Genomic DNA, 72,089 nt, shown 5'->3' with positions numbered 1-72,089 from the left:
TCTCTTTTGCACAAGGTAAGGTCAGCTAAAAGAGAGTCACGTTCTTTAGTTAGTGAAGACACATGTTTTGTGAGAGTCTCAATTTCCTTTATAGACTCAGATGCAACAGTTGCATCATCTGTTGCATTGATTTGTTCAATCTTTTTCAGAGTTTCAATTTGAACGAGAAGATCATCATTTGAATTTTGCACTCGATCTAAAGCACTTTTAACATGACTTGACTCATCATTTAGCATTTCAGCAATTTTGACAAGTTCCTCTTTTTCATTTTGACATGTTGTAAGATCAATCAAAAGTTGGTCACGTTCTTTGGTTAGTGAGGACACAGCTTTGTCAAAGGGCTCTTCTCCCTTGTTAGACACAGATGCAACATTGCATTGATCTGTTGCATGTATTTCATCAATTTTTTTAGCAAGAAACAAATTCTGTTTTCGGAGCCTTTTAATCTCCTTTTCAAGACACGATGATGAACTAGGTTGATCTACCTCATTTAGACATTCTTTTAGACCAACATTTTCTTCGGCTATGTCTTCAATTTCAGTTTGCATAGCCTCTAATTTATTGCTTTGGACACGACACTTATCAATGAATTGGTCTAGGAGATGACAAGTTTTGTCTTTAGAGAAAGATCGAACCTTTTTCTTGAGCTTATTTACCTCAATGTCAGAATCTGAATCTGAGTCCACGGAGTGAGCCATAAGACATTTGACACTTTCTTTCTTTGTTGACTTTGGAACATCATTGCTTGACTGAGACGAGATGCTAAGTTTGGCATCCAATTCTTTCTCAAGGACATCGTCCTCGTCAGAATCAGACATTCCCCAAATGGCAGTCATTAATTTGCTTTTGTATTCTCTTTTAGCAAACTCACGCTTTTCTTTAGACTTAATGTCATTCCACTTTGGGCATTCTTTGATTTGGTGACCTTTGTCACCACACTTGAAGCAACCAACAGTAGAAGTAGACTTTCTTTTGGGAAAGCGTCGTTTGCTAGTATAGTTATTAGACCTTTGTGAGTTTCGACCATTAATCATGCCAACAATGTTTTTAGTGAACATTGCAAACTCGTCATCTTCATCCTCCTCATCACTTGAGAGAGCATAAAGAGCAAGTCCTTTCCCTTTAGAGCTTTCACCGGATCGCTTCATGAAAGCTAACTCATGAGCCATGAGTGAGCCCATAAGTTCATCAAGGGATAGCAAAGAAAGGTCTTTAGCTTCCTCAATAGCCGTAACCTTCGGTTGCCATTTTTCAGATAGGCTACGAAGGATTTTACGTACTAAATCCTCAGATTCAAAGTTTCTACCTAGACTCTTGAGGTCATTAACAATACTAGAGAAACGAGAAGACAAACTATTAATTGACTCATCTTTTCCCATGTTGAACATCTCATATTGTTGCATGAGAAGATCAACACGTTACTTTTTGACTTGTGACGTTCCCTCATAAGCAAGATTTAGGGTGTCCCAAATTTCCTTTGCCGAGTCACATCCGGATATCCGGTTGATCTCTTGTTCACCGATGCCATATTGAAGGATGGACATGGCTTTAGAGTTTTTTTCGACTTTTCTATAATCGGTCTCAACATATTTATCCTCACTTTTGATAGACTTATTGCCATCGGCATTAGTCACCTCAATCTTGAAGGGACCATTTTGAATGATCAACCAACATTCGTAGTCCGTACTTTTAACATAGTGCTCCATGCGATGTTTCCACCAGGCATAGTTTTCTCCCTTAAAGATGGGATACTTAGTGTGTTTTGAATCGTCCATAACTATGGGATCAACTCTTTGGTTTTAACCAATATCAAGAGCACGAGGCTCTGATACCAATTGAAGAGTTAAGAACGATAAACACCTAAGAGGGGGAGGGGGTGAATTAGGTGTACCTTTTAAAAATTTTCTCCTTTACTTGGTTAATGACTAACACAAGTAAGATCTATTAATACGAGTTTGAGAAACTTAATGGATTGTAAGTTCACAAACGATGCAGTCTATGCAACAAGATGAGAGACTTGCACGGCACAGATTGAGAGCGAGATTTAACGTGTAAAATAAGAATGATAAGAGAACGTGAAAGTAAATAAACAAACAAGACGATGTTTAAAAATTGGTTCAGCTCCTACTCCGGAGCCTACGTCCAACCGTTATTTTATTGCTTGTTTAGAAATTTACTCAAACTTAACTAAACCATTACAATGAAAACAACTCGCCAACCTACTCCGGTTGCAATTGCTTAAAGCTACTCCGCTCCAAGACTTTCTCTTGCTCAAAGCTACTCCGCTTCAAGACTTAAGGTTCTATCTCAACGGTTTCTGAGTCGAGTCGAATCTCGGTGGTTCACTTAAGAACATGGAGATTACAATTAAGACCTAAACACGAGAATCATTGAACATATTCTTTTATGCAAAAGTTAAGCGAACGATACTTGGAAATTTTACTGACTTTGAAAAACAAGTGAAGACTTTTGAAAACAAAAAAACGGTTTTGCAAATGATTGAAGAACAAAGCTTTTAATGCTGAAAAGATTTGCAAAGTGTTTACAATGAATGCTTTTTCAAAGTCTTGCAATAAATGAAAAATGAAGTGGCTATTTATAGAGAAAGGTAGTGTGTAAGAGAAGGATCTTAACACTACATTAATCTAATATCCACAAGTTTGTAGTATGCATTTTCATTTAAAAATATAAAAGAACAACCAGGTTTGAGAGGCTCAAGGTGGCTGCATTTTTCCAAAGCAAAGGAGTGTTTCCCATAAAGTATGGGAACTCACAATTTTGCCACAAATGGAAAAAGCATAAGACCTATTTTTAGCATGAAAAACAACTTGCACGAATGGGATTGACATCTTTTAAATTATTGTGCAAGCATATTCCTTTTGTTCTTTTTGTTCTTCAGTTTGAAATAATGTTCATTTTACACATATAAAAGCTTTTTAAAGAATTTCAAACACTTGTGAATTTTCCCGAAAATTCTCCATTCGTTAGTATCAGAAACCATGGTGCACCAGTCTCAGGAACTGTTGCATGGTTTTGCCATAACTTATGCATAAAAGGAATATGTTGAACTACCTCGTTTACAACATTTGTTCTAGACTATGGGCATGCTTGACTTGTCCTTCATCTTGATCATCTTGAACTTCTTTGAACAATCATGGGATGCTTCAATTTGCTAAACATTTACTAAGAGGCAAACAATTAAATCATAATGAAACTTGGCATCATCAACTAAGTGTGTTCTAACACCTAATTTGTTTGATAAGAAACCCGATTTTGTTAACTTTAATGATAGCTAGAATAATAGTGCAGATTCAGTAAAAATCCCTGATTTTTCTTATGCTTGCATCAAGTTCTTGGGTGATATTCTGTTGGAAGAGGGATTAGATGAGACTCCCGCAAGGAGTACATGGCATTGCAGGCTACTGAGAAATCTCTGTATGAAGCGCTTGGAGAGCGCTATATACCGCATGATCATGAACCTTTTTGCTGTTCTTCCTTCACCAATCTTTCTTTGTCCATTTGATCTTCTATTGATCTCTGTATCATTTCTCATCGACTCACCTTCAGTCTCATTCTTCTCAAAATTTTTGTTTATTTTCTTTTGACTAATTACGGAGTACTATACTAATTAGTGAATTTCTTCAAAGTTTCTTCATAGGCAGTTGGTTTACGGAACATGAGCGATAAAATGACTAGATAAATTTGAATGTCATCAAAGTTTTCTTGATAAAAGTTTACTCGGTTATTCTTTGAATTCTCAGTACTTATAGTTTGTTCAATTGTATTACGGCTTATGTATTGTTATTTTCTTTTGGCAACAAGTTGCTGGGCATGGCTATGTACCAAATAAAACTTCACATCAAACTACAAGTATTAACTTTGTATTTGAAAATAGGATATAATAATTTAATATGAATGCGTGCATCATTTTGTACAAATACTAAGTTCAGAACAATAGAGGTACCTGGTATTTCATAAAAGAAATAGTGGTACACATGTAATTTGTTGTTGAGAAAAACAAGTCTTCTTTGTGGTAGGCATATACGTCACAAGCTTGCGACGGGTGAAGTATTATCCATGTGGGTACATAAGACAAAACCATTCATGTGGGTACATAAGACAAAACAGATTGTTATCCTAGGCACTTTGCGTTTGTCTTATCTACCCACATGAAAAGTATTTGACCCGTCAAAAAACTTACAATGGATATGTCTCTCACACATGAGAATTTGTGAGAAAAATAGGGGTACTAACTACTAAGTTAAAAAAATTTGTCATGATGATTGAATAAATACATTATACTCCATAGTATTATACTTGGTTTTGAAAAACAAGTATTCTATAAGTATAATAAGAAGGTATCATTAAGATGACAGGTACATTTACCATTACCCACACATGGTATCGATTCTCAATTTCATCTTTGAATGTCGAAAACAAACAATCATCAACAAGCCCGAAATCAACAAGGTAGCTCTTCTTCCTCCAGGTTGGGTGGTAATAGAAGCGAGGCAATAAAACATCGTCTGTCCACTTATTCTTACAAATGTCGAAACAACCGATCCTATGTTTGTGCAAAGCGGGTGCCCAAAACATCCAATGCAACAAACAGTTATCAATGAGGACCCCACCCTTCTCCATTGTATCTGTAGTAGACGCTGATTCAATTACGCTCCATGAGTTCTTGTTCATGTTGCACACTCTAGTTATTCTATTTTTCGTGGCGGATTTGTCGATATAATTGGAAACAACAATGATTATGTAATCGAGGTTTTCATGATCAAACCCGAACCCATAAAAATGTCTTCTGTAATCTTCTTCTTCTTCAAGGGTATTGATATGGCGGCAAATTCGGGTTTTCGGGTTGAGAATATAGAATTCGCTGGAGTTGACGTCACTGAGGTGAATACATAGCAAGCCATTGGATGTCCCGATGTGACTTTATTAGGACGTGCCTCTTCAAGGCTCGTATTGATAGTGACACCATCGCCCTCATCATGAGTTGCATTTCCACCTCCTCCTCCCACGTCATCATTAATGGGTGCCTCTCTCCTTGTTTTCTCCCCTCTTAGAGGTCTGAGACAGGGAGACCCCCTCTCCCCCTACCTCTTCATCATCTGTATGGAAGCTCTCTCCAACCTTATCCATAGTGCTTGTCTAGATGGAGATTGGACACCCTTTCCCGTTGGGAAAGGTGGAGCTTCCTTCTCCCATCTCCTCTTTGCCGATGATATCCTTCTCTTTGGCAGAGCCTCTGAGCGTAACTTGTGCGCCCTTCAGGATACTCTTCTCTCTTTCTACTCCTCTTCGGGCCAAAAAATTAACTTCCTTAAAAGTAAACTTATCTTCTCTAAACACACTCCCCCTTCTGATATTGCTCTCTTTGAAACCTCTCTCAGTATCAAGACCACTAAGAACCTTGGAACCTACCTTGGTTTCCCTCTTACCCCCAAAAAACCAAAGAAAGCTGACCTTCAACACATCATTGACTCCATCCAGGCTAGGCTTACTTCTTGGCAAGCCCGGTTCCTGACTCGTGCTGGCAGAATGTGTCTCATCAAATCCACCCTTAATGCTATCCCCTCCCGCTCCATGCAATGTATCCGCCTTCCCTCCTCTATTCTCCTTGATATTGATAAAATCACTAGATCCTTCCTCTGGTCTGGTCACTCTTCAAAGAAACTTCATCTCTCTAACTGGAATCTTGTCACCCAACCCCTTGCCACTGGGGGTCTCGGCATCAAAGCTTCCCGTCCCCTCAATGATGCCCACTCCACTAAACTTAGCTGGAAGCTCCTCTTCAACAAATCCTCCTTGGCACACAGTGCCATTAAAAGTAAATACCTACACCACTCTCCCTCTCCCTTCCACACGGGCTCTCATATTTGGAAAAATGTGGGACTCGGGTGGTCTATTCTTAAGCAGCACCTGACTTGGTCCATTGGTGACGGCTCCTCTATCTGCCTTTGGGATGACCCCTGGTCTCCTTTGGGGCCCCTTAGGAACGTTATTTCCGGCCCACTCAGCTTGAGCTCCGGGAATGCGAAACTTGGCACGCTTATTCATAATGGACAATAGTCCTTTCACTCCCTTGACTTCATCCTCCCCGATCACGCCATCACCACCATCCTTAGCATACCCTTCCCCTCCACTCTGAAATCTGATTTTATCACCACCTCCCCTGCCCCTAAGAACAAATTCTCCGTTGGAACCACCTACTCCTACCTTCTTGACACCCCTCCTCCTCTCCCTCTCTTCTCTCCTGACCTCTTTTGGCTCTGGGACATCCCCTCCTTGCCAAAAATCAAAGCTTTCCTTTGGCTTGCTTGGTGGGATAAACTCCCACGTAACCTCACCCTCCATGTTCGATCCATCATTCCCTCTCCTAGGTGTACACTTTGCGCTAGCCCTTCCCTTCCTGAGTCTACCCTCCATGCCCTCCGAGATTGCGATCTTGCTGCTGCCACTTGGTCCCATTTTAATGTCAGCCATTCCTTCTTTCTCCTTGATCTCCAACATTGGATCTTTGAGAACTGTACTGCGAGTGGCAAGTGGCCCACCCTCTTCTCCTTCATTGTGTGGCGTCTTTGGACAAGATGTTGTGATGCTACTTACTCTCCTACCCCTTCCCTCTCTCCTCCCCTGTTCTACAGTTCCATCTCTTCCCAGACCGCCTCTTGGAGTGCCGCCAACACTTGTTCCTCTCCAACCACCCCCCTTAGCTCACATGTCTCTGCCTTTCGCTTCCCTCGTAACTGGGCCCCTCCGCCGCAACATTGGTGTAAGATCAATGTAGATGCGGCCTTCTCCCCCTCCTCCTTGGTCACTTGTTTTGGGTGTGTTGTTAGGGACTCTGTTGGCTCTTGGGTTCATGGGTGGTCCAGCCGGTGTTTTGCTACTACCCCCTTTATTAGTGAGGTCCTTGCTATTAGAGAAGGGATTTTGCGGTTTTGTCCACTGATAAGTTTGTGATTGCATCTGACTGTATTAATGCTGTTAATGCTATTTTGAGCTCGACCTCCCCCTGTGGCCCTTTTGCTAACTTCATCATTGAGTGTAGGGAACTCTTAAAGGTGTCACCAGGACTGAAGCTTGTTTTTGAGAAGAGATCGGCTAACAAGGTTGCGGATGCTCTTGCTAAGTTCTCCGCGGCGGATACTACTCTCTCTAGCGGTAGTTTTAGCTGGGACTATGCCCCCTCTTTTGTTACGAACTTATGTACTCTTGACTTTTTAGAGGCTTGCACGTCTCTTAACCCCGACCCTCCTCCTTGATGTACTTGAACTCTTGGCTTCCTTTTTAATTTAATGTTCATTTCGACCAAAAAAAAAAAAGTTTGTTGTGGTGGGTGTTGCATGTGGGTCAAGGTGGTAGCAGTTAATGCGACGGTGTGCAGCGAGGACGAGGCGTTTGTCAGCTGTGGAGGACGAGAAAGAATGGCTGCGGATGTAAATTCGGGTGAAATCCCGGGATGAGATTAAAAAATTCAAGGATTTGCAGACGGATTTTAAGCGTAATAAGGTTATGACGGGTAACCTAGGAAGGATTTCTACCATCATTATATCCCTGTTGAAGCTTTCAAGGCCCATCATTGTTGAGTGTCTTTTTTCCATAGCGCTCTCGTTAAAAGTTGAAATTTTGAGTTATATTTCTTTTATAATCAATACTATATATTAAATCCAGAAACCAAGGGATTTCAATGTAATTAAAGAAAGTTATACAAATTAATTATACTATATAGTTTTAAATCAATAGCACCGTGTGATGGACCCGATTAAGGGATCTTAATGCAAATATTATATAGTTTGGGTTAAAATTAAATTATATATAAGCTTGGTAATTTTCCTAAACATGGTCAATTTCCTTAAAATAAAATAATTAATTAAGATGGTCAGTTTCCTTAAAATAAAATAATTAATTAAGATGCTCAATTTCAAGGAGACTTAAAGAAAGAAAATGCCTGATAATTTTCCTAAATATTTATAGAAGACTAGAAGAAAGTCAATTTCCTTAAAATAAAATAAATAATTAGTATAAACATGCACACTTATGGTATTAATTATTATCACCATAAAATTATATATATTAAATTTAAAATCTATTCAATTTTGTTAAACTTTATTTATAGTCTATTAGATGTATAGAGATGTTAATTATTTAACATACAAAAATATAATAATTAGGTTATAAATAATTCAAGTTAGATTTCATAATAAATAATGTTGCATAATTCTTTCGATTTGATTTAATACATATATGTAATATATTTATATAAATATATAATCCTCTTAAAAATGCATTCCTAAGTAGTAAAAGTAATTTCGTCAGTAAAGAAAAGAATTGTAGTAACATTGGATATAGGTATATGATAGTAATCACTCATTTGAATAGTAAAAGTAATAATATTATCAACGAGATTAGTGAGAGTGCTAGAAACAACGGGAGTAGTGAAATAATTAATATTAACGCGACAATAATGAAAGTAACAATAATTACGGCGAGTATAGTGAAATTATCAGTATTAATGCGGCGGTAGTGATAGTAACAATAATTAAGGTGGGAGTAGTGAAAGTAACAATGATTACGGGCAAGTAGTGTAATGTTATTACTATTGTTTCATTAATAAGAGTAAAATATTAATAGCGGGAGTATTGAATTTGTCTCATTATTTATTTCATCGTAATTTTAGGATATGTCATAGAAAAATATATTAATGATAAATTTATAGGTTATACAACTTTAAGTAATTTTACTTAATAAAAAAAATTAATGATAAGTAGAGGTAGCCCGGACGAAGTCGGGCACCAATACTAGTCAATCCGTATTATAAGAACCAGTGTAGATCCCGCTCAAATGCGCGGTATTTTAGATAATAACTTATAAATATTTCTAATATTATAGTTTAGTAACATGTTCAAGTGATATACTCCGTAGGAAAGAATATTTGATAGTTTTCACACTAGATACGATTGACGTTCTAACAGAACCTTATTATATAAATTATTTCACTGTTACAAATATTATTATTATACGATTACATTAACCAAAAAAATAACCTCAAATAATGAATTAATTATACAATAAAATTAGAAAATTTTTAAAAGGAGTTGTTCAACTTGTAGTACCTTTGTATCATAAGACAGAAAAAATCGAATTATAAAAGACATATTTTTTAGCCGAACTTCTTATCATTAAATGTCAATAAATTTTTATCATAAAACTCTTCAAAGAAAAAAATAATAATTTCGGTATCATAAAATAGACTGGAGATAAACTTATAGGGAATGTAATATATATTAAATCTTGTAAATATTTACATGTAAAAAATTATGCTCATTTATTACTCATCATACCTATAATACACAAAAACTTCCGAGAGACGGTCTCTCAATAACATTATTGAGAGACCTCTCATATAATGGGGTGAGGGACCCACTGAATTTCTTTTTTCCCTATTATGTCTCTCACTAAATTAGTGAGAGACGGTCTCTCATGAGACCTACTGCCTATAATATATGCTACATACTTAGCCCAAATTAGGAAATATTTTTTAGCGGGAAAAATGGGAGTTTTACCTATTCATTTAGTAAATAGGGGATTCGACTAGGAATTAGGAATTAGGAAATAAAATCCAAGTAAAATCATGGTAATAGTATATTAGGAATCGTAGTTGCTCATTCATGTACGAGTTTTACTCATTCATGTACTTTTTTTCATTATTTTTCCATAGTATACCCTTTGCCTAGAAACAACAAAAAAAGCTCTCTCTAATTCTCTCCCTCTCCAAATTACTCAAATCCACAAAATTATTCAAATCCGTCAAATTACACAATTATGAATACTAATTCTCGTAACGATCAAATAATAATTCTAATTCTTAATTTTATTAATTATATCAATCATGGCATTCAGGAAACCGGAAAGATAAATCAGACCAACCAGAAAAAAATTGTGTACAGTTCATCAATTTGTTGGTTTTCAATTCAAGTAATTAAATGGGCTATTGTGGTGTGTCGTTGGAAGCCTGATCTTTTCCTTCCGGCACGCATGGCCGCCATGTCGTATTAGTTGACAAATCCATAAGGCTGATGCCATTAGCAGTCAACTGACTTCAGATTTGGTTGCTCATTGAAAGGTCTTTGTTCTTCCGTGCCCTTGCTCTTGCTTCAATTAATTCTCATATTTCATCATCCAACTCAACAAAATGATCTTACATACCTAGTTCTGTAATCTTCAATTTGTCAAAATAAGCAAATAATTCATATATCTAAGAACAACAACAATTGGAATTTAATCGAATCAAACCGAAACGAATAAACAAGTGACGAAAAATAGACCTCATTAAGATAATCATTGGGAGGCGGATCTGTGAGATCGTCTGATGAATGGTCGACGGAGGTTGTTAAGACCGGCCGGTGCGCAAGAGGCGGCGGTGAGGGTGTTGGTAGTTAGAGTGAGAAAATAAGTAAATGAAGAAGATAGAGAGATTGAAAGAAGGGTATTGAAATAAAATCATTAAAATAAAAGGGGTATTATGGTCATTTACGTCCATGAATGAGTAAAACCCGTACATGAATGAGCAACACCCATTAGGAATTAGGAAATTATTACCTGTAATACTGCTTTTTTTTTAAAAATTATAAAATAGTCTCTTCTATGAGGAGACCTACCCATCAAAGTTTTATAATTTAAATTCACTTGAATGAGACGAACTTGCCATGGTCAGATCGTGCGAAACACACTAACCATGCCTAAACTCGTCCGTGTAACTCACGAACTTGCCAAGTCTTGTTTGTGCGTTTCACATGACACACTCATTCATGGTGAGTTCGTCTCACTTACACGAAGAACCCCGTCCTCGCAAGCCCTCGCATTGTCTTTCGAGAATTCCAATTATGTGCAAACAATTGTCAATCTAATAACTTGTTAGGGGTAGTAAATCCAACGTGCAATCAAAAATTCAATAACGTATATTAAAAAAAAAAGTTAATAGCGTGTATCAATCGAATCCATTTGGCTTAACTTGTTTTTCGCGTCTACGGCGTCGATGATCCTGATTAAAATAATTTTAATTATCTAATTAATCACATGGATTAAAAAATTGGACATACTTGTAAGATACTCCTCATGTTCCGGTCAATTGTTATTGTTTGGTTTTGACTCAAAGACCAAAGAAAAAGGGAGGGATCAATTATTAAATGACAAGTGGATCAAGGAAAGAACAACAATTGGGTAAGACACCCAAAATTAAAATAGGATGACATATGACCGGGCAGAGGGAGTATTTTATTAATAAAAGACAAAAAAAATAACTCTTGTTTGGGTAGTGAACGAAGCCTAGGTAGGATGCAGGTGATTTTTTGTGCGGCCGTGGGAAGCAGATGAAGGCAAATAGAGAGGAAGACGATGCTGGTTTCTAGAATTTTGGGGAAATTTTAGGAGGAAAATGTTAGAATGAGACAATGAGTGGCGAATACCTGAAGCTGGTCTTTTTCATTTTGTTTTTTCGATTTTTGGGGAAATTTTAGCGAGGAGATTCTTGCGTTTTTTTTTTTCGAGCAAGGGCGACAAGTTTTTTTATTTCGTTGCCCAAACTGTATAATATAAGCGACAATTAACTCTATTTATTGGACAATAGGATATTTGGGCAACAACAATATGTTTTGTCGCACAAAGTATATTTTTCGGCGACAAAAATTAGATCGACGCCCATATTGATTCGACGAGTAAATAATTTGTTTCCCATACTAAACTCTTTTGTCGCCCAAAACGATTTTTCTTGTAGTGAATTCGGGCCAGTGTTAAGCCAGGTTAATAACGTTTATTTTATCTTAATCCCTCCATGCCGGTCAATTGTTGTCCTTAGGTTTTGGCACAAAGACAAAGGAAAGAGGAGAGGGTCAATTACCAAATGACAAGTGGAACGAATTGAGTGTGAATGATTAAATTGTTCATCAATTTCACTCTTAAAATAGAAAGGACAACAAATGATTCATACACCCAAAAATGCCTGTCTAAAGAATATTGGAAATTGTCACATACTCATATGTAGTGAAGTTATCAATGCTTATTCCATCACAGCAGTCATACGAAGTAGAGTTTTACTGAAGCGGCTTGGGTATTGAGTTGCTCCGGGATGGCCCTGTTGACAACAATGAATCGATACTCAGAAGACGTTGACCACATAAAAAAAGTCAAGGAGAAACAGTCTGTTGTAATAAGGAGGGAGGAGTAGATATCTAATTGGATATTTATGATGGTAATCAAGGAGAAAGGCCAAAGGGGAAGCTAGTGAGCCGTTATTTTCTTTGAATGTCGAAAGCAAACAATCATCAACAACCCCGAAATAAACTAGGTAGTTCTTCTTCTTGCTGGTTGAGTTATAGCTGAAGCGAGGCAGTAACACTTCGTCTGTCCACTTATTCTTACAAATGTCGAAACAACGGATCGTTTGTTTGCCCAATTCGGGTACCCAAAACATCCAATGCAAAAATTGTTATCAATGAGAACCCCACCCTTCCTTCCTAAGTGGGTCCATTGTATCTGTAGGAATGGTTTGTTCAATTCGGGTTGTTGGGTTGAGAATACAGAAATCACTAGAGTTGAACCTACTGAGGCGAATACATAGCAAGCCATTGCAGATTTGCAGGCACCGATGACAGACATTAATGGACTACTACTTTTGCCGTAAATAAAGGTTGATGTGGTGGGTGTTGCGTGTGGTTGGTAACAGTTAATGCGGCCGTTTGCAGCGAGGATGAGGCGGTTCTCTCTAAAATTGGATGACTAATAAGAGATGGTCGATTATAGCAATTTGCCGGGAGTCGTCTTTCTATTTCCTCTAAACAAATATTAATTCTCGAATTGCACCTAATGTTGTCATGTTGATACTGGGAGCAAGCACTCTTTGATATGGCAAGTTAATTGTCTCATGTCCATTTTTCAGTTATGGCATAGTAATTAGCAAGCACACTTTGATATGGCATAGTAACTACGCATTATTTCATTAGCAAGCTTTGAGACGGCATGCATAAAAATAATCAAGCACGATTTAAGATGATTACTAATTAGTAAGCAAGCATAGTAACAATTAAAATCAGGAATGTCGGTATGCTTTGAGACGGTATGCATAGTAACAATTAAAATCAGGAATGTCGAAAACAAAAAATCATATTCCTTCATTACCCACCGTTTGTCCACTTATTCTTACAAATGTCGAAACAACCGATCCTATATTGATGCAATGTGGGAATCCAAAACATCCAATTCAACAAATTGTTATCAATAAAGACACCATACCTCCTACGTATCTGCATTGTATCTTTAGGAAACGTTATTTCATTTACTACCCTCCACCTGTTCTTATTCAAGCTATACGAGCAGGTTAAGCACCCTGTCAGATTATTTTGCTACATGATATCCAAAAGCTACAAATTTTCCAAAGTACAGATAGCTCAAAAATAGCTCTGCTTTCCATACTTACAAATAATGATCATTACAGAAGTCTTACGAGTAATTGGCACCTTGAATATACAATCTGATTTCCATAGATGGTAATTCTCAAAAAACTGAATAGCCATTACATTAATAGAGTTTAACTGCTAATTGTACTGAAACCCAAACAGAATAATTACCATTACAGACAAATAATACTCCGTTTATTGTTTTGATGATTAACTATCGAAAAGCAGCCTCAATATGGTATAAGAACATCTCATCCCATATCATTTTCCTGATCTTATCGACTCCAGCGTCGGCGTCCACGTCAACCGTACATGGATATGGAATCGGTTGGCTTGTAAGGGAATAATACATACTTCGCATGTAGGGGTGTTGCAATGCCTCTGCAGCCGTTATCCTTTTTCTTGGATCAAACTCCAACATTTTGTTTAGCAAGTCCAACCCCTCTTGATCGGCATACGGGAATAACGACTCGAAGGTGATCCCTGGTGTATAAGGCCATGATTTCAGTAGATTTAGTGCCTCCCAACTTGTTAAGAACCCCAGATTTGAGTTATTTTGTGTTCCCAAAATACAGATAATTTTCATCAGCTGGTCCACTTGGTTCTTTCCAGGGAAGAGGGGATTTCCGCCAAGTAGTTCAGCGAATATGCAACCTACGGACCAGATATCTATGGCGGGTCCGTAGGTGTGACATTGGAGGAGTAGTTCTGGTGCTCTGTACCAACGTGTTACGACGTATTCCGTTGCTGGCTGGGTTTGGGGTGAGCCTTTGGTGGTTGTTGCTAGTCCAAAATCGCATATCTTCAGGTCCCACTTAGCGTTCACTAGGAGATTCCCCGGCTTTAAATCCCGATGAATGATGTTGGAAGAGTGTAGATAGTCAAGGCCATTAAGCAACTGCATGAATTCCATACAAGGTGAATTAATTAGAAAGATTTTAAAGATGTACAATTGTACGTACATACCTAATTTACCCTAATTTAGAAGCAGAAGGTTTGATGACGTACCTGAAACATCAAATACTTGATGGTGTTATTTGGCAACCGTAAAGAAGGACGAATCTGGGTGCCAAGATCCGCATCCATAAGCTCAAAAACCAAGTAAACATCCTCACACTTAGCTGAGGGAATCATAACATCTTTCAATGCAATAATGTTTTTATGGCGAACATGACGCAAGATTTTCAACTCCCTCAAGGCCTTCAAAGCTTCGACGGAATTATCAAGAACGTTAATCTTCTTAATAGCAACTTTTTCCTTAGTGAGGGTATTCATACAAGAACATACGACACCATAGGCACCCCTGCCTATCGGATCTTTAGGCTCGTACTTAGCTTCGACCTGAAACACGGTATCCCAAACTTTAAAAAATTTATGCCACCCGTTGTTTGTGTGAGTGTTGCGAAAATTGTTGTTTATTACACCAACGTTATTACGGTGCTGTTGCATCATCATCATCATTGTTATCTTGAATAATAATTTAGGGTTAATATTAATGTTTTTAGAGATTATTTATGTGTTTTGTGTAGGTAAGAAATAAAGAAAGAGAGTAGAAAGGGTGCATGATGTTGTATTGTATTTATATAAGTGTATTATACCGTAAAAATTTAAACCTAAAATGACGACTTAGCTTGGTGTCCAAGTTTATAACTAAATATCTAGTTTCTACTCCTAACACAATTCTAGTTTAATTAATTTCACACTGTAATTTGTTTTAGTTTGTATATTTCCTAATTGAAATCTAGAACCGTTTTTCTCAAGTGTTATTGTAAAATTAAGTGAACCCACCACTACTATTCCATAAAAAAGACATTAAAGTCTGTAATATAGTTTTCAAATGTTTTATCGTAAAACCGTTTTACAGAAGCTTAACAATCCAAGATAACCCACTTTGATACAAACTCAAATAACCCACAATTACTATTTGCTATTCCCATCCTATCATTTTCCAATTCTAATTACACAAGTAATCCATAATTAACGTCTTAACATGCAAGTTATCCAAACTCCTAAACAACCTCGGGAACCAATTAACACTAACCTATATATATACACACACACACTCCTCACTCCTTCAAAACTCTTCTTCTCCTCTTTTTAATTTTCTAAGTTTAACATACATACACTTCCTAGATGTCGTTTACGACTACGACGACGAACGTGAAGCGACCACGCATGTATTGTCACACGTTGAAACCCGGGGAATCCAACGCCCGTCCAAAACCAGAGGTACTGTTTGGGAAAGAGTTGGTACCGGAGAATCAACAGCAGAAGCCGAGTATATTCAGCATATCTTCACCTGTACGGGAGCCGGTTAATTCGAAAGATGTTGGTTTCCTAGAGAATTGTTTCTGCTGTAAGATGGAATTTGAGAAAGGCAAAGACATCTATATGTACAGGTATCATTTTTAACCCAACTCTTTATTTTTACTATTACAATCTTTATCTATATAATTAGGTATCCAAAAATTATCCTTTAAAAATATTCCTAATATAGAAACTAGATCAATGAGACACAGTGGCGGAGCCAGGATTTGAACTTAGGGGGCGGACGACTAATTTCATAAGGTACACTCAAAAAAATTCCGAAAAATTTAACTAAAAACGGAATATTATAAAGGGAATAGGCGAAAGGGTAAGGTCATCCCAGAGGACCCAAGATGCGGATATTTTTGTGTGTATTTATATAACGTCCATTTATATATTGAATTTCCTTCCCCGATTCTCGAGCCTTCAGATATGCATCATCTTCATTAACAAGTAAATTAAATTTTACCTCTATCATCGACTGATCATATTTGCTTTCGAAATCAATTGCAGGGACTTACGCTTTTGCTCTGTAGAATGTCGTCATTATCAAATGGATAAAGACAATTTTCAATGATATGAAAAGGTTCTTCTGTTCATGGATGCATTGCCGAGTGTTTTTAATTGTCTGTCTCCAGCTTGTGACGGATAGTCATGTTTTATTTTGCTCTTAGACAGTCAACATTAGATTTTGTACAGGTGACAACTCTATAGTCATGTTATATTTCATTGGGCAACATAACATTATGCTAATTCCTCTGTAAAATCACAGATTTTAATGTTTTAGACTTTTAGGTAAAATATTTATAGTCATGTTCACGTTAATGTTTAATTAGCTCACGTCTGGTATACATTTTTCATGGGTCTGGTTAATTGGTAGGTCGGGTCGGGGTTAGATCGAGTTACAGACTTACATGTGGGCAGTTTTAGAACTGTGCTAAATTTTGGTGGTCGTCGTTGATATGTATGTTGTTCTTAGCAATTGATTCAGTTTGAAAAAGAGTAATACTATTTTCATATTAATTATCTACAATTTCGAATTAATTTATTAACTTCGAATTTAAGAGTACGATCCAATATGACAAATAATGAATCATTGCGCATATAACAGGAGTCTCTTCTGAATAACTCAAGGTTCCGATGGCGAAAGTAGCCGAGGTAAATCCATAAACGAGTATTATTGCAATATCGTATTGTATAACACGTTTTCCACGAAACTTACAATTAAAATCAAGGACAAAATGTGATCAAGTAATCAGGCTGTCCACTACAAGTAAACGTACTAGACCCATCATCATAAGCATAACTATAAGCTTGAGGACAAGCACCCTTAAAATACTTAGAATACACCGTCGGAGGACAAGTACTAGGCGATCCATACCCGCCCGTACAACAATATTGAGGTTGTCCGAGAGCAAAACACGCGCTTTTACACCCAATAGCACGCCCTCCCGCCCCCACAAGTGCCAATTCCCCGGGACAACCCGAGTTCAAGTTCACAGGACAACTTATCGTGTTACACTTGGTACCGGACCCGCCTTGTGGTGTGACCGATATTGGCAAGTTGAACCCGTCAACAAGACTAATGTCGTAAAAGTCTTGGTCATTGCCATTATGTCCCGATAAGGTGAATTCTATTAGGCTTGCTGGTGGGGCCCCTCCGGCCCCATTGCATGTAATTGTACCCGAACCACAATCACCTGTGTCACAATTAAATTTTCCAAGTGAATCGGTGGAGCAAAGGGTTCGAGCCCAAAGTCGACCGGACCAACCGGTAGGGAGATCGAGAGAGGTTGTTGAGCCGGGGCTTAATTGGAAACCGGTTGAGGCTAATTGAGGGGTTCCTGATCCTGCTAATGTCGCTGGCCAAATCGTGTCAGGGCATCTGTTTTGTATTATAAACTTTGTTGATTCACTTCCTGATGCATTTATAAACCAAATATAAACGTCTTCAAGAAATATAAACGATACGATCTCTAAGCCAATTACATATATAGGAGTATACTGTATATTTTAGAACCAACTACTCTTGATTTTTCGACGTTTTAAATTTGTTCAGAATTCCGCTTACAAAAGTGGAAAAGGAAAACATAAAGAACTCGGGTTTTACCTATGAAACATCGGGTTGTCAAGGTAAGGATGAAGAATAACACAAGAACTCGTTGATGCCTCATGACTTTGATTTCGAAACTCAAAACGTGTAAAGATTAATTTACTTAATGTTATATATTACGGAGTACTCCTTATCATCTTTGAGAGAATATGGCTTATATACAAGCACAATTGCATTCTTTTTTATATGGCTAAGTAATTAGGAAGCACGCTTTGCTATGGCATAGTAATTAATTAGCAAGCAAGCATTGAGACGGTATGCATAAAATTAATTAATCAAGATTTACGATTTTTATTAGAAAGCAAGTTTTGAGATAAGAATGTTATTAAATAATCGAAGTTATTGTTCATGCAAAATGACAGTTCTGACAATACCTAACAAAAATATCATAATTTTGATATTCAAGTAATTGAGTGTGAACGATTATAAAGACTCGGTCGAACTTTTGCAAACAGCCTCAAGAGTGCTCAAAAAGTTCTTCACCAGGAAGATGAACAAGGCTTCTGCTACACATGTAAGCATGAATATTATCCCAGAAATCCGGAGCTACATCAAATTTAGCCTCGCTATGTACGCCATCAACCGCATTGTACCAGAACAATCTCCTACTATAACGCAGTCGAACCAGAACTAGAACTATGTCTGAGCTCTGACAACAAGCAACAAGATTAATACCTCCCCTTATTTTTAAACAATTAAAACCAGGAATGCTCAACAACATAACCCATGACTCTTGTACCCCATATTCCTTCATGACCCATGACTCTTGTGCCCCATATTCCTTAATTATACTACTAACAGAACTAATATCATACATACAGATTACGTTACATGCTAAATCAATGTAAATATAAATTAATGATATAGACATATAGTTCATTTTATATTCATTAATCCCTTAATGTAGAAGGAAGCTTATATAGTGGCTAAAAGACTACAAAACTTATAGCAACCTTTTCACAGCTCACCCAATCATATTGAATATTGATTAACTGAATCACCCGTTTCCAAATCTACTATTCTTTGTGTATGTTCAAGTAGAATCGTGGTATTGTACCGGATTATGTACAAGCGGCTCATAGCCTGTTTCATAAGAACGAAGCTTGTACCAGAATTCATTTTAGAAATGGCTAAGGTGGTAAAAACTACACAATTAAATGTACAACAGAACAAGTTAATGTGATCCAAACCATATGCATGTTGCAGTGATCAAAGCAGCAAGGTTGATCGATGTAGAATGTATTTCGCAATCATTTGACAGTATGCCCCTAAAGGTCTAACTACACTACTTATTCCATACTTAATTCTCAAATCACACCTGATGTTGATAAAGGTAAGGATGAAGAATAACTCAAGAACTTGTTGATGCCTCATGACTTTGGTTTCAAAAATCAAGCACACACCATGGAAGATTTATAATTTACTTAATTTTCAAATTATAACTACTTTGTATCATCTTCGAGACATCAATATTGACTTAATTTTGAAATTAAAACTACAAGCGCAACTGCATCCATTTTTTATATGGCATAGTAGTTAGCAAGCACGCTTTGATATGGCATAGTAATTACGGACTACTTTGCAACCAAGCTTTGAGACGGTCTCCATAAAATGAATTAAGCAACAAGTTATATATTCGTCAAAAAATAATTTGGAACCAACCAAATAATCATGCCAAATGACAGGTATGCTCAAACAGTTTTCGAATATTCCAGAAATTCGGAGCGTCAACAAGGCTTCTGCTACAAATATAATCTTGAATATTCCAGAAATTCGGAGCTCCATCAAATTTAGCCTCTCTAATTCCGCCATTAACCTTATTGTACCATAAGAACTTACTAGTATAACGTTGTCGAAGTAAAACCATGTCTGAGCTCCGACAACTAGCAACAAGTGTAATAACTTTCCCATCAAAACAACTTGAAACAGGAATGCTCAACAACATGACCCATGAGTCTTGTATCCCATATTCCTTCATTACCCACACATAGTATCGATTCTCAATTACATCCATGAATGTCGAAGACAAACAATCGTCATTAAGCTTAATATCAACTAGGTAGGTTTCCTTGTTGCAGGTTGGGTCGTAATAAAACCGAGGCATTACCACATCGTCTGTCCACTTATTCTTACAAATGTCGAAACAACCGATCCTATGTTTCTGCAATGCGGGCATCCAAAACATCCAATGCAACAAATTGTTATCAATGAGGACACCATACTTCCTAAGTTGGTGCATATTATCTGTAGGAAACGTTATTTCATCAACTACACTCCAGGTGTTCTTATTCAAGCTGTACATACTAGTTATTCGCGTTTTCACGGCGGAATTGTCGCGATACTCGGATACAACGACTATTATGTAATCGAGGTTTTCATGATCAAACCCGAACCCATGACTGTGTACAAACCCAAGTTCTTCATGAAGGGTATTACGGATACATAGGTAAATTCGGGTTGTCGGGTTGAGAATACAGTACTCGCTGAAATTACCTTTACTTAGGCAAATACATAGCAAGCCATTGGATGTCCCGATGACGGACATATATCGACTCGTTTTGCTGTAATCGAAGGTCGTTGTGGTGGTTGTTGCGTGTGGGTCAAGTTGGTAGCAGTTAATGCGCTTGTCTCCAGCGAGGATGAGGCGTTTGTCTGCTTCGGAAGACGAGAGAGATTGGTGGCGGAGATAAAGTCGGACGAAATCCCGGGATGAAATTACGGAATTCCAGGATTTGCAGACGGATTTGAAGCGGATTAGGGCTTTGGAGGGTAAACTCGGAAGGATTTCCATGATGATAACGTCCATGTTGAGGCCCTCGAGGCTCGTCATTGGTAATCAGCTTGATCGTTAAAAAGTGTGGAATTTCGATTTTCGAGCTATACTAGTTTTATTATACTCGTGCCAACATAGTATATATATATTTTTTTGAGGGAAAACATAGTATATATATATACCCGTATAATGTAAGAATTTAGGTAGGAATTAAATTCCTAGTAGAACCATGAAAAAAGTATGTTAGGAAATCATGGCAATTTCTTAAGAAGATTTATGGAAAATAGTCAAATAGACTAAATATATTAGAAAAAATATACTTGTACTTTTATTACCTTAGTCCACATTGATATTGCGGAGTATTTTTTTTTTTGGTGCGAGATATTGCGGAGTATAAAGTATTGATTGTGTGATTTTAATACCTTAAGTAAATTTATAGTGGTAATCGAGTCACTCGGGTTGTTTATGGGTCGGGTTAACGTGTGTTAAGTTATATCGAGTTCGGGTTGTGTCGGGTTAATGATATGTTGGTGTCGACTACCAATAATCTCTTGTCATTATCGGGTGACAAATTGGATCAGTTTCACTCCAGGTCATTATTAAACCAGTTAATTAATAACGTTTACTTTATGATCTTTTATATATCTAAGCTTTGGTTGATTATCCCCCTATATACTAAGGTCTCGTTTGGTTGCCATATGAGAATTAATTTCACATTGTTTTACAAAACACATGAATTGGTCAAAACTCATTTGGTTAACATCCGTGAGTTTGATTGACACAGGAGTTTGAGTTGAAAATTCATGGGAAAAAAATCCCATGATTTGGGGTTCTCAAAACATCTCCCATTTTTCCAAATCATGGTATTTTTTAACTCAGGTCTTTTGCCAAAAATAACTATTCTACTAAAATTAATTACCAAAATAATCATTTTCTAAAATTATTTTCCAATATAACCATTTTTACTACACTTTCCTAATTGACCAAACTCAAAGCTATTAATTAACATTCTTTTACCAACTTCATTGTGGCAACAATCTTCATCTCTCCCTTACTCCGTTCCATTTTTAATGAATGTTTGACAAGTGACAACATTGGTTGATAATTAAGTAATACTCCCTCAATTTCTTTTTTTTTTTGGATAAAAGGAACATAAAAGAAAACGAACAGAGTTAAATTACATCAAGGGGGCGGGTCAGGGGAAAGAGGCGTGCAGGCCAAAACGAAGTCAGTAGTACAAAGTTCAACAACAAAAGGAAGGGTATAAGCCCACTCAAAGCAGCCCAAGGAAGAGCTAGTGTCACGGAAGGAGTGGTGAGCGATAGCATCCGCCATACGGTTGGCTGTTCGTTTCTCAAACACAAGCTTTAAATGGGGTGAGTCCTGCAAGAGAGCCCTACACTCAAGAATAATATTAGCAAAGGGGCCGCAAGGGGCATTAGAATGCAAAATAGAGTTAAGCGCATCAAGGCAATTAGAGGCAATCAAGACATTATTCGCATGGACACTATATCGTAAAATCCCTTCTCGGATGGCAAGGACCTCACAAAGGAATGAGTTATGACCAGGGATGCGAGTAAACCAACCTAAGACCCAAGAACCATGACAATCTCTAATGACACACCCCAGACTAGCTAAACAAGAAGAGGGGGAAAGAGCCGCGTCAACATTGGCTTTGAGCCAACCAAGCGGCGGAAGGGCCGATCTAACTGTAACATTCCATTTGATGTTTATGAGTGTCTTGATGTTGGATTATTTTTCTAGTGGATAATATGTTAGTGAAATGGAGCTAGCGGCGTTTGTAGATGGTAGTTGGTAGTTTATGGAGTTAGTGTCGAGAGAGGCTATAATGTTGTGGATACGATATAGTGAGCCATGTTATGGAAGAAGACATAGTAGGTGGGGTTGATGTTACGAGTTCATGTTTGGTAGGTTGGAGTTTTGTATCTTGTTTTGTGTAATTAGTACTGACCCCGTTTAATTGTTTTAAAAACTGTGGTGATCCATTCGGGGATGGTGAGCAGTTATTGAGCAGGTTTCACTAAAGGCGTTTGGGCTAGCTGGGATGTGTCACCACGAGCTGAATAGAGTCTTTAGCTGTCATACTTTAGTTGTTTAGACCTTTGGTTTTTGAGAACATGTATTGTACCTTTTATCAGTTTGGTTTTGGACTTGTAATCACTTTAAACAGTTTGGCTATTTAAATTATGTTTCTTTATTGTCATTTGATTATCATTGCCTCGGGAAACCGAGATGGTGACGTTCTTATACCTGAATGGTCCTGGTAAGGCACTTGGAGTATGGGGGTGTCACAAAGTGGTATCAGAGCGACGATCCTGAAACCTGTAACCAATGAACCTAATGAACATAGGGAGTCAAATTAAAATGAACCCGGGGTAGAAGTTGTAGGAGCTAATGCAAAGACTTGGGAGACGTCCTAAAGTCGCGAACTCGCCCTACAATTTTGAACCGGTCACCATGGGATATGAGTCGGGATCGCTATGTGTTTATTTTATGAATTGTGTACCTATATAGTGATGTGTGGCATGAATCACTGTGATTTTGTATGTTGTTGGTTGAAAGCATGTAGAATGATAGTTGGTTTACAATGTTGGTTGGAATTGTTGAAAAAGTATATGAGAATGATGAATGATGTGGTGGAAAAAGGAAGTAGTTCATATATGATAATTGTGACACCCTCATTTATTGCGGAAAAGTAAACACATAATTCTAGATAAAAACTGCATGGATATGTTTGTAATAGGTTTATTTGGGTAAAAACCTGTAAATTTTAAAAAACCTGAACCTGTTATAAAAATATCCAAACGGGAAGGTATCAAACATGCAAGGTCTAAAATAAATCTCATAAATAAAACATCGCTAAAGTCGCGAAACAAAGTTATACAACCCAAATATGAAAAAGAAAGACATATGTCCCTCGAAAGTACATGTCATAAAAAGTGTTTAAGGGTCACAATAAGATAAAGCCAATCTAGGTCCCAAGGTTACTTTGCTCGCTAGCTCGTCCATGGAAGACATTATGAACCTTGCTCAAATTCGGGGGCAACTCTAAACGGTAAGCAACGGGACCAATCTTCTCAAGCACACGGAAAGGTCCAATGTATTTGGGACTCAACTTTCCTTTCACGCCAAACCGTTTCACCCCTTTCATAGGTGACACCTTAAGGAATACTCGATCATCAACCTCAAAGGCAAGTGGTCGACGACGGACATCGGATAAGATTTCTCGCTTCGGTCTTGAGCGGTTTTCATACGCTCTCGAATGATCTCGAACTCGATTGATGGTCTCAGTCCACCAAATCGGTCCCAACACATGAGCATCTTAGACTTGATCCCAACAGACCGGACTACGACACTTCCTACCATACAAAGCTTCATAAGGTGACATCTTGATAGAAGTATGATAGCTATTGTTGTAGGAGAATTCAACAAGAGGTAAGCACTTCTCCCAAGAAGTGTGGAAGTCTAAAGCACAAGCACGGAGGAGGTCCTCTAAAGTCGGGATAGTCCTCTCGGTCCCCCATCTCAGAGCGGCATGAAAAGCGGTACTCATCGTAGCTTACTACCCATGGCTTCTTGCAAAGCAGTCCAAAAACGGGAACAGAATCTCGGGTCACGATCTGAAACTATATCCTTAGGCACTCCATGGTAGCGTACTATCTCCCTCACATAGACCTCAGCTAGGACAACTAAGTTCCATGTCTTCTTGATAGGTATAAATCTAGCACACTTGGTCAATCGATCCACAACCACCCAAACAGCATCTTTTCCACTCGCAGTCTTAGGTAAAGCCATCACAAAGTCCATGGAAATGGACTCCCATTTCCAAAGGGGAACATCCAAAGGTTGTAGCAAACCCCCGGGTTTCTGATGCTCAATCTTCACTTTCTGATAGGTAAGACACTTGCTAACATACTCTAGGACATCAATCTTCATCCTAGGCCACAAAAACTGTAATCTCAAGTCTTTATACATCTTGTCACCACCAGGATGAATAGAGTAAGGAGAAAGGTGAGCTTCATCAAGGATCTTCTTCCTCAACTTGGCTACTCTCGAAACATACATCCTACCTTGGTAACGAAGGTATCCATCACTATCCACCACACAATCCATAGCTTGCCCAAGTTGGATTTTTGCTTGAATGGACTTGAAAGTAGCATCCTCAGGTAGGCACGTACGGATCTCACGGTAAAAGTCGGGTTCTGCACTCAAGGCACTAAGATAGTCAAAGCCCTTCCCAACCAGGCTTATCCCTAACTTTTGAAATTCCGTGGTAAGTTCATCAGGTAACACACGGATAGTGCTCAAAGAGTGACTAGTCTTCCTACTCAAAGCATCGGCCACCACATTTGCTTTTCCTTCATGATAAATCAACTCGTCATCATAATCATTCACCAACTCTAGCCATCTTCTTTGCCTCATATTCAATTCTTTTTGGGTAAAGATACACCTCAAACTCTTATGATCGGTATAAATGCGACAATGAACTCTAGTAAGGTAATGCCTCCATGTATTCAAGGCATGTATCACGGCGGCTAATTCAAGATAATGAGTCGGATAGTTCACCTCGTGAACCCTCAGTTGTTGAGAAGCATAAGCAATAACCATTCGGTTTTGCATCAAGACACAACCTAGGCCATGCTTTGAAGCATCACAATAAACATCGTAGTCCACACCATCCTCAGGTAAGGTCAACAAGGATGTCAAAGATAGAGTTTTTATAGGTCACTAGCATCAAACTTAAGGGAGGAGCAAGATAAAGCGAGGAAAGGAGGTATGAATGGTAACGCTCATGGTCAAAGAAGAAGGGAATTAGACAAGAGGGAAACGCCAAGTACTCGAATCCCAAATTACACCATCAGCCTAAACGGTTCCGCAAACTTCCCAACAACAAAACTTATGACCAAAACACTTCCAAGGATTTCCTCAAAACACTCATGTTACTTCATCCTAAGCAATTCCATGAAACAAGGTACTCCACTATAAGTGTGATCTCATCACTCCAAATCCTCAAACATCCACAAACAACTTCCACAAGATCAAGGTCAGGGTTTCCAACAAAGCTATACTCATATCCAACTAGTGTCAACCATGGGTTTCTAAAAATGATAAAATCTTCAATCAAGGGTCCTAATTCCAATCTCTAAATTCCTACATTCTAACACCATAAATTAATACTATGTCCTTCAACTTAACAATTGGCGTCAACCATACCATTATCCTTTCTAGTTACTAAAACAAGTGCTAAGATTTCCCAACAATGTAGCTTAGTCTCACTCTCATTCCATACCTCAAGTAGTAATTAAGATCACTCACTTAGACCAACTAATAATCCCAAAATTAGTATTTCTCATATGGTAACATATACCTTATAAAACCCTCATATCTAAAGTGATTACGAAAGCCAATCGTAAATTCAACTTACTTACTCTCTCAATCTTACACCTTCGATTCCACCACTCAATTCCACCTAAGTCTTTCCAACATCACAACCTCTTAAAACCAGGGTTATGGGTTAACCACAAACAATCTCCTCAAAAGTTGAATTTTCCAAACCAAGGTCAATGTTCCTCAAAAGAAAGAGTACTATCAAAAAGGTGTTAAGGTAGGATAAACAAGGAACAAAGGACAAGTTAGGAGGGTACAAGAGTAACTTTCAAGGAAAGAGAAGAGAGAGTTTAGAAGGAGAATAAGCACCAAGAGATAAAGAATAAGACAAGGTACACAAAGAATGAGAAACATCTTCGAGGAAGTAGAAGCATTCTTCAAAGGTAAACAAATCTTCAGTCCTCGACAATAGGCACCAAATCTTGATCTTCACGTTGGTAGGTTTACGGTTATTGATACAAGGCACAACAAATATTACGAGGCAATCAACAAACATGTTAGAACCTAACAAAGAGCAATCACAAAGAGACTACAACATAAGGTCCTAAGTCTACCCATCCTACCCATCTCTCAAGTTTATTATTTTAAGGTCAAGTTATTTATATTGGGGTGCACAAACGTGCGTTGGGAGCAAATATGCTCTGATACCAACTGTGACACCCTCATTTATTGCGGAAAAGTAAACACATAATTCTAGATAAAAACTGCATGGATATGTTTGTAATAGGTTCATTTGGGTAAAAACCTGTAAATTTTAAAAAACCTGAACCTATTATAAAAATATCCAAACGGGAAGGTGTCAAACATGCAAGGTTTAAAATAAATCTCATAAATAAAACATCGCTAAAGTCGCGAAATAAAGTTATACAACCCAAATATGAAAAAGGGAGACATATGTCCCTCGAAAGTACATGTCATAAAAAGTGTTTAAGGGTCACAATAAGATAAAGCCAATCTAGGTCCCAAGGTTACTTTGCTAGCTAGCTCGTCCATGTACCCCATATATGCATCACCTACCTGTCAATCGCATTTTATACAAATACGAAAGCCATGGTCAGTGGGGAGTAACTCCGAGTTCTCCCAGCCACGAAATGTCATAATTAATATAACATGTAAACATAAGAATATGAATATGAATAACACATAGCCTTAGCATATAGATGCTAGACAATCGTGCTTATCATGTGAACAACAATAAAACAACACATAGTCCTAGCATGTGAATACTAGACCGACTCATACTACACTATCATGTGAATCACATAACATCCAGGAATCCAAACTCTATCAACCATAGCCGGCTTGCATCTCACCTTCTATGATTCATAGAATCATCAAATAAGAAAGGACAATATATCTAGAGACAGGCATAAGTTCTTAGGATAGTCAATAGTCACTCTGCAACTCGAGTCTATACCACGAGGTAAGGTAAACACTCTAGTCCTAAACCTGCGCAGACCTAGCGACATGCGGAAAGTACCGCATCCAAGACCCATGATCACACACATGAGTACCCCTAAGGAGTCCACCAAAGGGTTGGCTAGTACTTAAGCTGACCACATACTTCTAAGAGTACGTCAGGAGGTCATGCCCTAACTTGGATATAAGCCCACCAAGCTAAGACAGAAAGGCTATTAAGCTGTGAACATACACTCGTCAAAGACTCTAAGGGCCTATCTATGACGAAGGCTGAAATACTCACCTAGGACCTAGTCCCAGCTTGAATACTTTAGCCCACACCACACATGACAAGTAGGACACCCAATTAACCATAAGAGGGGCAAAGAGTCCAAACTTGCACACACACAAATGATCATACACACCCTAGCATATGAAAGACTACGCAAGAGCATATTCAGCTGACAATCCAACAATATCTCCAATATCAATAATAATCCAAATTCCAGCTAACCAACAATACCATAATCCATGAGAACAAGCTAAAATGGCAGAGAGGCAACAAGACTCAAGCATAAGGCATCCAAAGCATCCAACAACCAACATGTGAAATGAAAATTACAAACATCAAGGCATAACATAAAACATCCAATAACAACCAATCTCACCTCAAAGACAAACCCTCGACCCGAGTCCCGCGACGGGTCATCGGTCAAATCGAGGCTGACCGGTTTAAACCTAGTTTGACCAAACTCGTTCGGTCAATCTAGCCCAGCTCAGAGTCTTGGCCTACTTTGGCCCAAATCACAAAATTCATCACAATATCATTCTCATGCCATTTCCAATTTCTATCATGTGAAAGACTATCAACATAAGAAAATATATTCCAACTTACAAAATAATTAATTCCACAAAATTCTCGCATAATAAAATAGCATAAATAACCGTCTCACACAAGGTTAAACTTTTCTATAAATTTTAATCGATAAAACAACGCCATTTACTCATACGGACTCCGAATTGAGTGATTCAAGTGGCTAAACCACCTAATTTTTCGATGCCGTTCAATCTGTCATATTTTTAGAAACATTGGAAACCGTCTCGGTCTGGTACTGACGCGTTCCAGCCAAAACACAGACTTTTCACAACACATAATTCCTCATCCAAATTTGTTCCAAACAATAATATACAAATGGGTAACATAAACTAAACATAAGCATACTCATCTTACTTCATTCATTCATTTATCAACAAGATCGTCTCAAACAACAACAAACAACAACAAACGACAATAAACAACAACAAACAACAAATACAACTACTAATGTGACATTAATTCGTCGAGTAACTCGGAATAGTTACCTTAAGCTAGCAAAGAGACAAGTAATAATTTGAGAAAGTTTCTAAAACCCAAAATTACTCTTCATCTTCAACAACATATGAGTCACCTAACTCATCTTCAAATTCTTCACCTATAAGAACAACAAAAACACAATTATTAAGCTTAAATTCGAAACCCTAAAAAAAAGTGTCTTAAATAAAAATTGGGGGAAATGGAAATAAAGTTTACTAGTAGATGAAGGATGAAAAGAGGATTCCGAATATATAATTTTTATGCAAATTGGTGGAGGAATGAAGGATTTATGAAGGATTTAGGGATTGTAAGGAGGATTTTTTTTAGATGAATTTGGTGTTTGGTGAAAGGAAGAGAGAGAATGAGAATTGAGGAAATGAAAGATGAAGAGGAGACCCATGGAGGATGGAGGGTGCATGGTTTGGGGTAGGGTGTTTGGGTGAGTTTCAATGGGGGAAGTGGCAAATAAGCCCCAAACGTTTGCCACTACGTGCAAATTAGCCTCATAACATTTTACGCGTGCAAACTAACCCCATTAGTTATACCCGATGTGCAAATCGCCCCAATTAGAGATATCCGAGTAAATTAGCCGCCGGAAAATATTGACGTGGCACCGGAAAAATGACTAGGATAGATAAAATTAAATAATAAATTAAAAAAAACAAAAAACATGATTTATCACTATCTCACTCGTTACTTCCTCCTCTTATCTCTCCCACTCTTATACTATTTTAAGCTCCTTCAATCCTCACACCTCAATCCGATCCATTTTTCTATTTTTTTCATCTCAATTTTGTTGTTTGTTGTATGTAGCCTACACTAATTCTCATATATCATCCACCATTACATACCGCCATTTTTTTTCATCTCAATTTTCGAGCAAGTATCACAAAAACTGGGAAAAAAATTGAAATTTGGGGAAAATTGAGTTTATGCAGAGTACACTTACATACCGCCATTTTTACACGATTTGAGCTCGAAAATTAACAATGGCGATGGTTGAGGTTGATCTTGCTGTGTGGTAAATTAAACGAAGTTGTTTTGCTGTGATAAAATTAAAGGGAATTTTATGGGATCTAAGCTCGAAAATTAAACGAAATTTCGCAACGATTCCGATTGAAAATTCAGGTATGTTAAACGTTTTCTTCCTTGGCACCATCCCAAATTTCTGGGTTCTTTTTTTCTGGTGTATGTTCGACTGTTCGAGTTCATGGGCAAAAAATAGTAATCTGTTACCTAGGGAGTGCTCTATATATATATTAGAAGAGCTATAAATTTTTCATCTGCTAGAGTATGCTTTTTCTCTATGTTAATGAACTGCTTGGGAGACCATTTTTTATTATTTATGTTACTTCTGTTTTTATATAGATCAGTTTATTAATTTTCCACATATCAAATACACAGCCTTTTCTTCCTTGGCACCATCCCAATTTAAAGGGGTTTTAGTTGGCGAGGCAGTGGAGATAGCTGCGTTGGATTCTCTTAACTTGTACCCGTAGATCAGTTTATTGCTTTTCCACTTAGATGATCATGCAAATCCAAACTAAGTTGCATGTCTGATGCAAAGTTACTTAACAGTAGATGATCAGTAAAAATTTGGCAAAATTAATTTTAATTGACAAAGACAGTGGGTGTTCATAAAGAAATGAAAAGGAAAAAATAAGAGTAGCAGTGGGTGTTCATAAAGAAATGAAAAGGAAAAAATGTGGGTAGCTACAATACTCAATGATGAGGGGATACTTTTACTACTCAGTAAATGATCTCAAGTATCCTTAGATGGGCATGTCCTGCGGTTATGGCCAATTTTCTGGCAACTTGAGCACATTTGTTTGCTACTTTTAGGGAGCCTGTACTTGAGTCGCTTTCGTCGAACATCACCATAAGCTCTCTTCCTCTTATTTGGAGGTCTCCCACACTTTATCCTAGGATCACTTGGTAAAATTGAGCCCTCTTCGACCGTCTGCCATAGAGCTTGCCCATTAAGTGGCTCCATTGGAACTGAGTATGAAGCTTCATAGCTTTCCTTAGTATACCAAAATGCTACATAACTCTCCGGATCTTGGTTAATAGCACATATGGCTGAGGTAGCATGCTCACAAGGAACTCCATTCAAATCCCAATATTTACACGCACATACCTTTTGATCAAGTCTGACCGTGTACGATAATGAACTATTATGGGTGTGTTGCACCTCATACACATTTGTACTAGCTTCTATTTGTACCCAGTTCCTCGTTGCTTGCCTAAATTCATTCAACTTTGCTCGAATTCTTGGAGTAACTCTATTACACTTGGCTGCTTCCCCTCTCTTTTCTACCATTCTAGACATTACTTGCCTTCTAATTTCTTCGAGCATTGATAAAATTGGTTTCTCTCGAGCATCAAGAATCCATGAGTTGAATGTTTCTGCCATGTTATTGCAAGTTACATCCGTACAAGCCCAAGTCTTATAAAAACATCTGCAAAATTTAGTCACATCTCTTGCACACATCTCAGTATAAGCACGCTCACTTTGTTGTCTTAGCTGCTGCATAACGTCGTTAAACACTTTCTCAGTATAAGCCTTGACCGCCTTCCAGTAAAGCGTATGTAATGGAACCCCTTTGATGACTTTAATCCAATTTGTAAAAATGTGTCTAGCACATAGTCTATGTTCTGCTTCGGGTAGTATCTCTACTATTACAATCATTAATCCCTACACAATAATTCTGTAATTTATGAAAGTTTCTCCAAAATAGATATACAAAAATATTACGAAAAAAATAGTTAAAACATGAACTAACCTTTTGTTGATCGGACAGTAAAGTCCAGCCATTCCCATTTCCCATTTCCAAATCTTGAATTAAATGTCCAAGAAACCAAGCCCAACTTTCCTTAGATTCAATTTCCACTACTGCCCATGCGACGGGAAACATCTGATTATTTGCATCTCTTGCTATAGCACATAGTATCTCGCCTTTACAATACCCTTTGAGAAATGCGCCATCGAGGCCAAGCACCCTCCTGCATCCATGGAGGAAGTTGTGTCTAACAGCAGCAAAGTTTATGTAAATCATGTGAAATTGCGGAATACAACCTGGAATGCAGGACTTCAATGATAAAAATACGCTAGTCCCTATATTCGACTTCTTCATCTCATACATGTAGGCTCTTAGTGAATCATATTGTCTTCCCACTACCTTACCACATGCTGACAGCGCATTCTTTTTAACTCTTCCAGCTTGCCACCTATTAATCTTTACACCATAGGTTTCCTTCACATCGTTAACAAATGATTTCAGCTTCCAAGTTGGGTGTTTCAATAGCTTCTCTTGGTATTCTTCAGCGAGAAAATCAGCATTTACCCTCTTGTTAATCCTAGTAGGTGTACAAGTGTGAATATCCTTAAAAAATCGTATTTGTATGCATTCATAATCCCTTATATATCTAGCACTATGCTTCCAGCGACACTCAGGATAAAACTTGCATTTGACAAGCACTCTTTTTGGCTCATTATGACAATACCGAAAACTGCGATGTGTTTGACAGCTATAATAAATAAGTGCTCTCTTTAGAACTTCCACTTTCTCAAAAAGTTGTCCCAACTGTAGTTGAACACGTCCAAATGGAGTTGTAGGCTCATATAATAGCCATTCACGTTTATCAAGTACATGAATATCTTCGTCGTCATCACCCGCACTAAATGCAGCTTCATCGTCTGAATCTCTATCCTTATATTGTTCTTCTTCAGGTAGTAAAAGACTATTATCCTCATCTTCACCCTCCCCTTCACCCCAATAATTATCCTTTTGTCCTTTTTTCCTCAGAACTTGTACACTGTCTTCCTCGTCAGAATCTTCTTTCATTATCTGAGTTTTCCCAAAATCATCATTTCTCTTTGTAACCCAATCTCTTTTTTTCATTTGTACATGAATGAACTCATCATAGGTACTCCCCTCGTCTTCATTGTCAATAATCTCTTCAAATTCATTGATATATGCCTCTTCTAGATAATCGACCTCTATATCATTAGTCATACCACCAACATTTAAATTTATATTCTCTACTAGAGTGTCTTCCTTACTTTTCATAATCACCTCTCTTGGGACTTCATCACTTACATCAGCATTATGGGCGTCCATCGCAGAATGAATAAGATATAACTCAACTTTCTCATATGTGACTCCATCAACACGAAGTTGCTCAATGGTCTCATCATCACATAATAATTGAATCTTCTTATTATTTTGAAACATGAAAACGCAATCAACATCAGCTACTTGATAACCCAATCCTTGTATCAATATGTCCTTTTGCTTCATATTTAGTTGACATATATCCAAAGTTCCTTCATTAATCAATCCACCAACATACTCAATATCATCTCCATTAGTCTCAAAACTTCCCCCATGAAAACATCGATAAGTGACAATATTAGCAGAATTTGAACCTAAAATAATTGATAATTGATATATTGGCCATGTTAGTATCATATTAGCAGCAAATAGGCCATCATTTCTGATGATAAACAAAGAATCAACTAGTTATACGGAAACTAATAAACATTAACAAATTGCACATCTTAGTATCTCAGTAATTGCTAATTTTATTGACATAATGCTTATTTTTTTCCCTTCTAATCAGGTATCATATTCAAATAATAAAGCGCAAAAGCGAAAGAAACGATACATCAATTGGGAAAATTACCTCTCGGCATGGGGATAACCATAGCTGCTAAGGAGAACTATTCTAGAATGAAGACAGTAATGAAGGAGATAGGAAGCAGAAGACAGTAATGAAGGAGATAGGAAGCAGAACAGCCGTAAGAAATAAAAACATATGGAAACCTAAATTCTGGCAATATTCATGTTTTTTGTTTTTTTTAATTTATTATTTAATTTTATCTATCCTAGTCATTTTTCCGGTGCCACGTCAATATTTTCCGGCGGCTAATTTACTCGGATATCTCTAATTGGGGCGATTTGCACATCGGGTATAACTAATGGGGTTAGTTTGCACGCGTAAAATATTATGGGGCTAATTTGCACGTAGTGGCAAACGTTTGGGGCTTATTTGCCACTTCCCCGGAGTTTCAATTGTTTACGTTTTGGTTCGTTTCGACGGAAATTAGAAATATTCGTCGAACGCGATTTCCGAGAATATTAAAGTTCTTAAACAAGATTTTACTAAAAGATTAAGTACTCATATGCCCAATATCCAAACTCGTTTACCCAACGACCGTAAGAAATGGGAAAATCCCAATTTCACGACTTTTATCCGAAATCTATTTTATTAAAGGAAAAGGTTTAAATATAGTTTAAATCACTTTTAAACATTTCTAAACTATCAAAAATAATTACATTTCTTCAAAATAAAATAAGATTATATTTTATCAAATAAATTTTATTTCAAATAAATTAATATTAAATTAAAATAGATTAAAATATTACTTTTAAAATCTGATAAAGGTCTTCAAATTTAAGGGGTGTTACAATCATCCCTCCTTTTAAGAAGTTTCGTCCCCGAAACTTAGAAGAAGGAACATTGTATATATGTAGGTCTATCTCTTTAAAATCAAGTAAACAAAATCTTCAAAATATGAACGTATAGAATATAAGTGTCTTTTCAATGGAACGGAATATCCTCGTCGGCCGTTCAAGAACATCAACATTCCAAATCAAAGACATAAACATATATATATTTTTACACCAACAAATGAGAAAACCAATTATCGGACTTCTCCAATAACGAGCTTTACCACTCATTAACGTTAAAACCAGTGGAAAAACATTAAAACATTTTCAAAAATCTTTAGTTCGAAACTCTATAATAAGGATAATAACTCCACTAGCTATGACCAAACTCTAACTACGACTTTTAAACAACTAAGCGAGGACTACTAACGCGGAGAGTATTTAAGAGAAGGAGAGGGAACAATCGAAAGAATAGCTAAACTCACAAGAATTAGATAAAGGAACGGAAAGTACCTCACGAGAAGAGTTCGGGATATTTAGCTAACATAGAAGATTCAGGCTCCCAAGTTTCTTTTTCGACATTTCCACAACGCCAAAGGATACGAACTAGGGGCACAACTTTGTTTCTAAGTTGCTTGTTTGCTCTTTCGAGGATTCGGATTGGCCTTTCTTCCAAAGTCAAGTTAGGTTCCAAATCTGGGATTTCTTCTTGAATAACATGGCTCGGATCACTAATGTACTTCCTCAACTGAGATACATGGAAGACATTATGAACCTTGCTCAAATTCGGGGGGCAACTCTAAACGGTAAGCAACGGGACCAATCTTCTCAAGCACACGGAAAGGTCCAATGTATTTGGGACTCAGCTTTCCTTTCACGCCAAACCGTTTCACCCCTTTCATAGGTGACACCTTAAGGAATACTCGATCAGCAACCTCAAAGGCAAGTGGGCGACGACGGACATCGGCATAAGATTTCTGTCGGTCTTGAGCGGTTTTCATACGCTCTCGAATGATCTGAACCTGATTGATGGTCTCAGTCACCAAATCGGGTCCCAACACATGAGCATCTTAGACTTGATCCCAACAGACCGGACTACGGCACTTCCTACCATACAAAGCTTCATAAGGTGACATCTTGATAGAAGTATGATAGCTATTGTTGTAGGAGAATTCAACAAGAGGTAAGCACTTCTCCCAAGAAGTGTGGAAGTCTAAAGCACAAGCACGGAGGAGGTCCTCTAAAGTTTGGATAGTCCTCTCAGTCTGCCCATCTGTAGCGGCATGAAAAGCGGTACTCATCAGTAGCTTACTACCCATGGCTTCTTGCAAAGCAGTCCAAAAACGGGAACAGAATCTCGGGTCACGATCTGAAACTATATCCTTAGGCACTCCATGGTAGCGTACTATCTCCCTCACATAGACCTCAGCTAGGACAACTAAGTTCCATGTCTTCTTGATAGGTATAAATCTAGCACACTTGGTCAATCGATCCACAACCACCCAAACAGCATCTTTTCCACTCGCAGTCTTAAGTAAAGCCATCACAAAGTCCATGGAAATGGACTCCCATTTCCAAAGGGGAACATCCAAAGGTTGTAGCAAACCCCCGGGTTTCTGATGCTCAATCTTCACTTTCTGATAGGTAAGACACTTCCTAACATACTCTAGGACATCAATCTTCATCCTAGGCCACCAAAACTGTAATCTCAAGTCTTTATACATCTTGTCACCACCAGGATGAATAAAGTAAGGAGAAAGGTGAGCTTCATCAAGGATCTTCTTCCTCAACTCGGCTACTCTCGGAACATACATCCTACCTTGGTAACGAAGGTATTCATCACTATCCACCACACAATCCATAGCTTGCCCAAGTTGGATTTTTGCTTGAATGGACTTGAAAGTAGCATCCTCAGGTAGGCACGTACGGATCTCACGGTAAAAGTCGGGTTCTGCACTCAAGGCACTAAGATAGTCAAAGCCCTTCCCAACCAGGCTTATCCCTAACTTTTGAAATTCCGTGGTAAGTTCATCAGGTAACACACGGATAGTGCTTAAAGAGTGACTAGTCTTCCTACTCAAAGCATCGGCCACCACATTTGCTTTTCCTTCATGATAAATCAACTCGTCATCATAATCATTCACCAACTCTAGCCATCTTCTTTGCCTCATATTCAATTCTTTTTGGGTAAAGATACACCTCAAACTGTTATGATAGGTATAAATGCGGCAATGAACTCCAATAAGGTAATGCCTCCATGTATTCAAGGCACGTATCACGGCGGCTAATTCAAGATCATGAGTCGGATAGTTCACCTCATGAACCCTCAGTTGTTGAGAAGCATAAGCAATAACCATTCGGTTTTGCATCAAGACACAACCTAGGCCATGCTTTGAAGCATCACAATAAACATCGTAGTCCACACCATCCTCAGGTAAGGTCAACAAGGATGTCAAAGATAGAGTTTTTATAGGTCACTAGTATCAAACTTAACGGAGGAGCAAGATAAAGCGAGGAAAGGAGGTATGAACGGTAACGCTCATGGTCAAAGAAGAAGGGAATTAGACAAGAGGGAAACGCCAAGTACTCGAATCCCAAATTACAACATCAGCCTAAACGGTTCCGCAAACTTCCCAACAACAAAACTTATGACCAAAACACTTCCAAAGATTTCCTCAAAACACTCATGTTACTTCATCCTAAGCAATTCCATGAAACAAGGTACTCCACTATAAGTGTGATCTCATCACTCCAAATCCTCAAACATCCACAAACAACTTCCACAAGATCAAGGTCATGGTTTCCAACAAAGCTATACTCATATCCAACTAGTGTCAACCATGGGTTTCTAAAAATGATAAAATCTTCAATCAAGGGTCCTAATTCCAATCTCTAAATTCCTACATTCTAACACCATAAATTAATACTATGTCCTTCAACTTAACAATTGGCGTCAACCATACCATTATCCTTTCTAGTTACTAAAACAAGTGTTAAGATTTCCCAACAATGTTGCTTAGTCTCACTCTCATTCCATACCTCAAGTAGTAATTAAGATCACTCACTTAGACCAACTAATAATCCCAAAATTAGTATTTCTCATATGGTAACATATACCTTATAAAACCCTCATATCTAAAGTGATTACGAAAGCCAATCGTAAATTCAACTTACTTACTCTCTCAATCTTACACCTTTGATTCCACCACTCAATTCCACCTAAGTCTTTCCAACATCACAACCTCTTAAAACCAGGGTTATGGGTTAACCACAAACAATCTCCTCAAAAGTCGAATTTTCCAAACCAAGGTCAATGTTCCTCAAAAGAAAGAGTACTATCAAAAAGGTGTTAAGGTAGGATAAACAAGGAACAAATGACAAGTTAGGAGGGTACAAGAGTAACTTTCAAGGAAAGAGAAGAGAGAGTTTAGAAGGAGAATAAGCACCAAGAGATAAAGAATAAGACAAGGTACACATAGAATGAGAAACATCTTCGAGGAAGTAGAAGCATTCTTCAAAGGTAAACAAATCTTCAGTCCTCGGCAATAGGCACCAAATCTTGATCTTCACGTTGGTAGGTTTACGGTTATTGATACAAGGCACAACAAATATTACGAGGCAATCAACAAACATGTTAGAACCTAACAAAGAGCAATCACTAAGAGACTACAACATAAGGTCCTAAGTCTACCCATCCTACCCATCTCTCAAGTTTATTATTTTAAGGTCAAGTTATTTATATTGGGGTGCACAAACGTGCGTCGGGAGCAAATATGCTCTGATACCAACTGTGACACCCTCATTTATTGCGGAAAAGTAAACACATAATTCTAGATAAAAACTGCATGGATATGTTTGTAATAGGTTCATTTGGGTAAAAACCTGTAAATTTTAAAAAACCTGAACCTATTATAAAAATATCCAAACGGGAAGGTGTCAAACATGCAAGGTCTAAAATAAATCTCATAAATAAAACATCGCTAAAGTCGCGAAACAAAGTTATACAACCCAAATATGAAAAAGGGAGACATATGTCCCTCGAAAGTACATGTCATAAAAAGTGTTTAAGGGTCACAATAAGATAAAGCCAATCTAGGTCCCAAGGTTACTTTGCTCGCTAGCTCGTCCATGTACCCCATATATGCATCACCTACCCAATCGCATTTTATACAAATACGAAAGCCACGGTCAGGGGGAGTAACTCCGAGTTCTCCCGACCACGAAATGTCATAATTAATATAACATGTAAACATAAGAATATGAATATGAATAACACATAGCCTTAGCATATAGATGCTAGACAATCGTGCTTATCATGTGAACAACAATAAAACAACACATAGTCCTAGCATGTGAATACTAGACCGACTCATACTACACTATCATGTGAATCACATAACATCCAGGAATTCAAACTCTATCAACCATAGCCGGCTTGCATCTCACCTTCTATGATTCATAGAATCATCAAACAAGAAAGGACAATATATCTAGAGACAGGCATAAGTTCTTAGGACAGTCAATAGTCACTCTGTAACTCGAGTCTATACCACGAGGTAAGGTAAACACCCTAGTCCTAAACCTGCGCAGACCTAGCGACATGCGGAAAGTACCGCATCCAAGACCCATGATCACACACATGAGTACCCCTAAGGAGTCCACCAAAGGGTTGGCTAGTACTTAAGCTGACCACATACTTCTAAGAGTACGTCAGGAGGTCATGCCCTAACTTGGATATAAGCCCACCAAGCTAAGACACAAAAGCTATTAAGCTGTGAACATACACTCGCCAAAGACTATAAGGGCCTATCTATGAGGAAGGCCGAAATACTCACCTAGGACCTAGTCCCAAATAATACTTTAGCCCACACCACACAAGACAAGTAGGACACCCAATTAACCATAAGAGGGGCAAAGAGTCCAAACTTGCACACACACAAATGATCATACACACCCTAGCATATGAAAGACTATGCAAGAGCATATTCAGCTGACAATCCAACAATATCTCCAATATCAATAATAATCCAAATTCCAGTTAACCAACAGTACCATAATCCATGAGAACAAGCTAAAATGGCAGAGAGGCAACAAGACTCAAGCATAAGGCATCCAAAGCATCCAACAACCAACATGTGAAATGATAATTACAAACATCAAGGCATAACATAAAACATCCAATAACAACCAATCTCACCTCAAAGACAAACCCTCGACCCGAGTCCCGCGACGGGTCATCGGTCAAATCGAGGCTGACCGGTTTAAACCTAGTTTGACCAAACTCGTTCGGTCAATCTGGCCCAGCTCAGAGTCTTGGCCTACTTTGGCCCAAATCACAAAATTCATCACAATATCATTCTCATGCCATTTCCAATTTCTATCATGTGAAAGACTATCAACATAAGAAAATATATTCCAACTTACAAAATAACTAATTCCACAAAATTCTCGCACAATAAAATAGCATAAATAACCGTTTCACACAAGGGTAAACTTTTCTATAAATTTTAATCGATAAAACGACGCCATTTACTCATACGGACTCCGAATTGAGTGATTCAAGTGGCTAAACCACCTAATTTTTTGATGCCGTTCAATCTGTCATATTTTTGGAAACATTGGAAACCGTCTCGGTCCGGTACTGATGCGTTCCAGCCAAAACACGGACTTTTCACAACACATAATTCCTCATCCAAATTTGTTCCAAACAATAATATACAAATGGGTAACATAAAGTAAACATAAGCATACTCATCTTACTCCATTCATTCATTTATCAACAAGATCGTCTCAAACAACAACAAACAACAACAAACGACAATAAACAACAACAAACAACAAATACAACTACTAATGTGACATTAATTCGTCGAGTAACTCGGAATAGTTACCTTAAGCTAGCAAAGAGACAAGTAATAACTTGAGAAAGCTTCTAAAACCCAAAATTACTCTTCATCTTCAACAACATATGAGTCACCTAACTCATCTTCAAATTTTTCACCTATAAGAACAACAAAAACACAATTATTAAGCTTAAATTCGAAACCCTAAAAAAAGTGTCTTAAACAAAAATTGGGGGAAATGGAAATAAAGCTTACTAGTAGATGAAGGATGAAAAGAGGATTCCAAATATATAATTTTTATGCAAATTGGTGGAGGAATGAAGGATTTATGAAGAATTTAGGGATTGTAAGGAGGATTTTTTTTAGATGAATTTGGTGTTTGGTGAAAGGAAGAGAGAGAATGAGAATTGAGGAAATGAAAGATAAAGAGGAGACCCATGGAGGATGGAGGGTGCATGGTTTGGGGTAGGGTGTTTGGGTGAGTTTCAATTGTTTACGTTTTGGTTCGTTTCGACGAAAATTAGAAATATTCGTCGAACGCGATTTCCGAGAATATTAAAGTTCTTAAACAAGATTTTACTAAAAGATTAAGTACTCGTATGCCCAATATCCAAACTCGTTTACCCAACGACCGTAAGAAATGGGAAAATCTCAATTTTACGACTTTTATCCGAAATCTATTTTATTAAAGGAAAAGGTTTAAATATAGGTTAAATCACTTTTAAACATTTCTAAACTATCAAAAATAGTTACATTTCTTCAAAATAAAATAAGATTATATTTTATCAAATAAATTTTATTTTAAATAAATTAATATTAAATTAAAATAGATTAAAATATTACTTTTAAAATCTGATAAAGGTCTTCAAATTTACGGGGTGTTACAATAATATGTGATGAATAATGTACTGCAGGATGAATTATTTATAATGTGGCAATCTTAGTAACATGAGATTAGGCGATGTGATATGGTTATACATGATTTTGTTCCGTGAAGTTATATAATATAGCTGGATACTATATGCATGCGTTAGATGAAGTGTATGATGGATGATGGATAATGTTGCTTAAAAATATGATTTCATGATTTAAGCATGTTTATATGACTGAAGTGGATTTTTTATTTATAATGTTGATATGTTAGTAACACATGAATGGGAGGTTGATGTTACGAGTTCATGTTTGGTAGGTTGGAGTTTTGTTTTGAGATCTTAGTTGTGTTGTTGCGTCTTGATCGAGTTAGTATGTTTGTTTTTGAGTATGGGTTGAACTTCGGGGACGAAGTTCCTTTTAAGGAGGGAAGACTGTAATACTACGGTTTTATGAGTCTCTGGGTACTCTATCGAGTGGGCCTTACTCTGTCGAGTAAGGGTGTTTTGTTTTACGAAACAGTAGTCTGTCTGTAGGGTACTTGATCGAGTAGCCTTGGTACTCGATCGAGTAGGTCGGTTAACGGGCATTATTTTGACGGGTTTTGTTAATAACACGGATTAGTATAAAATTCATACCGTCATCTTTGTTAAACACTTTTACAAACCTAATAATCTTAAAAAGGAGATTGAGACTACGTTATTCGCATCATCCGTGGTATTGGCAAATCCCGGAGTTCGAGAGGTCGGATTTGATCATTCTTTGTGTCCTTGTGATCCTTGCGTCGAGGGTAAGATCTACATACCAATTTTATAGCTTTTAATGAACATTGTTTAAACCCTAATTTGGGGGATTGGGGGTTTTGATGGTTAATTGTGATTGTTAGTAATTATATGATTATGTGAATAGGAGATGGATTCGTAGAAGAGCGTTTTTGAGACAGCTGTTAGATCGTCTGCTGCTTGTGATTGCATTTCAGGTAGGGTTTTTCCTACTCAGTATTAGTTACATGATATGTGTGGTGAATTGTGCCGTAGTTAGTATTGTTAATTGTTTCAGATGGTTGTTGAGTTTGTATTGTAATGGCTGATTATCTGTCTGTGCTCTTCGGGGCGTGTCCCTGCCTGAGTGGAGTCACTTACGGGAGTGGCTTCACGCCCATGATTCGCCTTCTGTGGAACCCGCCACAGAAGGGATGTGCACATTAATGGACGCGGGTTTATCGCTCGATGGAGATGAGCGGGGATTTGGTAAGTACGGTTGCGGTCCCCCACTGGCGGTGTGGAGTATCTGTTGCGATGGGTACTCTGGCAGGGCTACACACTTTAGTGTGTAGTCAGTTACGTGGTGATTGTTCATGGAGACCGGGGTTTGATGTGACGATTGTGCTGTTTGGTAATTGTTGTATTGTATCTTGTTTTGTGTAATTAGTACTGACCCCGTTTAATTGTTTTAAAAACTGTGGTGTTCCATTCGGGGATGGTGAGCAGTTATTGAGCAGGTTTGACTAAAGGCGTTTGGGCTAGCTGGGATGTGTCACCACGAGCTGAATAGAGTCTTCCGCTGTCATACTTTAGTTGTTTAGACCTTTGGTTTTTGAGAACATGTATTGTACCTTTTATCAGTTTGGCTGTGGACTTGTAATCACTTTAAACAGTTTGGGTATTTAAATTATGTTTCTTTATTGTCATTTGATTATCATTGCCTCGGGAAACCGAGATGGTGACGTTCTTATACCTGAGTGGTCCTGGTAAGGCACTTGGAGTATGGGGGTGTCACACTAACAGGATAGCTAAAGGCGTCGAAGGGGGTGGTACCGGTGCAAGGGACAGTGTGGGGTGCGGTCATTGGCCAGAGTCCAGGCTGAGGCTTGGGAGGTGATGGAGGAGCAAAAGGAGGAAGAGGTCAGAGGAGTATGGGTGGAGAAGGTCGAATCACAACGCCTTAGCCAAAGGCGCCAGATGAAGAAAGTGAAGAGGGTGTTCCAGCTAGGGGAAGGTGATGTACAGTTCTCAAAGATCCAATGGTGAAGATCAGAAGTGAAGAAGGATTGGGGGATATTAAGAGAGGTCCAGGCATCCAAGGCGAGGCTGCAATCACGGAGGACATGAAGGAAGGTCTCGGGGATGGAAGGGTTGTGGCACAGAGAGCAAGACGGGCTCGGTTAAATATTTCTGGCGAAGAGGGAGACTTTGTGAGGTAGCTTGTTCCACCACACAAGCCAAATGAAAACTTTGATCTTAGACTGAGTAGGAACATGCCACAGCCACGACAAGTCAGTGGGGAAAAAGGGAGGAGAGGTGTGAGGGAAGCGGAGGGACCAGAAAGGAAAATATAGGTCTCGCTAATGGAGAACTTGCCTGTGGGGGCAAGGGAGGTTGTGAGGATGTATTGAGGAGAAACTCTATCATAATTATGGAGGTATTATTTGAAATAAAGATCCAAGAGTTATTATGAAATGATCATATCCGATTGTGAGTTCCGATGAAATATCATGATTGAAGTTATCAAGAATTTCTACTAATTGAAGATATCAAGTTTATCAACTACGATAGATTTTATTCAACGATCGAGAAGTTACGTCAAAGCATGGTTCATTTAAAGATTTATCAAGTTATGTAACCATCAGGGGGAGTTGACACGCACTGTACTCTTTTTCCTTATCCATGGTTTTGTCCCACTGGGGTTTCATGGAAAGGTTTTAACGAGGCGGCTATTATCACGTGTGTTTGAAGATTATTGTACTCTTTTCCTTTCTAGCATTTTTCTCATAGGGTTTTTCTAGTAAGGTTTTTAACGTGACATGTTCTTCAGTAATGGACATCCAAGGGGGAGTGTTATAAAATATTATTATTATATGGATGTCCATATCTTATAGGATTATAGAATATATTATCTTATGGAAACTCTACCATTATATGTGTATATATACCCTCATAATGGAATAAGAATATGGTTTTTTCTCTCTTCTATTCTCTCTAACTTTTATCTCTAATTCTCTCTTCCCTTTATTTCACAACAGGTATTTTAATTTCGTCGACTTATTTAAGTCAAAGACGAAAAGATTAATTTCGGCCTCACCTAGGATTCGGTTCTGGCTACGTCCCTGTCGCTAACCAATAAATATAAAGGTAAATATAAGGCAAATATAATCATGAAGCCTTCTTATTGATTAGGGTGGACACATTAATGATTCTCCTGAAACACCTCAGAATTTTTCAAAGAAGGCGTTGTTTATGAAAGTGGGAGATAAAGATTTAGTGCTTTGCCATTTTTTATTAGATATTAAAGTTTCGTGATAGGGCCGGCTGCCTAGAGGCGGGGAGGATTTCGGGATGGCCATCGTGGATTTGTTTGTGTGTAGAAGTATAAGATGCTTATCATTGTGAAGAAATTTATATATTTTCACATTCATGTATTTTACATGGACAAAAGATGAGAGAGTTTATCACGCTTTAGAGGTTATTCTCACTTGCCAAATTTGGTGTAGAGTGTCTCACAAGGATAAAAGTTGTTAAATGCATTCTTAGACTTTGGGAAACACATAGCAATTGAGTGATGGTCTATGTTACTCCATCGCTTCACATTAGGCCGCCTAGGCGCCTACTACCTGTGTCTGAGATACCCGGTGACTTGGAGTTGAATATGATCCTTGTACTGTATATGAGAACAATGATATCGGCACCTAGACAAGGTTAGGAGTTGACATATTTCGATTTGACGCAAGCTTTATATCGACGAGTTCGTTTAGTTTGCTTGATTATTAAACAGGTAGTGCTGACTAGTGAATCAAATCTTCAAAACTAGAATTGCATAGAATGGAAGAAAGTAATGAATAAACCACACGACTTTTGCTATATCACAAGTCCGTCCTAAATACACGGGACATCACCGTGTATTTTAATTCTATAATGTCGTCTAGGTCACCTTCCTAATCCTATAATAGACTTGTAGGTGTCTTTTTTACTCGTCGACTTGCTGCTTAGCTTTGCGAAATATCTTGGGCTTCAGTTCCTGTGCCGCTGTGCGGAACCGACCCTTAGATTGGCACAAAAATGAAAATAAACATTTTATTTTACTCGTCGATTGTATGTAGGTGTCTTTTTTACTCGTAGTCTAGGTCACCTTCCTAATCCTATAAGGCTATAAACATTTTTTTCTTCACTGACGGATCGTTTCTAATTTTTCTTTTTCGGCTTATAGATGAAGAACCCAGTATATGAAAAGTGAAGTAGATGAAAAACATAATACAAAGATTTTTTTTTTGGTGAAAAAACATAATACAAAGATGACAAAATGTAATTATCGTTGAAGATAATTTAGTGTTAATTAGGTTAATATTAAATAAATTGTTTTGATGGAAAATGTTATGATAAATAATGTGCAATCAAAAATTCAATAAAGTATATAAAGAAAAAAAAGTTAATAGTAAAGTGTATCAATCGAATCCATTGGGCTTAGCTTGTTTTTCGTGTGTAAGACGTCGATGATACGATGATTTGATTGAAATAATTTTAATTATCTAATTGATCATATGGATTATTTAAAAAATTGGACATACTTGTAAGATATTTTATTAATAATAGATAAAAAAATTAATGTGAGGTAGAATTTAAAACCTCGTACAAATTGGGCGATTTCAGTAAAACTTGGCCGTCACAAAGCATGTACTTAGGCCTATAGCTTTTTACGATTTTGGGTTTGAAGGATAGGGAAGAGGATTTCGGGTGTGGGAGGGTTTTGGTCAGTTTATGGATTATATACCGTTAGTTGTATGTAATTCTACGTAGTACTAGTTCACTAGAAGAAACGGGTTTGATACCGACTAAACCTGTGTTACCGACGCTTTAATCCTTAACCCTTATAAAAGAGAGAACATACCATACTGTAGCGATGAATAGTCACTTAGCAAGTTATCCCCCCACCGTTGGATTCCCCTTAAAGATCTCCTCCCTCCATTTTTCCTTTAACTCACAACCACAAACTTACCTCTTCAGCCTGCCATTTCTCTTGACCGCTTATTCTCATCCGTCTTTGGTTTCTCGCATAAATGTGGAACTCCTACAGCAAAGCCTAGGTATTTGCCTTGAATACCAAATTATTTCACGTCTATAGTGTTCTTTTACCGTTGTAGTTTATTGTTATGTTGTTAATGTGTCGTTGCGTTTGGTATATTGTGATTTACGTCTTCAGATGTTAATTTAGGGTTTACGATTTGTGATTTAATCGTTTAATGTGCAGTTTGGAATTGTTAATTCATCATTTCGTGTGCCATTTGCTTGTTGTACTTCCGATTTAACATCGTGGCTGTTTAATTGTTGTTGTTATTATTGTGGTTGTTATTAGTTTAGATGTTTCAGATTCAAGATTAGAAATAGGGATTTGTGATTTCATCATTTCGTGTGTAGTTAGAAATCGTTAATTATACATTTCGTGTGCGATATGCTTGTTGTACTTCCTGTCTAAATTTCCGTTGGCTTGATTACTGTTGTTGTTACTGTGTTTGTTATTAGTTAAGCGGCTTCAAACATTAGATTAGGGATTTGTGATTTCATCATTTCGTGTGCAGTTAGGAATCGTTAATTATACATTTCGTCTGCGATGTGCTTGTTATACTTCCTGTCTAAATTTCTGTGTGCTTGATTACTGTTGTTGTTACTGTGTTTGTTATTAGTTAAGCGGCTTCAAACATTGGATTATAAGTAGGGAACTGGGGATTATTCATTTCACGTGTGGTTAGTATTTATGGCCTAACCATTTAGTGTGAAATATATGTTTTCTAGGTTCCCCGGAACGTCGCTTTCTGGTTAAATTATTGCTGTTGTGAATGTGGCTCTTAGTAGTTTGACTGTTGCGACTACATTATTTTTTAAAGAGGCTGCGTTTGTTAAAAATTACTGCCTGTAATTATTACGATTGCTATTGTTAATACATATGTTCAGTTAAAATTAGATGTTAGAACACTGCGTGTTTGGCCGGGGATGGACACCGTTTTTTTACTGCTAATTTCTGTGTAACTGGTTTGTATGTTTGTTTGTGTGTGCAGTGAATTTGGGGGTTTCCTGTAATGTTGCTGTGGTCCAACATTTGAAGGTGAGGTTGTCTTGCCTAATCAGATTTAAACTTACAGTGGCGACATTTGGGGTTTAATTGCGCGTGATTGCTGAAGAGATGGTTTATAAGTATTCAGCTGATGTTGTGGATTACGTTACTAATTTCTGTCGGCTTGTTTTAACATAAACTAAGGTGTTCATTTGTCATTTTTTAATTCATAATTCGTGATGCTTTGTTCGATTTTCAACATTTAAAAAAAAAGGGTTTTTTATATTTTTGTGACATTCTTTGATGTGTGCGTTCTGTTTGTTACTACGCTCGGGGTTCTTAGGCTGCAACTACTTGGGGTTGTAATGTGAATCATAGGCGACGGTCGTAGTTGCTTAGGCTTCCTCTGAAAGGTTACTAGCGGTTACGCCAACGATTTTGTTTATATTTAATGATACATGCTTTGGTTTAGGTTTAATCTGTGTTTTGTAATTGTTGGCTGTTTTCAGACTTTCGCCGTTTGGACTGGTTGTACTAATGCTGCCTGTCCTTGGAGGCGCCTTCCTTTTTGCATGTTTAACACAACTACAAAAGGTATATCTTCTACTGATGTTCCTATTCGCTTTGACTAAAGCACTGCGTGTATATTGGGACCTTTCAATGTATCATCAATACTGTTGTGTTCAGTGCAAAAAAAAAAAGTTCTGTGGTCAGAATATCAGATAGTTTTACAAGTAAAGCTAATTGTGCCTTTAATTACCAGGAAGCTACTATCTAGCTTTGGAAAGTTGGACGTTGCGTGCTCCTACAATTGGTTCTACCTTGTTCCTAAAGGTTATTAGTGGTTCCTACAATGGCTTTGCTGGTGTTTACAACTATGCTTGTTGCATTCCATGACCAATGTGCTTGTTATAGTTGTTGGACATCTTCAGGACCCGGCTTTAGTAGGTACAATACCAACTTGCTCTCCTTGGAAGCTATTTCCACTTGCCCCCCCTCCTTTTTCGGAAGATTTACGCGAAGGTGCTTGCTGTCCTATTAATGTTTGTTATTGTAAAAGAACCTCGCCAATGTGTTTACTGCTTACTAACGTAAAGCCTACTGCTACTGTCGCACTACATTTCTTGAAATTAGTAACGAAGTGTTTGTTTCTGTATTATTTGTAATGTTCTGATGAATTTTGAAACATAATTTTGATTTAAAGTTTATTAAACTCGTAGTTGCTTAATTGCTCTGTTTTTCAAAAAACAAATTAATGGAAAATTTGTGGTATAATCGAACCTCGAAATATTACAAGCACCGTAAATGTTAATTTTATGTCGATTTCAGTTACATCACTTTAAAATATAGCGATGTATTCTTTTTGTGTAATTTGTAATGTTCCGACTAATTTTGAAAAAGTGATTTTCATTTTAAAAGTTTTTTAACGATGAGATCGTATGTTTAGTGCAATTTAAGTGCCAGAAGTGTTTAATGAAATGTTAATGATGAATAATTAAGCACTTAATTAACTGTACGAGGAAATTTAATGATGTTTGATATTATCATTGGTGTGTGAAATGAAAGGATGGCGGCGACAATGCACGCGAAGATGAACCGGAGGAAACTCGATCAAATTGACATTATTCGTATCTGGTATAATTTTCTCCCTCTCTTGCGCTACCTTAATTATCAATTTTACCGGCTGTTAATACAATATCATGTGAATCCGAAATATTACAGCGAAGAAATCTTGAATACGTCTGTTCCAATGGCGTTGAGGTTATCTGGAATTCTCATGGGTATAACACACACCACTTCATTAATTATTATCACTAATTTAATATTTTGAAACGAGTAATTTTAGGATTTTGACTCCTTATTTGTTGATAAATTATCTTCAATTTTAATTTGCAGGTGGCGTTGTTATTGTCTATGAGCGGAAAGTCAGACTCCTCCATGGTTAGCCCCTATTTTACCCTAAAAATACTCTGTTTCGAAATTGAATTTCCTACTATTGCGCGATTATTTGATAACTAATTGGCACTGTTTGGTGTTAAACAGATGATGTAAATCGATTTCTGGTACGTTTACTGTTGACGTTGTGATGATAAATGTTAATAGTGGTTTGATATTTGAATAATAGAGTAATTTGCTGTGGTACCTCTTTTTTCCAGCTTGAAATTAACTCAGCCTGGAAGGTGAAACCAGCAGTGGATCAAACAGTTCTTCCCAAAGGCAAAAAAAAAGCAAAGTGAGTCACACGCGCCATATACTCCTCGATTTTACGATGAAACGTCCAGTAATGGCCATAGACTTAAGTTGGTTGTGCTCTTCATCTTCCTGATGTGTTAAAGTTGCTGATTATGTACACAACGGTTCATTTTAACGTAGAAATTGTTTGGGCCTTGTAGTTTTAGGGGTGGACTAAGTTGGCGTTTTCTGTTTTACGTTTACGAATTACCCCCATAACTTAACTTTGGAGTATTCTTTGTTTATTTCATCCAGACTTGTTTGAACTGTCAGTTGCGTTAATAACGTATTTTCCAACACACTGGTAGTGTTAAATAGTTCCTTGGTTTATCTGTTCAAGTTATTCGATCGCATTTTGCTACCAACACAAACAATAAATAATTAAAAAAAAAAAAAGTATTACTGCTGAACAATACTACTTGAAATAGAGGCTTAGAGCATAGTCTATGCCTACAGTTGCCTTTTCTTTCTCAACAGGGAGTTGTCGGTGACAAAAACAAAGTTGTTGGTTGTTTCCTTTGGAGTATGATGTGGGAGGTTACTTATTCATTACTAACCACTGCTAATGTTTAATTGTTCATTTGGGTAACTAATTACGTGATTGGAACTCCCTTTGAAATTTACATTTAACATATGCCTTACTTTTTTCAGTGTACTGGCATCTGGAATTGGCACCTAGGTCACGTCCTACAACTCCATTTATTTATTTACTTTAAAAAAAAAATGTTTTTCAGGTTCAAAAGGTTCTTAGCCATGACAGCAATGGCTTCATTGGTATTTACAGCACGATTAATGTGACTTCTGAATCATTTTTTGTTTTTTGAAATTGTAGGCTGTTTCAAGCCTCTAGACCTGGGTTTGGTGTTCTCATTATGCTCTTCTTTCGAGGTACCTTTTGTTTTCTTGTTTACGCTCAAGGCTTACGATCAGTTTTTATTGTTTTGTCACAAAAAAATGTCTTCTAATATGTTGTAGGCTTTTGACTTTCTGAATTCTTATTTCGGTTTACCGTTACAGATCACTACCTATATTGGAATGTTCGGTTACTTCTTTGTTTATGTGACCTGGTGTTATTTTAAAAATGTTTAGATTGTATGTTTTTGTGACTGTGAGCATTCTGCTTTTTGGGCTGATAGTTGCGTCATAGTCTACAGCTTCCGATGGGTTGACCTTCTGCCGCTGCTTAGCGGTGCCAATTAGATTTGGTCATTTGGTTTTGTGGTCGAGAATCAACTAATGTTGATTCTTTCCTATACGATTTGGGTTCTTAAACTAATATTAATTAGGGCCAGGACTATGATCATGGCCTATCATTTCAGTGTACTAAATCGCCGTATAACAGCCAAAAGCAGTTCCACCAACGGAACGTCTTGTATCTTCGAGGTGCTCACTGTGTATCGCTATCATTATGTCTGCCGTCGTCTAAAACTACTTGTTGATGTGTCTGTTTAAATTCGCATTCCTGATGACCGACACTCTTCGTGTGACTTATGGATTGTTTTAAGAACTTTCCTCCTTTAGAAACTTAATTAAAAACGACTGCATTGGCTGAATCATATGCTTCAGTGATCCCAATGGTTCCTACAAATAATTCATTGACTTCTATGATGCTTAGGTATAGAAGGACCGTACCGCCACACCGCGCTGCTATACCAAGCTGCATCAAAGGGCTATAAGGCGTGGTTGCTGATACATTTTTATCAGACGTACATTTGCGGTGTGTGGTTATATGCCTTAACCTTTGATTCGAATGTATTAGAAAAACACGCACTCAAAGGCCAGTACAGACAACTAACCTAATCAGAATTGCGCAGCTATCTTCTTTTGGAAGTGTGACCCAGCATTCAGTGAACATCCTGTAAGACGCTGCACACGCCCACCTCCGTATCAGGCTGTTACGCACTGGTAAGTACAATTACCCTACATGTGCCCTGATCTGAACTTACCCCATTACCAGTAACTGTGTACTCACAGACCACGTACACTGCGGGAAATCGTATTAGCATAACTACGCCGGTTTTCCGCATTTTTTGAACGGAAATGCTTAACACCCTTTTATAATAAAGGAAACTATCAAAGGCTTCGTAACCATAATTAAGCCATCCCAAATATACAAATAACCGGGGAAAACCAAGAAAAACGGTCTTTTTAAATTTGCTACTTAAGTTGTAGTTCACTATTTTACAATGTGTGTTTACGAATGTGTAAGTATATATATGTACAATCATATAGATGTTCGGGTTCTTCGCTACAATGCCACTGCAATGTGTACACTAGAAAGCCTTAACCAACCCCGGGAGCAAATTTGGCCTGTCTGGAAGTGCATGCGCCAACACTGCACACTTCAGGGTCATTAGCACGATCGCCTGGAGATTCGGATATGCGCAGTTCGTAGAGGCGCATGTGAGGTGTCCATGGAGGTGTGTGCGCTTTCCAAAAGCGCAGCGCCCAAAGAGGTAGCAACATGTGTGTTGCAATTAGCCGGTCCCAAACACATAAAAAAAAGGAAGAAAAAAAAGGGTCAAATTGAAAACATAAGGGACAAAAAAAAGGTAAAAAAAAAGGGTTGAAATAAATGGGTAAAATAATAGAATTCCAATATTACACTGGTATTGGACAGTTCGATGCGTACAGTCGTATTAACATAACTATGTCGATATTACTGCGGATGCGACCAGTAGCGTACAAACAAAGGAGGGAAAAACGAGCACGGATTTACCGCGGAGACTTATCACCACTTGGCCACGCAACACTGAACAGCGGAGCACATTATATTAAAAAGTGTTATTAAACATTTATGGATTTAAATAAAATAAAAGCAAAAACAACATAGCAGGAAAAAAAACGGAAATAAACAGGTATATTATGATAAATAAATGGAAATACGTTGCAAGTATGACCACATTTAAGAAAGAAAAAAAAAACTTATCCAAGCCACTAATTCGTCCATGCAAAGTAAGCCCATCACAGACTCCCATAATATAAATAATAAACCAATGGAAGAATGCAAATCGTCAGGAAATCTTGCAACTGAAGAGGCCACACGGTTCAAGTTGATGTTACCTTCATGATGTCATCAGTTACTCCTTTGACATGATTAGTAATTAATACTCCTGTCCCCTCCTCTACTATATATATTACACCCTCAATTCTGAACAGCCATCAGCATAACTCTTCTAAAAACAGATTTCTACAACTTTCAAATTCCTAAACACCAAAAAAAAAATCCTCATATGGAGCCTTACACATGCACACGCCCTGACTACCTAGATGAAGGTGACAGGGAGCAGTTCATTGCGGGCTATATGGTATGGAAAGAGGAGCAAGTCAATTGCAAAGAGATATTTACCAAAACTGTTGTCGAGAAAGCCGTATCACAGTATGGTGATACACACCATCATACGGCACTTGGTTTAGGGGAGGTTATGCGTAATGTATTTGAGAGGCTGGATAGGGATGATAAGCGGAATGTGGCTGAGGTTTGTAAAGCTTGGGCTCGATTGTTTCTTGTGGGAACCCAAACTTCAAAAGTGCTTGTTGATTATAACAGACAATTAGTGACTGAAAATGTTGAGGGTCTCATCACGGCTCAACGTGGGCAGAAGGTGGTGCAAATGTATTGCGTCTGTAGGGCATTTGCTAATGAGGGGGATAAATATGAGTTCCATCGCCATCTAGAGAATGGGTGGTCAAGTGAGGAAGAAATGGAGGACGGGGGGGGACTACTATGGGTGGGCTGATGACAACTCAGGCAGTGAGGGGTACTATGACTCCGACTGTTAGGTTCTTGGCAATTACCTGCTGTTGATGGATGACTGCTTAAATATGGGTCTTTAAATATAACTATAAGTATGTTTTAGGTTTTTAAATTCACGCCTTATTATGGCATATGTAAATTATAGTGTCACGTTAGCGGCGCGTAGGATTCTGTGGTATCAGTGTCTATTTTGTCCTCAAAACTAGAGTTTCCCGCCTGCTAATATCTAGCTCAATCGTGCTCTGGAAAGCATGGTGTTTTCTATTTTGGCTTTTTAGGTGTCTTTATGACGGTTGTAAATATTGGTTTCATGGTGGTTGGCTGTCTATTCCGTGTATACTATGCTCGGAATATTTGAGTCAGATCTTTTGTATTCCGTGTCCAGACATTGTGCGCAATCGTGCTATATAAATATTATGAACTTTCTTATGTGCATAGCATGCCTTCCCATTTAGCGCTCTTTACCAGTGCATTCTCTTACACTGTGTTGCATACTTACTGAATGGTGCAGGGACATGGTACCCCTACTATTTATGGTCCCGTTTTTTAAAGTACGCGATTACTACTAAGTGCATAAACACAGTCGCTGAATTGTCGTGACTGAATTTTAAGGATGGGATTGCATTGCACTTAACAGGTATGCCGATTAGCCATTTACGCTACCATTGAGTACTTTCAGATTCACTACCTCCATTTCTTTTACATACATACTTTTCATAGACCGTGTGCTTTTTAGTAAAAAAAAATATTCTTTATCAGGATAACATTCAAAATGTTTGCGCCCCTGAAATAACATGGCTAACTACACTATCCACCTGCATTACTGTGTTTGCTTCACATCGCAAGCAGATGCTGAGCTGCAACAATTTGTTTAAATTTTGCACCGGGATCAACTAACACTGTTTAAATTCAACTATCCTAATGCGATAGTTTTCAGAACACATAAATGCACGCGAGGGACGACCAGTCACACTTTACATGCCAACAGACACTGTCGTATTTTGGGGGTGCCTCACTACCCCTTACTCAAAGGAGAATTTGGAAAGGATCAAGCACACCTAACATGTTTGTCACAAAACTAGAATAATAAGCAAACCACTCTAGAATTATTGGTTGCATTACACGTTTATTGCCATTCTCCCCCGCCCACGTATCAAAACACCGACCAAACTACATACCCGGATAGCTTGGTGTGTTTATTATAAAACACATTGGTGTCTTGACAACACCGCATTAGTGATGTGACCACAGTGCGCGCAAAAAATAACAAGTCCCGCAACCCAAACTGTTTCAGTTGCTTTATGCCTGCCTATACTACCATTTAAGGTCGATTTTACTTGACTAACTTATATGCATTAACAAACTGCAGTAGTTTAACAACTGACACTGAATGACCGCACTTGCTTGTTCCAACTGACAATCCAAAAAGAAATCCGCTAACATATATGGATATCCAAGTTATAGGGACAAAATACACCAAAAAATGCCATTTAAAATGGCGAGCATGGCGATTTTATTATTTTTGCTATTAGCAAAACTATTTGTATTTGTACTATTAATATTGTTATCGCTATTATTATTATTATTATTATTACTATTATTATTATTATTATTATTATTATTATTATTATTATTATTATTATTATTATTATTGTTATTCTTCTCTTTCTTATTATTATTAGTACGATACCTAATATTACTATTATAATTTTTATTATTATTACAATACTTATTATTAATCAATTAGACACATATTCTACACGTAACTCATGGGTTTGTCGAGTTATTATTATTATTATTATTGGTATTGGTATTGGTATTGGTATTGGTATTGGTATGGGTTTGTCGATTGCGCAAAACTGACATTATTTTTACTCCTGCACTGCATTGCCGATGAGTCACCTACATACGCCGCCAATACTTGCATCACCGCATCAGCTCACAACCGTTGACTGATGATGCGACTATTAACGATGGAAACGTTTGTCAGACCTGGATTGTAACCACACTACAACAATAAATTTACGACATAGAGCTACAAATGAAAGGAAACAAAAGGGGTTTGCAAAAAAAACAGTGGAGCCAAAGTAAGAAAGAAAAGCAAACTAGCCATTACATTGCAACTGATTACTTAAAACAATGTAATAAACAATGAAAGGAGGAAAGGTACCTTCATCATTACAATGCAAATCCATACCACTCAACAGTACCCTATAATGACACAATCCCCTTAATTGAGCAAAAAAAGAAAAAAAAACAGGCAAGAACGTGACTTCCGTTGAGCAAGAGTGCAAATAATGCAATTGATAAGACATTTTAGCTTATTTTACTCTAAAGACTAACAACTACTTGTACATCAACTTGCCCATGATTTAAGAAAGAAAAATGGTTGGGTCTTTGGGGTACAACTTTACATACGATATTTACAAAGCAAAACGGGAAAAATGTGCACTACTTGCATCTCAAAGCGAATAGTTTTAACAAATAAATAAACATGTTTGAAAGTCACTAAAAGCTAAAACGATCTAAAGAGTCGACCTGATATTCATCGTGGCCTCAGCTTAAATAATTATTTGTACGCAATTTAAATACGGTCTTGATTGTACTGGCTACGTATTGCCATGCTTACATGTATTATTGCATCTGACATATATATAAAATGAACTTATTAGACCCATATATTACATGTTTACGTCTTCTTTGTGAGTAGTTAAAGTAAATGTTGTGCTTTTACCTTTATAAAGACATAATATCTAATTTACATTCTAAGCCTCATATTACATTGTACTTTTTAATATGGAAAAAATATTAATGTATTTGTGTATAAGTATGGTTGTCTATCCTTTCAATTATTTTGTGTACTGATCCTCTTAAACAATTACGTAAAAAATAACCAAATGCAAGGGAGTTTGGATAGCATTGCTGGGCAGGCACCCAGCTCTTCCTCTGCCTCACCAAAGGTCTGTATGGCTATGTGATTAATCTCCCTGCTTGCGCTGCATTAATTAATATATATGCATTACCATATACACCTTGGAGTACTTTAACAAGACTTTAGAGTCTGCATTAAGCGTAATATTCTGTGTGTGCTTGTGTTATTTGTTGTGCGTATTCTGTTTTTGGTGTAAGTAGAATGTACTACGTGCTTAATTTTATGCTTGTAGATTTTCTGAAAGACGTACAGAACAGAAAAAGGCTTCTGAACACTGGAAACAATTGTCTATGTGCTTATGTGTGTAGCGTGATTAACGTCTAACTTAAAATGTAATAATCTTAATAGTTAGGGGTGCATGAAAACAACAATCCGAAGTAATTGACTTAAACCCTGATGACTGTCGCCTGTGGTTGTAAAATAACTTGTCGTTAAGGTTCACGATGGTGCATAATGTGTACCCAAACATGCCAGTTAAATCTACTGTAGGAACAAACTGAATTTGAAACTGTATAATGTAGTTTCAGATGTGCATATGGGAGCAAATATGTACTTCTGAGGCAGTAGTAACTCATACTCTGCTTTAATGAATAATGTAAATGAACTTTCTCAAAAAACAAATCCTTAATTAGGAATAGTGTTTTACTACAAACCCACATTACAAACTGTTTCTACACACAAACCTGTTTGTTAACTTTGTAGCCAGAACTTGACAGTTTCTTAAAAATATCTGCTACCGAAATTTATATATAGAAAACTAATGAAATAACAGGTCATAGGTCCTGCGCCCATACAAGTTGTGGTCCCGTTCCAACCCTTGCTAGAACAGGTTTCCGAATGCCTTTGCTTTTCAAGCCCTGAATATCGTTATGTAGGCAAGGATAGTAATAGCGTCTACGTTTCGGTCCGCCAAGAGGGTGAACCAGTTGCCTTCATATACACTGGTGGTGCAGCCCTGACCCCAGAAGAGTCTTGTGAGCACGCAGCTATGCAGGCTGTACGCGATCTAATGGTAAAGTACAATGTAACTGTGAAGGACTTCACCTACACCAAAAGGGAATTGTCACAGAGGCTTGGTGGGCTCTACAGATTGAAACGCTTAGAGTTAGAAGGCCTTATGAAGGGTCGAACTAAACTCCCACTGAATGAGGAACTTCAGGTACCCTTACCGGGTCCAAAAAAGGTGGTTACCCTTGACTGCGTAAACCTCTTAAGGCATCTGACTGAGAAATTCCCCATTCACTGCACAACATTGGAGTCCCTACGCCATGAAAAGGAGCGCTACACTGCATTTATTACTGTGACCCTGCCCGGCGTGATTAGTGGGAAAAAGGATATCGTGAGTGGCTGTTTCAAGTTTCCTGAATCTGCAAAACACGACGCAGCTCAGAAGGCTATTGAATATGTTGCTCCGATACTTAACATTGAGATCATAGATGCAAACTATGATACCCCTGACACTAATCGTGTCATCTTTGATAGTTCACTAGAGCGAGAAACCTACCTAGCCTCAAAAGCAAGACTAACAGGCATAGAGGAAGAGTTTGAACCATCATGCCTGCTTCTTGAGGAAGGCGCCATAACTCCACGCGCTCAGGCTTTCCAGATCCCTCCACCTAATGGCCCACCTCCCCCCCTAAAAAACTGAAAATGTGTTCAACCTGTGAACATAAATCCCATGTCCGACCTGCAAAAGCAAAGCCCCCCAAGTACTTTAGAGTTTCTAAACATGTGGAAGAGATGTTCGACCGTTTCAAAAAAGGATAACTTCTTCCTATGTTCGAAATAGTCTGAGTGAATGGAGTGTAAGCCCGCACAAAGTTTGGTTTTGGCACTGTCAACTGCTCCGGTAGATGGTGGAGTTCCCCACTTGTTTGTACTTAACGTAGGCAACGTACCTTACTGTAACATTAAGACACTATAAGAGTGTGGTCTGGTTTATGTATTTTGGCAGTAAGGAGTAGTTAGTATGTTCTATTTTGAACCGAAGGGCTTCCCGTTACTCGGGTGTACTACTTATGTTTAAAAATAAAGACTTTTTAAATCGTATTGATGCTTATAAGTCACCACGTTTTTTTGTTTTCGAAAAGCCATTTAATAGGACACCCTTCCCCGTAAAAACAGGCGAGACACCTCTTCTTAGCCATATGGAACACACAACATTAGTTAGGAGTCTGAAAGCGCTAAAACACAAAAAAAAAAAGGCAGAAAAAAAAAGGGCAGATAAAAAAGGCATAAAGAAAATAAAAATAAAAAAAAAAACAAAAAAAAATATACAGACATTTGTGAATACGGCACCAGCCTCCCCTAACCGAAAAAAAAGGCAGGAAAAGCCTTAAAATACAGGAATGGTAGCTCATCAAGTTAAGAGCTACACTCAAACCATTAAACACCACAACTGTTAAATGTGATGTCTTTTGTATATATGTTGCATTTACGAAGCTGCAGTTTGCATTCATAGTTCGGATTGCGGTCGTATTCATGGAAATATTAGTATATTCCAGTACTGTTATTTAACCAGTTTAGCCAAATCAGGCATTGTTCCTCAGTGACAAATTCTTTTATGAGTGGCTTTGAATGTTTGTTGTGTCACTGGAATCGCACGACTCTTCATGCATGTATGGATGGGGTACTTGCTACTACTACTACACCTATATCACACACATCATTTCTATTTAAGCGTTAACTAACACAAATATCGACACAGGTTTTCTTACCTGCACAGGCCTTGCTTACAGCTGAAAACTGCAGTCAAGGTGTTCTACCACCTGCACCAGTTATGCGCGCAAAGCGTTCACGGGCAACATTTCTACAGGGTGGTAGTCGAGGAACCGGGTACAGGCTTAACTGTACTTCCATTTAATTTTGTATATTAGTGTTACAGGCTAACCGTTAATCTCTCTTGCAGGTTAACTACAATTTCCTCTACCAGCACCAGCCATGAGACACCGACACAACCGCGACCCAATATAAGACGGAAAGCCCGTGCCTACCGATTACGTAAGCTCTATTAACGCTCTAAAATAAAGATATATGTAAATAGTACTTAGAACAACAACAAAATACTCACAATCTTCAAATCGTTTAATTACCAGGGTTACCCCCTGCACATGTGGACAACCCATTGCCTATTGAACCACTTAAGCTGCCAGGAGCTCAAGCTTGTACTAAATGCCAAGCCAAAAAATTTGCATATGAAACGGCTTTCTCTTGCTGTGCTGACGGGACTATTCAATTACCAACAAATGAATACCCTCCACAACTGGTCAGACTTTACACTTCGCTTGATGAAGACGCAGTCCATTTCCGAACGTTTGCAAGGATGTACAACAACCTCTTTGCATTTAGCTCCATAGGTGGAACCTTTAATGCTACCACCTACAAAGGTATCTATGTTTTTCAACTTCATGGTCAAATATATCATCACATACCTACTTTGCTCCCGAACAATGGTCGACCCAAATACCTACAGCTTTACTTTTATGATGGCCAACATGAAGCATTGAATAGAGCAGGTTGCTTTCCAGAGGTAAGGCCAGACATAGTTAACATCCTAATGCAAATTACCGAGACAAATCCTTATGCACGGTTTTTCCGGTCATTAAGAGAACTACCTGTAAACAAAGAGACCCAAATACTGTTAAACAAAAACACCACGTTAGATCAACGGGTGTATAATGCTCCCACATCCGACGAAGTTGCTGTTATTTGGACCGACAATTCATCATCAAGCGAATCTAGCACTCCGCACATAACTGTCACTGCAAAAGATAACCGGGCTCACAGGATTATGCACTATTATGGGTGCTATGATCCTTTACAGTTCCCCCTCCTATTTCCATCCTGGGAATGTGGATGGGTACAGGGTTTAAGAAAGACCACCCAAGTGTGTTAGGCAACGAGAAAATAGACAGACCACCTGGCGAGTGTCTTACAACCGCCACGAGGCAGTTGAAGGGCTAATAGAAGACGAATCACGCCGTATGTCGGATAGTAGCATATATTAATTCACTTTGCACTGTCAATTTACGGTATAACATACCACACTACTGCACTCTACTAATTTGAAAAAAATTGTTGAACCAGTGCGGAAACGGGGTTATGGGCCTAAGGATAAGGTTATATCATGCCGGCAATATTACGACTACAAGTTCTGAGAATCGCCACAGGGAATATGCTTCTAAGAGCCGGCAGGTGTCTCCAACAATACATTGTCGACATGTATGTTAAGATCGAAAACACAAGGCTAGATTATTTTAGAAACAATCAAGAGACGATAAGAGCTGAATTATACCAAGGAATTATTGACACTCGGCGGAGAATGCCGTGCAATCAAAGTAGGTAAACGGGTCATTCTACCACCAACATTTTTGGGTGGCCCTAGAGACATGAAGAAGAGATATCTTAATTCAATGGCCTTGGTACATAGGTTTGGAAAACCTGATCTCTTTATCACAATGACGTGCAACGCTGGTTGGCCTGAAATTAAGGACCAGCTCGCTCCAGGAGAAGAGGCGCACAACCGTCCCGATTTGGTTGCAAGAGTTTTCCGGGCCAAACTCTTAGCCCTTAAGAAACAAATTGTTGAAAAGCACATCTTTGGAGAGGTAGCTGCTTATGTGTACGTCGTTGAGTTCCAAAAAAGAGGGCTACCTCATGTTCATTTCCTCATAATACTTAAAGATGGGTATAGGCTGAAATGTCCTGCTGATTTTAACAAATTTGTGTGTGCTGAAATCCCAGACACAAATAATCCTTCTTTACGCAAGACTGTGTTAAAACACATGATGCATGGTCCGTGCGGCACGCTAAATCCTAAATGCTCCTGCATGAAGCATCCAAAAACCCCTGGCAAGTGCAAATATGAGTATCCTAAATCCTTTACACCTGCCACTACAACCAATACTGCTGGCTACCCAGAGTATAGAAGGCGGGATACGGGAGACACAACTCTCATTCGGAAACACAGACTAGATAACAGATGGGTAATCCCTTATAACCCATACTTACTAGCCCTGTTTGACTGCCACCTGAATGTCGAAGTATGTTCAACGATGCACGCAGTTAAGTATTTATACAAGTATATCTACAAAGGGCACGACAAAATTTCTTTTAATGTCACGGATAGTGCTGAGCCTCAAACTGTAGATGAAATTTCACAATTTCAGTCAGGAAGATGGGTATCTCCCTGTGAAGCAGCCTGGCGAATCTTTGGTTTCGATCTGTTTGAAACACACCCGCCAGTAATGCCTCTCCAAGTGCATTTACCCAACATGCAAACGATACGCCTGCGTACTACTGATAATTTGGCTAATATTTTGGCAGACGAGAAGAAAGCACGCACTCCCCTTACTGAATTTTTCAGGAAAAGTGCAACTAAAGGTTGTCCGCGACTCTTGTATGCCGAATTTTCAGAATACTTCCGCTGGGACACCGGGACTCGAACCTGGGAAGAAAGGAGGAACAAGGTTATCGTAATTGGCAGGCTCGTTTTTGTAGCACCAGCCGAAGGTGAGAGATTCTTCCTTAGGCTATTGCTGTTGCACATCCGTGGACCTACGTCATTTGAAGCCTTAAAGACTGTGAGAGGATACACATGTGCAACGTTCTAAGATGCAGCCTTACGACATGGTCTCTTAGAAGAGGAAGACGCTGCTGAGTTGTGTATGGCAGAGGCATGTGCAGTACAGATGCCTGCATCACTCAGACGCCTATTCTCGACCCTGCTCATCTTTTCGCATCCAAAGGATCCATGTTTGTTATGGACCAGACATTATGACTCATTATCAGAAGACTTTAGTCACAAATATCCTAACCAGCCACAAAGAGTAAGCCAACTAACAGCACGGGAAGTGGAACGGTACCTGGAAGCAATGGGCAAAAACATGGCAACATTTGGATTGGACCACCTAGATACATGCACCGATGATGAGTTAAGACGCACCAGAGATATAGTTGACGCACTTGACGCACCAATACCTGAGGATTGTAAATTGTATAAGGCACAACTTAATACCGCTCAAAGAGAAGCATTCACTACAATAATGAAGCATGTTCAGGAGGGGAAACCCGGTGCGTTTTTCGTGGATGGTCCAGGTGGTACTGGCAAGACCTTCCTATACAACGCACTCTACGCTGAAGTTCGTCTTATGGGTCGCATTGTTTTGCCAACAGCATCATCCGGCATTGTCGCTGCAAACATTCCTTCTGGAAGAACTACCCATTCACGGTTCAAGATCCCTCTAGAATGTGAAGTGTCACTAGCATGTGACGTTCCTAAACAAAGTAGCCTGGCTGCATTGATTGTAGCTACAAGCTTGATAATATGGGACGAAGCTTCGATGTCGAAGAGACAGAACATCGAGTCTCTCGACGTTCTTCTTAGAGATTTGTGTGACCCAAACCAGCTTTTTGGGGGCAAAGTAGTTGTCTTTGGGGGAGATTTTCGCCAAACTCTACCAATACTACCTCGGAAGTGTCAACGAGAAATTGTTGAAGCCAGTTTGCTGAGTTCCCCTGTTTGGCCGCACCTAAGAAAATTCAAATTGACTGAGAACATACGGGCTCAAACTGACCCTGAATTTGCACGGTTCTTGCTGTCACTTGGCAACGGACAGTTGCAAACAAAAGAACATGAATATATTGAACTCCCGGCTGGACTTGTGAAGATATTAAATCCGAGTAATGAAAACCCTATCAGCGACTTAGTGTCATACGCATTTCCAGAAATTGGCAGTTGTGCCCCTTTGGATTCAAGCATTTTCACTAACCGGGCAGTGCTGACCCCGTTGAACGACGATGTAGATGCCATCAACAGCGTGCTAATTGACAAGTTCCCAGGGCAAGTTGTAACCTATACAAGTCATGATACAATGTTAGATGACAACTGTGCAGTATATCCAGCAGAGTTCATCAACAAACTTAACCCCGGTGGAATGAGCCCACACGAGCTTGTTCTCAAGGAAAACTGTCCTGTTATTTTGATCCGGAACCTTCAACCATCATTTGGATTATGCAATGGTACCCGGTTGATCTGCAAACGATTCTTACCAAACTCAATAGAATGTGTAATAATGACCGGGCAGCATACAGGGGATCACGTGTTCATACCCCGTGTCAAACTACGGCCAGGACCGTCAAGTAACTATCCTTTTCAGTTTCAAAGGAATCAGTTTCCTTTAAAGCTTAGTTTTGCAATGACGATAAACAAATGTCAAGGACAGACTTTAAGCCAAGTAGCTGTGTACCTACCGCGGCCGTGCTTTTCTCACGGCCAGCTTTACGTCGCGCTGTCTAGAGCTAGGAATGCAAGTCAAATTACCGTGTTCGCAGCTCCAGGCCCAGAGTCAGTTCCGCCAACATTTGTGAAAAATGTCGTGTCTTACGATGCACTTTCTCTTGCTGAAATCATTTAGAACAAAAACCACTTCAAGGTAAACAATCTTTTCTATTTAAATGGCACATTCACATCTTCCATTTGCATATTCGTAAACTTGTTACACAATCGCAAATGATATGTGCCTGTCTGTTCATCATTGTAGGTCAAAGAAGACCTGGCGTAAATACTATGCTGTGACTTTTTTCTTACCTGCAACATATGTGGTGACCATCCAGTGTGCAAGGAAGCTGCCCGCGTAGGCCCTGATAGGCTTAACTTCCCAAATGCAACTTTTGCTATCGGTCCACAGCCTAATTGCAGAGTAACGCATATATTATGTGCTACTAGCTTTTTTTAAAAGTTTGTTTGGTGTTGCTTCAGATGTTTGCTGTCTTTACCAAATGTTTTGTAGCTAGCTTTCCCAAACTGTGTAAAATCTGAAAGGGTGTGCTAGCACACCAAACAAACTACTGTCTGATCTCATGGCATATTTATTAGCCCAACACCAATTTTCTACCTGTGTAAGAAAATAAATGACACGGTATCAAACACCTTAAATAACAGACACTGAAAGGGAAAAAAGAAAAGGGCGACAACAGTGGACGAATAATAGGAAATACTAATAAAAACAATGATAATAATAATAGTAATAATAATAATAATAATAATAATAATAGTAATAATCATATTAATAAGAAGAATAGTAATAATAATCATATTTTTTATAATAGTTGTGAAGATAATAGTAATAATAATAACAACAAGAAGAAGAACAATAATAGTGATATTAATAATACGACAGTAATAATCATGTTTTTCTTTTTAAAACACAAAAAAAAAGAAACAAAAAAAATAACTAGATGATATACAATAAAACAATAATAATGATATTAATGATATACAATAATACAATTATTGTATATGGAAACAACATTTGGAGAGTACAATAATTTAAAGATAACTAACTAGATGTGTTGGGGGTGTTTTGGAACGTAAATAATAAAAAAGAAAATAATTATTGAAAGTTATTTAAACTGTACGAGTATGGTTAGTTGAGTAACTATGTGAATAAGAGAAAATAACAAATCAAATATTTATTCTGAATATAAAGAACTAATAAAACACACAATCAATTAATTCTATTAACACCACATCTAGAACACTAATAGTATCCTGGCACAAATCTACTTTGTGTACTAACTACAGTACAACCCATACCCTATGCACCAAAAAGCAAATAAAAGTGTACAATTTACCACTTCTCCATTCTTCCCTCCAGAAAAAAAGCTCACACACCTTATTTTGCAGAGCAAGTTGGTGTGATTTGCAGATAGACTTCGCTCCAGAAAAAAAGCTCACACACCATTTTCCTAAAACAGTGGTGTATTCCAGGTACGAGCTTCTAACCATTAACCTCTCTTTATATTATCTGCACATTTCTATTCTGGGCAATTTCTGGCAAATCCGTAATAGTATACATAGTACTAGAAGTTGATGGCGTTAATATTCTGATTGTTGGTAAGTTTTAACTATGATTAGACAAAAATACTTGTCTGAAGTAGTATTTTATCTCTTCGAAGAGTTTACTCACTTTGCATTGGTTAACTTTATGAATGCATTACTCAAGTTAATAAAATAAAACTACTTTCTAGCACCCCCATCAATTAATGAAAATAAGGAAACTTGATACATATTTGGGAGGAGAAACCCACAATAAGGAGGTACTGCCTACTTAATCCAATATAATTATGCCAAAAATAGTACGTCATAGTAATGGTTACAGTTTGCGTAGTAAATATCACAACTACAGCCATGATCCTAAATGCAGTTCCTTTTAGGGTTTAAGAATGTTCAGTTGATAATTTCAAATAAAAAAAAAAGAAAAAAAAAAAGAGGTATGCAAGGTATAAACAATAAGGTTCTAAGTAACACACTGCTATTACATAAGGCATTTTACGAGAACCAAAAGTCTCACAGTTATTTGATATTCCCGTTTCTTTCGTATTTCTGTGTTAACTGTTGAACAGGGAATAATCATGTTAGACGGTCGGGTATATTTAGACTCTCTCAACAGCAACAGCACGAATTATAAGGTGAAAGTCAAGGTCGTTCAGAAAGGGAAACCCCAAAGGTCTGCAAGAGATGTACTATACCAAACAGTGGTCCTGCAAGATGATAAGGCAAGAACTTTTGAATACTAACACTGTGCCTTGTTCCAGATATCAAATTAATGCACAAGTGTTATTAACAACCATTGTTTCTTTTGGTAGATAGTATGCTAGATGCACCTATATTGCATGTTTTTTTTTTTGAATAACTTTTATGTTTTAACACAAACTTAAATGTTTTTGGATTTTGTGTTAAAGACCCACAATGACGTAACTGTTTTAAGAGGTTCTTTACTTTTCTTCTCTCTACTGAATAGGTAGACAGTGTGTTTAGTGTACCAAAACTTACATGTGCGCTCGTTAACACATGATAAGAGCATTGCATTCATCTAATATTTGTAGTCTAAAATTGTTTTAAATTATCTTAAATGAGTTATTCTATATCTGCCTAATTATACAGGTTTTCTGACACGAACCTCCCCTGTGCAGGGAAATAAAATGCGGGGCACATTGTTTGGGGATCAAATATCGGGCCACGTAGACGCCCTTGTATCTAACGGAGTTTACGAGATTGCGAATGCTCCCATAAAGACTTTGCCAGATCAGTATAGGAGGGATCCTACTGAATTACCATACACAATGGGTTTTGGACGCCAAACATTCATTCACCCGCTATCTACGCCTGAGGCATGCCTTCCAGAATACCTTTGTGTCTCTCAAGTGCCAAAAACAGCTACCCTATATGACATATTTGGTAAGCTTTAGTTCTGTGCACGCAGCAATACACACTTATATGGTAATACATTTCCATTACTTTCAAAACCGCACCTTTCAGATGTCATTGGAACACTACTATATGTGGAACCGGTTGCGCGAGAAGTCACCACTAAACAAGGTCGTAAAAATACAGTCAGGGAGATTATCATCACTGACCACAGGTAATTTTTAAAGTCTTTCTTAAATTAATAGGCCAGAAAGCCTGCCTGAAACTGACAAAAACATACATCAAACAGAACTGATCAGCCAATTGTGGTTTCGGCGTGGAATGAACTATCTCATAACGACTGTGAACAGCTTGCATCCTTGGTCACCTCATTACCAGTTATAGGGTTCACAGGTTTAAGGGTTTCCCCTTTCAGAGGTATTACATGCCAACCGTCCTTTTTTTTTAAAAAAAAAAACAAAAAAAATCCCAGCCTTTATAATTCCTTGTTACTGTAATCTGCAGGTTTCTCTTTAACAGGCACCATGTCAACAATAATCGACGTGCAGCCAGTTGGACCTAAGGTAGATAATCTGAAAGAATGGTACGCCGCCTTTACAAGAACATCTCATGTTTATTTATTGCAGATACTATCATTTCATTTTCCATTTCACAAAACGTGCTTCCCACATACTATTGTTTAATACAGGATTGCCCGCAGCATGGGATTCCTAATTGATCTACAAGCAAGGGTCAATAAAGTGAGGGATCCTAACACGCCAGTTCCCGTTGTGAAGCTCAGTTATCTGAAAAACAAAAAGGTATTAACAAAACAAAACACACCTAATAACACAAAAAACTATATTTAGCAACAAATAAGTACACGTTGATTGATAGAATTAGGCAGCCAATACCCACACTACAAGTGTTGCATCAACATATAGTTAGATATAAACACAACTACTGTCCAAAAACCTACATCAAAGGTGCGTTTGTACAAGGAACTGATGTGTAAGTTAAACAGGCCAAAAGCACACTTCAGGACGAGCGCTACCAACTGAATGTAACCGTCCCTAATCCAGAATTACAGAAGGTGAACACATATCTAGGGTGCTCCAACCGTGGGAAAAGGACGGAGTATGTAGCTGGACAAATCTTCAAATGTGAGACGTGTACCAAAGACGAGGTGGTGTCTGAACCAAGGTAAACTAACCCCTTTCATTAACAGTACACCTCCCACAAACGTCCATCCTACCCAATATTTACCTCTATACCTGTCAATGCAGAATCACCTTCAATTGTGAAGTATCTGATGGCACAGACCAACTAGAAATAACGACATTTACAGCAGATACTGTGGCTCTCTTTCAGATGTCTGCAGCAGATATATTCCACCTTAAGCACTCGATATGTATCTAATTTCAGTTTAAAAATTCTCTATATTAAATTGCAACTAAAAGCAAAGTCCATCTGTATTTTTTTATCTATTATAACATTTGGTAACTGATAAACACACACAAGTCCAACTCTGCCATATATAGTACATTTGCTAATACCCTATACCCACCAATATGATGACTCTAACTCTTCTAAAGCACGTTCCCCCACGCTACTCCTTAGCACACCCCTCTTAAGCTTTACCTTTCTTATTTCCTAAAGGAGGACAATACAACATTTGGGAAAGTTTGCGATTCCCTCAGAAACAAGCCTTTCATAATTGAGGTTTCACCAAAGACAGCGTTGTCAAGAAACAACACATTGCAGTGGGCTTTACGCCAGGTCATTGCTTGCCCTTCCCAAAATGTGTCTGCTGAAAAAATACTACAGCCAGCGCCAGAGTCTCCAGAACCAGACGAAACTGCTGTACAACCGTCTCCATCAGTAGCCAGAAAGTTGGATTTCGGGGAATCAGTGCAGAAGGCCTCAGACCTGACACTGATTGAAGTACAAGTCAGTTCCGACTATCCATCTTTACGAAAACTTCCTTCCTCAATAGCACCAACAACCGAAACAGTACCATTGACAGCTATTACTACTGAAGAACAAACCGCCGCTACACAAACTGAAGCTGCTGGAACAACACCATCGTCAATAACACTCTCCCCCAAAACCGCTCAGACTGAAACTACTCCTGAACTGGCCACATCTAACCTCAAAGCACCTAAAATAGAAAAGAAATCTGCTGTCACACCAGAAACCCCTGCACAGAGCACTCCAAAGCGCACCAATGTTAAGCCAGCTGCTACGCCTCCTTCGAAAAAGAATAAGGGCAGTACCAGCTCTACGGCAACCAATTAGGCCACTCCTGTAGAAGCACCCGCTGTTTGCATACAGCATGTTTGTAAATATTAACTATCTTTCATTTTCCTACCAGACAGGCGTCTAAGACGCACCTCCTTGCCACTTCTACTACATGATGTGGTTGTATAAAGGCTATAGGGTGTCTACCATGTTTTGGGAACACGTTTGCACACCTACCTATGTGTTTCATCCAAAAGCACCGTGCTATCGCTTTTGGATTTAAGTGCCCAAAAAAATTGTAGCCTCTGGGACTTCATGAATTAAACGCTTGTTATGAAAAAAAAAACGTCTCAATGTATGGAACGAGCTTTAGACTTTCATTAGGCAATGAACTACTACTCATCATTTCAGTAATTGTTTATAACTGCACGATATGATTTCACGTATTATTATCAACCGACCCAATGTTGCATGTACACACAAATAGTAAAGGCCGCACTATATGATTTCAATTCAACATCTTTCCAGTTCGGTGACATAATCGCCTATCACACGACTACTTCACGGCTTACACAGAAAGCATAACAAACCATCCCATCTAAAGCAAACCTACATCTAACCAGCAAGTTGAAACCCAACTACATATCCCCTCTTTATAACACAATCCCCTAAAATGAGAAAGTTATATGCAATGCTCAGCAAGTGCCATTGCTATAATAAATTCTGGCAACACAATTCCCTCAAACAAGCAAGTTATATGCAGTACTCAATCACTGACACAGCCCAAAAAAAAACACACACTCAACCTGATTAGACTTTATAGGCCATCCCTACCTACATTCCTAGATTGCATGCCCACAAAAGATCTTGAAAATATTACATTTATCAAGTAATACTAAGACTATCCTTTGAATTGTTTGTCTTAAGCAACAAACATATATATATATATATATATATATATATATATATATATATATATATATATATATATATATATATATATATATATATATATATATATATATATATATGGCTTGCATACAATTATCATTATACCTCTTTAAAAAAAAAAGTGTGAAAGAAACCAGAAAACCGTTAGACAGTAGCACCCTAAACCACAAATATTGATTGTCAACTTAATCCAAGGCATACCACCTTAGCTTTGTCATTTGGTGTTAAAGTATAGTAGCAAATCAGCACGACGCGTTTATAGCGTAGTATAACAAAATAATAGTGTATTCACAATCTGCCAACAACATGCTTTGTATACCTATATCATAAGAGCAACATAACTAACATAGAATTATATAATTTTAACCACGTTTTCGACATGTGATTGACACTTTATTTTAACAACTAATTTCCCTGATTGTTTGACCAACACTATCTAATCTATGCAGCTCACCATGAGACCTAGGCGAAAGCACATCAGAGAAATTTCAGGACCCACCGGTCCGTACACCATTAGAGCAAGAGTCATCGAAAAAATGGATGTCCATTCTGAACCAGAAGGCCAAGGCTTGGAGCTCCAAATAATCACGTTCCAAGATGAAGAGGTAACTCTAACAATTTTAGACTTAGACTTCAATATTATACATTGTCTTAAGAACATAAAATGTCATAATTAAATGCAATCTACTATTTAAGTGTTCAGAGCAATACAAAATATGCAAGTCATTGACAACATTCCTTAATAGCTAGAGAAGACTTAATTAGTTATGTCATTATTAACATTCAAGATAAAAAAAATAAAAAATACAGCATGTTTTTAAACAAGGATGGTAAAAGCAAAATTAAGTGATGTTCAGAACAACACCAAACAGTCTACAAAACCTCAGAATTAGAAGCCTTCAGAGCTGTGCATGCTAACCTTTAACTTATAACTATGCATAAACTATATATAGAACACTCTTGCCAGATTCTTTAATTTAAAATTCCGCACGAGTATTGTGTAGCCAATGTTCATCTCCACCAAAAACAACAGCTTAAACAGACTGTCGAAAAAAAAGCCCTCATATTTCATAATTTATTTTGCTGAGCAAAATTTCTACCTGTGTTACAATTTTAATAGTACATTTGTTCATTTTCTGCAGGGCACTAAGATGCAGACATTCCTACACAATGATGAGCTTGAAATATTTGAGGACATGATCCAAGACGACATGGAATACGACATATCCAATGCAAAAATACAGTTAGTCGTTGACGCAGCTTCAGAAGGACCTGCTGGACAGATGTACGACCTATATTTCAACATAAATACCATTCTCCAACCTGTATCTGATTCAGAAGTTCCTGCGACATCTAATTACACATTAATTGGATCAATCCCCAGAAAGGTTACACTGGAAGATCGCTATGATAAGGCACACTGTACTAAAGTTGACAATTTGCTTCAAATCCTATAACATACAACCCCCTCCCCCCTCCCCCCCTTAAAAAAAACAAACAAAAAATAGTCATTTCGTAATTAACTACAACTCGAAATTTTAGATGTGTTAGGCGTTGTTATATATGTGGACCGATGCAGCCATACTACTGCCAACACAGGGGAGACATCAGATGTTTGCGAAGTAATGATTGTTAATCACAGGTCAAAACAATACCAAATTGATGATAACCTCCAAACTTTTAGGGAAAAGACCTATATCAAAACATTCATTTTCAATTGTCGTTTGCATGTGCAGCCATGAACAGATAATGATAGTAACAGCCTGGTCAGATACGCCTTTGAAAGAGTGTTGGGCATTACATTCCATAGCATCAAGTTTTCCTATTGTTGCCTTTACAGCTCTAATGCCTAGCTACCAAAAAGGTAGTTTTAATATCAAATTATATCACTTTAAGATCATTTACAGGTGCTATACATGACCAAAATAACAATGCTATGAACTTCAGGTTTCTCCCTCTCAACAACGCATTCAACGTTCGTGGTCTTAGATCCACCAGGAAAAGAGGCCGACTCACTCAGAAGTTGGTAAGAGCTTTTCAATAACAAGCTGTTAACCTCACCCTATTTCACACAATACTAAATAAAGGAAAATTACAGGGCCACAGAAAGCAGGACCCTACTTCATGCAAAAAGACAACATGTCTTCGAAGTCCGTCTTCCAGAAATCACACGTGCAATCACAACAATTGAAAGTCTCCTCGAAAAGGGGGTAAGTGTAATATACGTCTCACTTATATAAGGGAAAAAAACATAAAAAAAAAAAAAACAAAACAAAAAAAAATATCGTGCTGCATTATCCAATCGTAATTACTAAGTACAATTTAATACCTTGAAAATACAGACAAACAACACCTTACAAGAGGAACACCAGTGGCTACATGTGACACTACATCAATTTGACCCGAAAGATGTCCACTTATACCTTGGTTGTAGTAATTGCGGCACTGGCAACGCTGAAGAAATAGGTGTTCCATATATGTGTGCTGCTTGCCTACAGGAAGACTTCATCTCCACTCCAAGGTATTAATGTAACTAACCAAAGTCCAAAATCCAGCACTTAAAGCCTTCTCCCAATAATGCTTTCTGTATACAGGATGGCGGCAACGTTTGAAGTGGCAGACGAGACTGGCGTGTATACTCTATCTGCATACAATGAAAATATGGAAAGCCTTTTGGAATTGAAGGCTGCTATCTTATACTCTATGACTCCACAGGTTTGCTCCGTCTCTATAGGCCTTTGGGAATTGTCGAACCTGCTATA

General features: G+C 38.0%; 5 protein-coding genes and 2 long non-coding RNA genes across 7 annotated transcripts; 4 read left to right on the top strand and 3 right to left on the bottom strand.

The window, feature by feature from the left end:
* Positions 1–13,558: 13,558 nt before the first annotated feature.
* LOC141594254 (mitogen-activated protein kinase 4-like) lies at positions 13,559–14,967 on the bottom strand. Its single transcript, XM_074414386.1, has 2 exons — positions 14,472–14,967; positions 13,559–14,361 (listed from the first exon to the last, which is right to left on the bottom strand). Exons 1-2 carry the CDS (start codon positions 14,922–14,924, stop codon positions 13,678–13,680), a joined length of 1,137 nt encoding a protein of 378 aa, XP_074270487.1. The 5' UTR covers positions 14,925–14,967; the 3' UTR covers positions 13,559–13,677.
* Positions 14,968–15,588: 621 nt separating this feature from the next.
* LOC141594253 (uncharacterized) lies at positions 15,589–16,349 on the top strand. The gene is made up of 2 exons (XR_012522081.1): positions 15,589–15,862; positions 16,284–16,349. It is a non-coding gene; the product is annotated as an uncharacterized LOC141594253 (long non-coding RNA).
* A 574-nt stretch (positions 16,350–16,923) lies between these two features.
* Positions 16,924–17,992, bottom strand: LOC141594252 (thaumatin-like protein 1b). The gene is made up of 2 exons (XM_074414385.1): positions 17,881–17,992; positions 16,924–17,689 (listed from the first exon to the last, which is right to left on the bottom strand). Exons 1-2 carry the CDS (start codon positions 17,942–17,944, stop codon positions 17,001–17,003), a joined length of 753 nt encoding a protein of 250 aa, XP_074270486.1. The 5' UTR covers positions 17,945–17,992; the 3' UTR covers positions 16,924–17,000.
* Positions 17,993–18,340: 348 nt separating this feature from the next.
* Positions 18,341–20,713, bottom strand: LOC141594941 (F-box/kelch-repeat protein At3g23880-like). The gene is made up of 3 exons (XM_074414922.1): positions 19,567–20,713; positions 18,941–19,028; positions 18,341–18,686 (listed from the first exon to the last, which is right to left on the bottom strand). The coding sequence occupies exons 1-3, from the start codon at positions 20,711–20,713 to the stop codon at positions 18,341–18,343; spliced, it is 1,581 nt and encodes a 526-aa protein (XP_074271023.1).
* Positions 20,714–48,747: 28,034 nt separating this feature from the next.
* LOC141594251 (uncharacterized) lies at positions 48,748–49,260 on the top strand. Its single transcript, XR_012522080.1, has 4 exons — positions 48,748–48,806; positions 48,922–48,966; positions 49,069–49,088; positions 49,182–49,260. It is a non-coding gene; the product is annotated as an uncharacterized LOC141594251 (long non-coding RNA).
* An 11,074-nt stretch (positions 49,261–60,334) lies between these two features.
* LOC141594940 (uncharacterized) lies at positions 60,335–61,558 on the top strand. Its single transcript, XM_074414921.1, has one exon. It carries the CDS (start codon positions 60,335–60,337, stop codon positions 61,556–61,558), a length of 1,224 nt encoding a protein of 407 aa, XP_074271022.1.
* A 54-nt stretch (positions 61,559–61,612) lies between these two features.
* Positions 61,613–63,361, top strand: LOC141594939 (uncharacterized). Its single transcript, XM_074414920.1, has one exon. The coding sequence runs from the start codon at positions 61,613–61,615 to the stop codon at positions 63,359–63,361; it is 1,749 nt and encodes a 582-aa protein (XP_074271021.1).
* The last annotated feature ends 8,728 nt before the right edge of the window (positions 63,362–72,089 follow it).

The sequence above is a fragment of the Silene latifolia genome, chromosome 8 (assembly GCF_048544455.1).
Source record: "Silene latifolia isolate original U9 population chromosome 8, ASM4854445v1, whole genome shotgun sequence".
In the NCBI taxonomy this organism is placed as follows: Eukaryota; Viridiplantae; Streptophyta; class Magnoliopsida; order Caryophyllales; family Caryophyllaceae; genus Silene; species Silene latifolia.
This window is presented reverse-complemented; position numbering and strand designations above follow the sequence as displayed.

What these genes read in the sequence shown, in the direction of transcription:
- LOC141594940 (XM_074414921.1), top strand. Translation starts at nt 60,335, where the DNA reads ATGAAGAAGAGATATCTTAATTCAATGGCCTTGGTACATAGGTTTGGA.
- LOC141594941 (XM_074414922.1), bottom strand. Translation starts at nt 20,713, where the DNA reads ATGACGAGCCTCGAGGGCCTCAACATGGACGTTATCATCATGGAAATC. An exon ending in AAAACTGTTTGAGCATACCT is followed by an intron (nt 19,029 to 19,566) that starts GTCATTTGGCAT and finishes TTAATTGTGTAG; the next exon opens with TTTTTACCACCTTAGCCATT. An exon ending in AGCCGCTTGTACATAATCCG is followed by an intron (nt 18,687 to 18,940) that starts GTACAATACCAC and finishes GTATGATATTAG; the next exon opens with TTCTGTTAGTAGTATAATTA.
- LOC141594939 (XM_074414920.1), top strand. Translation starts at nt 61,613, where the DNA reads ATGGCAGAGGCATGTGCAGTACAGATGCCTGCATCACTCAGACGCCTA.
- LOC141594252 (XM_074414385.1), bottom strand. Translation starts at nt 17,944, where the DNA reads ATGAGGCATCAACGAGTTCTTGTGTTATTCTTCATCCTTACCTTGACA. An exon ending in GACAACCCGATGTTTCATAG is followed by an intron (nt 17,690 to 17,880) that starts GTAAAACCCGAG and finishes TAAATGCATCAG; the next exon opens with GAAGTGAATCAACAAAGTTT.
- LOC141594254 (XM_074414386.1), bottom strand. Translation starts at nt 14,924, where the DNA reads ATGATGATGATGATGCAACAGCACCGTAATAACGTTGGTGTAATAAAC. An exon ending in TCAAGTATTTGATGTTTCAG is followed by an intron (nt 14,362 to 14,471) that starts GTACGTCATCAA and finishes GAATTCATGCAG; the next exon opens with TTGCTTAATGGCCTTGACTA.